The sequence below is a fragment of the Clinocottus analis genome, unplaced genomic scaffold (genome assembly GCF_023055335.1).
Source record: "Clinocottus analis isolate CAN_PGR_092001 unplaced genomic scaffold, fCliAna1.0.p SCAF_4, whole genome shotgun sequence".
NCBI classification, from domain to species: domain Eukaryota; kingdom Metazoa; phylum Chordata; class Actinopteri; order Perciformes; family Cottidae; genus Clinocottus; species Clinocottus analis.
Window position 1 is genome coordinate 10498652 of NW_027176153.1, and position 70176 is coordinate 10568827.

Sequence of the window (70176 nt, forward strand, 5' to 3'; positions counted from 1 at the left end):
TAGCAACTGTCACACAACCCTTTTCCCTGTTATCACAAGATGCGGTCCCACCTGTCAGCTGTGTTACCGCACTGGCAGCCAGGGCCTCAGTTGCCAGGGTGACGATGTCCTCTGTGGTGACGGTGACGATGTTGATCTCGCTGTCAGAGGTGGACGCCCCGGCACACCCGTCGCCCCCCTCATCCGCGCTGCCTCCGGCCATCACCAGTCGCTTCATGCCGGCCTTGCCTTGGTGGACGGTCTTAACGTGGGAGCGCAGGTTGTCCACCCGGTTGAACCCTCTGCCGCACTTATCGCACAGGAAAGGCTTCTCCCCTGAGAAAGCAGGAGGGAGATCAAGAATCAAGTGATGCGGTCTGCTGGATGTCTTCCCATTCACACTTTTACCCTGTGAGTCCTGTAATTATTTGAGACTCATTTTGCCCGTACCTGTGTGAATGATGATGTGCTTCGACAGGTCTCCCACATTAACAAATGCCTTGTTGCACATCTGACACTTGTGCGGCCGGACATTGTCGTGATGCCGGATGTGATTGGCCAGTTGACTGGACTGCACAAACCTGTTTGGAGACAAATATAAAATGCATCTTTTTTAGTTAATGTTTGCACATCTGTTCTTATTTAACGTGTTTTATTGTGATACGAGTCGTGCCCTCATGCAGCAATTGCCCCTATCTCCAAGACAAATTTCTCCCATTGTACACCATAAAGTAACCCTAAGTGAACCCAAGTACAAGTGAATAAAAAATAACTAAAAACAGCCATTGTTACAGCACCAATTTATCTGCTATCTGACCTTTTGCCACAGCGATCGCACACGTAGGGTTTCTCTCCTGTGTGCTGGCGGACGTGAGCGATGAGCGAGCTGGCCTGCGTGAAGGCCTTGCCACAGATAAGACAGACGCAGGGCTTCTCTCCTGTAGAACATGAATTACAGTCTCAGTCAGTGATGTTAATGATGTTTGTGTGTGCCGGAGTGCTTTCACATGCCATAGTCCCTGCGATTGTTTATAGAAGTACCTGTGTGGATGCGTTCATGCCGCTGCAGAGCTCCAGGGTCACTGAAAGCTCTCTGGCAGTGCATGCAGACATACGGTTTCTCCCCGCTGTGGACTCGGAGGTGTCTCTTCAGATTTCCTAAAAATCACACACATCGTCAACACCAAGGTTCAAAGCGATGGCAAAACAGAAGTCAACTTCCCTCAAGTTGCGTGCAGACAGACTAAAAGCAACTGGAATTTTGTTTTCTCCAAACAACTGTCTTCTAAACTGTCATGGTCACTGTCTTCTAAATGATTCAAATAACATTTAAGCAGGGGATTATACACGTGCTTGGATTTCAAGGAACATACATATTAAGTTGAAGCTCTGTGTGAAAGTTCTAAGTGAGTTCCTTGCTTATTGGCATCGCCATTGCACCAAAGTTACAAACTCAAAGAAATCCAACTTACAAATCGTGAAACAAACCCATATGTTTAAGAGAGTTTAAGTGGAGTTTCAGTTCGTTGCGAAACAGAGTAATTTATATAAAACGTCAATCTCAGCAAATCACCATATGACAAATGTACTCTCTTCTTACCTGAAGTAGTAAACTGTTTGCCACATTCCTTGCACTTGAGAGGCCCGTCTGTGATATGGATCTTTAAGTGAGCCTTCAGATTTCCGGGCTAGGAAAAAACCCACAAAATTAAGTTCAAAATCAACATCAAGCTGATGAACACACTACATAATAAAGGCAGAAACACGTCACTGAATTTAATGTATATTTGGCTACCAAACTAGGATTTAAGATAATCTGCAATCATATGATTAGTGTTTGTAGCACAGTTGCTAATACCAAACCTTCCTAAACATGTTATTACCTGGTTGAAGCGCTTGTCGCAGTACGCACACTTGTTGCCTTTCTCCGTGTCGTGCGTCTCCAGGTGTCGCATCTTGGCAGTGGGGTCGGAGAAAGCCTTATCGCAGAAATCGCAGTGGTATGGCTTCTCGCCGCTGTGCACCAGCTGGTGGCGCTTCAGGTTGCCGGATGTGGTGAATAGCTTGCCGCACACTTCACAGCTGTACCTTGCTTCGCCCGTGTGCCGCTTGCGGTGCAGATTGAGCAGGCTGATCTGGCGGTAGCTTTTTCCGCAAGTTGAGCAGCAGTATGGCTTCAGTGGGCTGGAGGGGCAAGTTAGAACGTAAGTCAGACAGAGCGGGTGTCACTAAACTAAATACATCAGAAGTCAAACAAAGTTATTCACCTGTGCGTTTTCTCGTGGGCTTTGCAGGCCGCGGGGTCAGAGAATGCTTTGTTGCAATCCCGACAGCTGAAAGGCTTCTCTCCGGTGTGAATACGCATATGTCGCTTGAAGTTGCCAGTGTGGGTGAATTTCTTCCCACAGTCCTGAGAAGAAGAAGAAGAAGAAGAAGAAGAAGAAGAAGAAGAAGAAGAAGAAGAAGAAGAAGAAGAAGAAGAAGAAGAAAATAATCAATAATGTGTCATGAAGAGTGAGCAAAGATTTCTTCGCAAAAGTCACCAAAATGTTTGCAAAGATTTGCCCCGAGCATCAGCAACACATTTGATGGAATTTTTTTTTAGGTTTGATGCATTTTGAAATGACGGTGATGAGCCTTGCAGCAAAAGGGTCATGACATTTACTTTCATAACAGCATTAAGTCAGAAATAGTGTTCACGCTTAAGTTAAGAAACTAGAAGATGTGAATGCCCCCGGACACTTCCCTCCTGCACTCAGACTGATATTCCTCACCTCACATTCGTGCGTCACGGAGCTGTAAGGCTTCGACTCAGATCGGCTGCTCATAGACGCCGACAGAGTTTGCCCGCAGTCCATTTCGCTGTCTGAATTGACTTCCTCATCATCTTCCTCTCCAGACACCTCTTCGTCGTCAGCTTCCCCGTCACCAGTCTCCTCACAGTCGTCCTCCGGTTCATTGGCTTCTTCCGCCGGCTCTGCCACCCTCTTTTGAGTTTTGGACTTTGCTGTGTCTTCTTCCTCCGAGTCATTGTCTACAAGGACGACAACAGAGAAGTCTTACAAAAAATGCTTTTGAATGTGAAACTAAAAATCAGGAAACTAAGATAATTACAGTAGCTCTGTTGAAAACTCTTCTAAAAGTATACATTTCTTTGACTTTCCTGTCTGGAATATGTTTCTGCGTGTTGATACTCAACAAAGCGGCCTGCTCACCAGGTGGAAAGTTTCGTCGAGGAGGTTTTCTGATTCGTCTCCCTCGAGAGCTCACGTAGGATGCGGGTTTTGGCTGGGAATCTGTAAACAAATAGAAAATACATCTTAGTTTTAAAAAGAGCAACTCTGTGTGATAATTTGCATGCCAAATGGACAAAGTCGTTCTATTGCCACACACTTACCAGGAGTGTAGTCGGCGTCAGAAGGGTCATCCTGAAATCTGGGTGCTTCTTGTGCAGCACTTTCCTCCTCCTTCTTTACAGATATCTTCTTTAGAGCACAGACAGGTTTGGTTTTGGGGGCTCGACCTCGGCCCGAGTGGGTTCTACTGGCGTCCGGCCAAGAAACAGTCTGTTGCGTCTCAGTTGGGATGTCCTCCATGGCAGTTTCCTGATTTTGTGTGGGATTTTTATCTTCCGTAGGCGTGCATGAACTCTCCTCTGCTTGAGATGCCACTTCTGCAAGGTCACTCTCCAGTTCCTCCCTCGGCTCTGCTTTCTCTTCTGGGTTGTTCATAAAGAAAGACAAAATTGTTTTATTTTTTTTTTAAAAACATTTTTATATGGTGGACAGTTACTGTATATCGGGTTTTTATATATATATATATATATATATATATATATATATATATATATATATATATATATATATATATATATATGCATTAACAACAACAAAAGTAACCAGATTAGACTGATCAATTGCACAAAATGTGGAATTCATAAGCCCCATGTCGTGGAAAGTTTGATGCATTAATCTGGACTCACCAATGGCAAAATCCAGTGTTATGAGGGACGGAGAAGGATTTGCCATCGTCTGGTACGCAGAGCAGGCGTTAACAATCTCTTGCATCTGCAGAAAGTTAGCAACGGCCAGCACGTCTTCCACATTCTGAGGACTTAAAGTCAGCTTGGCCGTGTACATGAACTCCAGGACCTGACCCAAACCTGCAACCACAATCAACAATATGACAGGTCTGGTTACACAGCAGTAATGGTGGGTGTACATTAACTATTATTAAAGTAAAGCACTGTGACAGCATTCAAAGACAGACCAGTGGAAGATGGATATTACAGAAATAAATTAAGTACACAGTCGGACATGAGAAAGTATCCAGGGATATGCCCACAGGACCCCACCTGCTGCATTGCTGATGTCCAGGTGCACCACGTCCTTCTGGTCCAGGAATAGGGTGCGGAAGTACACACTGCAGGCCGCCAGCACAGCTTTGTGGGCCTTGAAGTCCACCCCGTCCACAACAAAGGTGCAGTCACACAGCATGCCCTGTCTGCGCTGGCGGTTCAGCTGCTCCAGAACTTTCCCACTGTGCCATGGGAACTCCATCGCCCCGAAGCCTTGCTGGGGAAAGGGGCGGGGGGGGGGGGGGGGGGGGGGGGGGGGGGGGGGGTTGTAGGAGACGGGCTGCTCTGTGGACACACCAGGAAAAGTTGAAAAGGGCTGATGGTCGGCTCAACCAGTTGGTCTTTACGCTGGTATGACATTCAGTCATTGTCGTAGCCCAATTTCTGACTGTCATATGGACCTATTGTATCTGACCACGTTCAAGTTTTAAGAACCAGGACTGTGAGTCCTGCAACATCTACAACAGCATCAGTGCTTCATGAATGTGTGTATGAATTTATAACGAAGGTCTATTAGACACACTACCGGTTTGAAATGTGTTTTACATGTGAACTGAGGGTTTGTCTTATCCTGTTAATATAAGGAATACGTGTCTTATTTGTGCTGTGGGTGTAAATGTCTGCCTGCTTTACATGACAGCACCAGGAAGAGAGCGAGATAGAGAGATACGATGTCAACCCCGAACTAAAAATACATTAAATAAAAAATACGTTAACGTCCGTATAATAACGTGAGCTCATGTACGAAATGGGTCACAGCCATGGATTTAACGTGTTAACGTCAGCTAATTAAACACACAGGTGTCCAAATGAAGCAGAATACCAGCATATTGTCGTTACTGTCACGAGGGCCGTGCTTTCTGGACTCAAACTGCCGGAACGACAGACAGCAGAAAACATGTTAAATTTAAGTAACTGGATATTAAGTGTCTTTAAAACTTATGACAGCTTGGTTTGACAGTGCAATACATCGATTACAATTCCTCAATCCTTGTAGCTTTGTTATCAGGGATTAATTTAGCGTGCCTTAACATGCATGTAGCGGAGGGACAAGATGGCGGAGCGACGAGCGGGGCCTGTCCTCGTCCCTTGTTGTTTCCTCAGCTAACTCGCTAACTTCGCTTTATCCGAGCGCCATTTTACTAAAGAAGGCCTCCTGAGTTACCTCCTTGCTGTCGCGTCGTCACTCCGTGTTCAAACTGCTGCTCCGGTGGCGATATTGAGTGTTTTGCTCAGCTAGCTAAAACAAACCCAATCGAGTTTTTCGGTGATCGATCCTTCCCCGTTAACTCCATCCACCACCATCTTCCTCTCTCTGATCGATTGATAGGGACCGGCCGGATGTGTCGCGGGAGCACGCGCAGTGTGAACACGTGCTGTGCCCGTGTCGACCACGTGGTGGCGCAATCTGCTCGAGCGACTTGAGCTACACACTAGTGATATTGATGATAAAGTTGTTTTGTACGTCACAAAAACGTCAGGTAACACACACAGCAAACATCTGTTATTAAACTGATCTGGAGCCATTGGTGTAGCTAGTTAATGGGAAAAGAACAAACAAAACAATCCGCCTTGTTATTATATAACAAGGCAGATTATAATTATTATTATAAACTAAAACTCAGAGTGTGGGCTGTATACTGTGCAGCAGGTATACATTAAACTGATGTGCAGGGTATGCAATATCTTTTAAGATAATGATGCATAATAATCACTTCCAAAGCACTCTCCAATGGAACATAAAAAGCATTAATTTCAAGGATACTCAGTTACAGTACAACATGATATGCTAAAATCATGCTGTAATGTGGACTTTCAAAGGGAGCAGCGTTCCAAAGTGCAAAGGCTGAAGACTGGCTCAAAACATATCGTCAATTACAGTCACATAACAAAGCCGTCAAAATTAGCTTTGCTTGAATAGAGCCTTTGAAATGCTTGAAAGCTGCACAGATGCCTCATTAATGCCACTTCGCACAAAAGAATAGAATAAAAGGGCCACCTTTCCTCTAAGCTTTGTCTCATTCATTTTGAGGGTAGTTTGCTTTGAGGTGGTCTCTGCCCACCCACCTTTTAGGTCTTTATCTTATTTGTGTAATGATTGGGTCAGTCATGCTTCAAAACCTGATTATTGTGTCATTGGTATAATAATCACAGCGTCTGAGGACTTAATACTGACTTTATGTCCGTAGTTAAGATCACAAACCAAAAGGAGTCTCTAAAATTACTTGGATTGTTTTTACTTTTCATATTTTTATTGTGCAGGTTTTTAATAATATAATATAAACTCGCCACTGGTTGCTAAAACCAAATTCCAACCCTTTAATATATTTGTCATGCCAATATGTCAATTAGGAGAAATCAAGAGACTTACACATTGATGTTTATTGTCAAAGCAGGATCATTTAATTCACACAAATAATAATATACAATAAGTTATTATTAACGTGGCAACCATCAATAAAGGTGACTCTGATTTTTTTTAACCGTGTTAGAGGACAGGACTAAAGTGTTGAATGATCAGTTAGTTGCTAGTTGTTAGTGTGTGTGTGTGTGTGTGTTTGTGTGTGCGGGTGCGCGTGTGTGTGCATGTATGCAAGAGAGAAAGAGAGAGAAAGAGACATACTGTACATGTCCAATCCCCGTGTCTCAATATGTTTCAAGCAGGTGTGACTTCATCGCCGCTGTGTGTGTGGTGGACTAACTCAGAGTATAGATGAGCAGCACCACGCATCCTTTCAGCCACAGGACGTGTTTTTACAGAGCGCAGTGGCAATTCTCTGTTGAGTGTTTAAAGTTGAATGTTGTCAGTGAAGACAGGAAATACAGGAAGTAGCATGAAAACAAGAGGCCTGTGATGCTCAAGCGGGGTCCCCCTCTAGATCTTGATCTCGGTGCGGAAGGTCTGTGCGAGCTCGTGCTTGGCCGGGTGTCGCCGTGCCGTGACTGTCAGGGTCCCCTCGGCACCCAGCGATGATGTCACCGAGGTGGGGTCCACATCGTCTGGTAGCTGGCACTTGTGCGTGAAATTGTTCATGACCGAACCGTCCTGGGCCAACTGCCAAAGACACAATATGGCCGATGACACGATGTCTTGTAACAGAGGATGTGAAAATAGATCTGTCTGCTTCACAGAACCCAGTTTAATGAGACTTATAGTCTCAAGGTCCTGTCACGGGACCACTGACATTGTTTCAAAGACTTTATGGTACCATTCTAAATGAAAAAAGAAGGCTGCCCACCTTTTCAGCACGAACTTCAATCTGGTTGTTGGATGTGGTGACGATGACATCTTCAGGGGAGAAGTCTCGCACGTCAACTGTGAACTGGTACGAGTCCCCAAGGGCTTTGATATTTCCAGATCCACCTAACGCACAAGGAGAAGAGAAAGAAAGGACGTCAGACCACACAGGAAACAGAATATTTCTCACTTTGTCCAAATCCATTTTAGTCAATTATTATTCATGTTACATGTGAAAGAGGGTAAACTTGTATCTTTATGGTCTGATGACTGTGGGCTGGTAATACAACCTGCAAGTTGTTAAGACTATATCAAAATTTAAAGATTTTCAGTTCTTGTCATTACAGCGTAGAATCCATACTAAAACATTATTCAGGGTTTTTCCATATAATTGTGACCATTATATGGAAAAACCCTGAATCTGACCTTAATTGAAGGAGAACATTAAACACATAAAGGATCAGGGATTTTGTTTTTGCTCCGAACAGTTAGCTAAAAAATATCAATACATGTCTTTTTTCAAAAAATACATTTTGACAAGACAAAGATGGAACATCACTGAAGGCTGAAATCCATTTCGCTGCTCGGCCTCGGGGTCTTGGCCCTTGCTGTGTATAGTTTTCACATCGCTGATGATACGAAAACTATGCACGATATGAGATGGGATACGAGATGTGACATTGCTCTTGTATTCGTATTCTCAGTTGCATCTATTTGACATTTGAGAGCTTCATATTCTTAAAATAAAGGCCTAAAAGGGATTATTGTCTAAGGCGTCATAAACTATTTGACCTGCAATGTGTCACAGGGTGTGATTTGGCTCTCCTTTATTTTATGTCATTCACAGCCTATAATGTAGCTCTGAAAGAAGATTAAAATGATGTATTTAGTGTCCAATGGCATGCATGGTCGTAAGTAAAATATTAAAATAAAGTTTGTTACTGCTGTTTAGCATTAAGTGTCTTTTTAAACTTTGACGGATTTGTACTGTAAAAAAAAACACTTTGGTCAGTTCACCAGCTTTGTTTGGACCAAAGAAGTAAGATGCACGACATCGTGTTTTACGTGCCACTGGTATTTCTGGATTGATTTTTGGAATATGTTCAATGCGAATCATTACTGTAATTTTCTTATATGTGAAACAAAATTCAAAATGTAACGAGTAGGCAGTGACAGGATAGAATAGAAGCTCATATGACCATCATGCATCAGCGACTGACTGTCCTCAGTGAGAATAATGACCTCATACCCAGACTGGAGATGAGTTTCTGTGTGTGTGAGATATTAGCTCTATAACTTCACATATGTGGGTTAGTTTGACTGCATGACATCATTCCAAATGTGTGTGTGTGTGTGTGAGTGTGTGTGTATTTGAAGTGTACACCAGTCCCCCGGCAACCATCCAGTCATTCCTCATGCAGGCGTCACTCTAGATACTCAGTGTGTGAAGTCACACCATTGGCAGCCAGTCCAGCATTCCCCAGGCGTGCATTGTGTGTGTGTGTGTGTGTGTGTGCGTGAGAGTGTGTGTGTTGTTCTCCCTTTCACTGCCCTCCAACAATGGTTTCCAAACGATTCTGCTCTGCACCCCCCAACGACACACACGGGCCACATGGACTCCCGAGTCCATTTAAAGTTTAGACGTCACGCGTTCATGAGTCTGCGTGCGCCAGCGGTGAACTGGAGCACCACACAGGCACATGCATCCCGAGTGAAAAGTGTCTCCTGACCTAAACGTGTATTTTAAACACACAAACGCCCCAAAAATCCCTGACTAAGAGTGAACACCATTGTATTTTATTTTCATGCTTTTTAAAAAAAAAAGTTACTCCATCAGACCAGGCTGCACTCTTACTTCGACACACACCACACCGGAAAACCATTTGACCTGCCCTTTGCCCTCCTCCTCTCAACCTTCACGTATGACGGATTGATTTGTCACCACTTCTATGGAGAAGAACATTTTTAAACAAATTGCTTCCAAGCATACACACACATCTCAATCCAAGCTGTCCCTTTAACCTGCTGCTGCTGTTATTTGAACACCCACTTTCTTGTACAACAAGAGTTACAGAGCCCTAATTTTGCTTTCTAAACTTACCGGTGAAGCCCAAGGCGTCGCTCCCAGGCCGCATGAAGGAGCCAAAGTCCTCTGCGAACAGTCCCCGGCTCTTCTCCATGTATGGGTTACCAGTGGACGAGGACGAGGTCTGGTGGAAACTACGCTCCGTTCGATAGGCAGAGGAGTTGGTCCCACTCATGGATGGCGAAGAGTGCTGGGTGAGGATAGAGGAGGAGAGTGAAGGGAGGGAAGAGGGAGGCGGAGGTTCTTCTCAGTGGTTGCTCTTGGGAGTCTTCCAGAGGCGTCAGCATCAGAAACAATGCACACAGTCCTTCTGTCTTCCTTCTTTCCTTTTTTGTTCTTTATTGTATATATGCCTCGCTTGTATTTGGCAATTAGTTTGTATTGGCCCACTCTCCGGCAGCCACCCCATCCACGGCCCTTATATACTGCGTGGTCCCGAGTGTACTTGGGCGTGTGTGCACGCGCGTCACGGCTCATAGGGGAAAGGGTAATAAGTGTTCTATATTTATCACCAGAGCAATAGAGAGAGGGGTGCTGTTGTTGGAAAAAGTTCTGGGCATTGAAGGCTCTGAGGTTAAGGGCAGGCGAATGAGAGAGAGAGAGAGAGAGAGAGAGAGAGAGAGAGAGAGAGAGAGAGAGAGAGAGAGAGAGAGAGAGAGATTTGATTAGGAGAGGTAGAGAAAGAGAGGGGGGGCAACAGTTGTCATTTCACACACACCGCCCCTGAAATAGCTCTCACTCCTCGGCTTCATCAGTCTGTTCTCCTTTAGTGCCATACGCCTTTCTTCTGAACGGCTCTGACATTAAAAGACATTTTCATCCAACAGTTACATCCCATGAGAGAGATTTAAAAAAAAGAAAAAAAAAGAAGTTATATTCCGTTTATTGATTTAATCTCTCACATCAACCTCAGAGCACCCAACAAATGACTCACTGGGATGACGCTGGGTTTTCTCCCGCTGAGCCGGGCTGGAAAGTGGAACGAGAACTACAGAGGACCTTCTCAGATAAGGAGGATAAGTTGGGAGCAAAACAAAGATGGAAAGAATGTGTGAAAACAAAGCCGTAGTCGGGGAGCAGGGGACTTAGTGGTGACATTGCTTTGTGGCTATTAATATCATGAGCCACGGGCCATCGCGATTAGAAAACACTCACTGTTCCCCCCTCCCTCGTCGGTGTATGCTGACAGCCAATCCATGGAAATCCATTTATGGGCTCATTGACATGACGACATTTGACTTCTGCTTTTGTCTTTTCAGCCAAGAGGAGGGGGCTGCCATTCTTCCTTTTTTTTTTCTTTATTCTTTTTTGCAGATCTATGACAACAATTATGCTGCAATGACGCATGTCACATATCTATCACTACGCAGCTGAAACGAAACCGCACAAAGGTGGCCATCTTTGGTTTTGAAGCCACGTTTGAAAGGTTACTCAGCGTTGCTAATGACGCCACGCGGTGGTGTGTGCGTCCTGTCTTATCGGTGTAGAGCTCAGAGTCCTCTGGAGGTCTAAATCCAGACCAGCAACTCACCGTTTCCTCTGCCTCCTCTTCATAGTGACAGCGGGAACATCGTCGGCTCATATTGACCTTTTTATTCAAAGTTAGACTCGAGCTGCCACCGAGAGCAAAGCTATGGCGGGGGTCTGCGGAATATGTTGTTAATGTTCATGATGTTGGTCATATTATTTTCTCATTTATCAAAGGTCAAACGGATCTCAGCGAGGAAGCAAAAGTAATTTACCCAAATCAGTGCGCCCACCCTGGTGGGCTGGAACCCAGGTAAGTTTGAGGGGTCATGAGAAGCTTAATAAGATGAGACATTATGATAGTATAGAAACATTTCAGATGCACACATTCTAGTTTGCTTTTTTGGGACATTTTTTTCAAATCTATTCTAAAGCATTTTATTTATTTAATTGTAATTTTCTTTACTGTAAAGCACTGGTTATGTACTTTTCTAGGCTTTAGTGTAAAACTTGTCGCATCACACAAAAGATTCAAATAAAAAAGCTTTATTCCATCAGCACTGATTTTAGTATCAAACCCTCAACCGGAACCATCTGATCAGGCTGCTAATCCAAAGACATGACGGGGCCCCACAGAGAAAGGACCATAATGCTGAAGTGAAGCAGTTTCAATGCTAAATATTAGAATATGAGGCAATGTGAGCCACCATGATGAGATGATACTGATGCGTTATCTCATGCACTAGGCGTTTTCCATAAGATAGAATCACATATATACAAATTTGATACAAATATTGCTCATCATAACTTCAGAGAGCCGAACGATTGCACATGTATTATGAAAATGAAAAACAAGAATAACAGGAGAATGGGACCAAGACATTTTGTATCAACACCGTGTCGACTTTTAGTCACCACTATGTGTGTGGGCTTGTGTTTGCATTCCTATCTGGCCACATGAAGCATGCACACACACTCACACACACACACACACACACACACACACACACACACACACACACACTCACACACACACACACACACACACACACGTTTGGGTTGTCTGCCTCAGCTGCTGCATGTTACATAATGTTGCAGAGGGACAAGTCCCACAGTGATAGACGTGCAGTGGCTGAACTGAAGGTCATCTGCTGCTGATTTATGTTATTAAATAAGATGATCCTCTTTGTGGGCAAGTCATGAAGATATTTATGAATGACACGCCTCTCAGACCGGGAGCTTCATTCACCGGCTTCACTGACCCTCATATTGAAATGATTTCTCATATAAAGCTGCACTTCTCTTGAAGATGTATTGGAATGAGTAAAATACAAATACAATTACAAATACAATTTGTAAAAATATATAACTTCTTTTTTAAAAATCAAATAACAGACTAATCAAGCAAAATATTAATGTACATTGAATTTCAGATTTTATTCCATTTTATGTATTTTACTATTTTACTGATATTTTCCCGACCAAGGCAATATTTATTCAAGTTTACTCATTCAGCTATTATGTGAGGAAAATCTTTAGTTTTTCAGTTAATTTGGGGTCACTTGGGGACAGAGTCTTAATTATAGTCTTTTGAACCATTTATGAATGTCATACATTTTTTTATTAATGCAGCTTCGAGACATGACACACCCACACAATACATGTTTCCTGATTCAATATATAAATATATATATATATATATATATATATATATATATATATATATATATATATATATATATATATATATATATATATATATAAAAGCAGGTTCAAGTTCAGCCGTCATGTTCAGTGTCATATTCCATTGGGTTTAATTATGTAATTTGTTCTAAATGGCAAATAATTATTGTTTTAGTATATAAGTTATATTTAATAAATAACTAAATAAAATAATGAAGCCAGTTGCTGTCTGTGTCCCTCTCGGTTGAATTAAATATTGTTCTGAGAGCAAAAGAACAAAACCACAAATGATTTTGGTTTTGTATTTCCGTTGAATATAAAGACACAATGTTTAACTTGTTACTGCTTTATATTCAAAGGCAAACAGTTAGTTTGGGGATTTGTAATCTGTGTTACATAATTGTATTTGTCTTTCCTTGTAATGCTTGAGGGGAAACTTCTCAGGTGGTCAACAACGATTGTTTTTCAGAGTTAAGTAAAAAAAAAAAAATACCGTCTGGTTCTCTGGTCACCTATGAGTGCTGTTCCCATGGAAACAAGTTTTGGCCTTGACAAAAGCGGTCTGTACACACTGTATAGCCGTGCGTATTGGAGGGCTTAGAAAAGCACTATATAAAATGAAAGTAGTGTTATTATAGTGTGTATGGGTGAGAGTGTGACTGATGCTCACAGCATGCAAACTCCTCTGTAATAACACAAGTGCTTATTGAAAGCTGAACGGGAAAGCGGACCTAAATAAACAGTTACTCATTTAAAGTGTGTGTTTGTGTGTGTTTGTGTGTGTGAGTGAGCATGTGAGTGGGTGCGTGTGTTCCAATATAAAAATAATGATTGCTTTAACCTTGAGCAATCCACTGCAATTAACGAAACCATGAAAAGTGTTGGATATTTACAGGATTCATGATTATCCTCCAGGGATTTTCAAATGAGTCTTTGAAGCCAATCACTGACATCAGAAGAGTCATCTTTAACGGACTCAGTTTCTAATCTTTTCCAATTTTTTCCTGCCCTTTTGTCAACATCTTCCGTGTTGTTTTTATCTCTCTGCAAAAAATCCTGTCACCTTTGCTGATAGAAAATGATATTGTAAAACCGAGATATTATCAAGCAAGTTTGACAATAATAATAATAATGTATTTCATTTATACAGTACTTTTCATAGTCCTCAAAGTCACTTGTCAAACCGGTGTATACTCATGATCACCATAGTACCAGTTGCTCTTGTTCATTTCTGCCGGTTTATTCAAAAGTTGAACGGCGTGAACATGTCTCTCTCTCACTGGCTCCTCTACAATCATAACAGATGAAGGGCACTTGTTCCACCAAAGAGTTAATATTAGCTACCCGGTCAACCATGACTGCTCCATTACTTCTATACCAATACCTTTGACAGAGGTCAGAGCAGCAACACTTCCAGTGCAACTGGAAGCTAAGTCTACCTGTGTCTTTGTTTTGCAGTAGCAGCGATAAGTGCAGCCGGGCATTCATTAAGCCTCGGTGTTCGATTGAGACCGCAATCACACAATGACGCCGACACTTGAAGACAAAATGAAGAGCCCTGAGGAGGAGGAGGCATCCTATAATAAGATTCTGCTCCTCGCTGATCCATGGAAACCATGCCGACGGTCCCGTGCAACAGTCAAAGGTCAGATGGAAAGTAGAAAATCATTAGGACGTGATCAATACCGACCCGATCAATAGATCAGAGAGTAGCTATTTCATGACGCAAATCTGAGGCACGGGTTTTAGTGTTGGGCCGAATCTGAGAAGTCAAGGACAAGACTTTTCGGATATGCGTTACAGATTTCTTAACATCGTCATTTCAATTATAGGCTGTGTGTTGTTTTCTGTATAATATTGCTAAATACATCTAACCGCGTTCCCAATGGAGATGCTTTAAAATATTAGACAGCCTTTTTCCAATCGACTAATCATAGCAAACCATAACCTTTTAGGAACACCGAGGCCTTGGTAGAGGTTGTTCTTCCAAACCAACTTCCACATGTATGCAATTTCAGGCAAGAAAGTAAAACTATTGTTTTCTTTATGCACTGGTCAATTTTGAGTTGTTTGGCCATTTGCTTGCATAAGATTATGACTTATTTCACACTAGTGGAACCGAAAGATTCCAAAATACGCATTCAAGTGTTTTTAAATGTTCATTTATTTTACAACTTTGGCTATTTGTGTTTGTAGATTTCTCCTAAATTCACCAAAAGTCATCAGTAGATAATGTCTCATTTGCATATTTGAAGAAAAATAAACATTCAAAATAGATGCAATACAAATAATGACCGTCTTAATGCAAGTATTTAACTGTGGCTGTTTTATGGAGCCAAGTTATTTTGTGTATTCTTTTCACCGATGAGAGTGTTTTTCTCACACTGAACCAGAAATGTCAGTAGCACATACACACGTGCCAATTTCATTCCTATCTACATTCTCAAGGTTTCTATTCAGAGGTTTGTCCATATTTCATTTATACACACCTTTGTAAAACATTGAATTCTTAAAAACATGGTGAAAAGACGTTTTTGTTTTGGGCTGAAGAGTTTCTTAAAATCCCACAACCTTGAACTTTGTCATGTTAACAAACTTTAAACAAGTATTCTTTTTAAATTTCCTTTGTCCAATGTTTAGATTTCTGTTTAGGATATTAGTGAAAAATAACACATTAGTCAATGCTCAATTTGCATATTTAACCAAGATTTCTGATAACTTGCAATACAAACAAATGGTTTAATGCAAGAACGCAAGTAAACTGTGGAAGTTTCATGCTAAATATGTGTTAAAATGTGCTCCCTATTCATCTGCACTGTGTGGGACAATGTCGCCAACATTTATATTTCTATTATTTATGCATATTTTCTAGACTCACAGGACCCAAATGAAAGTGTAAGAAGGCTAACGCACACGTTTGCATACTTAGAGTGGCTGCTGAAGCTGAGGTGCTGTTTGGAAGCAGGCTGTGGGATGGAGTGGTACGGCTACGCTGCTCTGGGCGTTTCCATGGCCATCCTTAGCTTTCTGATGGACCTCACTGTGGCGAAGCTGCTGCGAGGTATCGACACGTCGATTGTACAATACCATCTGAGCGAGCAAAGGACCGGAGATGAATGTTTCGCTTTGCCTCCACATGTAGCTCACCAGTGGCTGTATACAAAGCTGCAGGGCAACAGTCTGCTGCAGTTCTTCTGCTGGACTCTTTACCCAGCATGCCTCTGTGCCGTCGCATCATCGTTCTCCCACAACATCTGTCCCTTCTCCACAGGTCTGTAACAGCGGCAGTTCAAGCTCAAGCGCTAGTTTCAAGTATTCTTCAATCAACATGATGATTTAGTATATTACACATTTGGAGTAAAATAAACGATGAAATATGTGTTTTTATTACTGAAATACTTTCTGAAGAAGTTTATATTAGGCACACAGACACGTTACGGACACAAGGCAGACGTTTTTACTCAAAAGTAAACATTTTTATTGAAATAATTCAAGTAGGTAAGGACTGAAGCTGCCTGGGAGGAAAATTATAAATTATTAATAACTAAATGAAATTGACTGAAAAAGGGAATATAAATATTTCAATTTACGCCTTTTATAGCCTGCCTATTCACCACAAGAAGAATAGTGCAATGTATGTTATTTGCATCCATAAGGTGTAGAGAACTCACAGCGGGGGCCTTGCTTCCCAACAACTCAACATCGCTTCACTGAAAGAAAAGATAAATGGTCTCGCTCAAGAACACATCGACATGGGCTAGCGGATGGAGAATCGAACCGGCGATCCTCTGATTGAAGAGCGGCGCTGCTCACCACTGAGCCACAGTCGAATAGGCCCAAACAAAAATAATCAAATACAACATTTTGTGAACTTACAGCATTTTGTGGAGGCGATATAGGGGTCAAAAAGAGTAGGCACAGGCCAACAGTGCTTTATATAGTCTGGCCCTAATTAGCGGACTGGTTGGGGGAGGAGTCAGGCCCGGGGCTGCGTTCGCCATCACTACACATTATATTTCATTCACTTGAACTCATGAGGCTCGTAGCACACGATATGGCAGCATCAAGTGGGGGTTCTTGAAAAAAGTTGAGAACAGAGGCGCGTATCCTTTTTTCCGTTTAGAGACATCTTTCCTTTTCCATCTACAGAAAATGGATTTGATAAAAAAGTCAAGTGGGATATTATCTTTGAAATTCAGCGAGGGGTAGAGGGAGAAGTACAGTATGAAAAGTCAACCGTGATCGTATCTGTCTCACGGAAAATATTTAAAGCACGATGTATTTCTAGGAAGAAGGGATCTCTCTGCTTGTTCATAGGGTATGCAGTGCAGGAGACTCGGTGCGATTAAATATGAATGACGCAGAAGGCATAAATCGACCTTTAAGAGACGACCTCAGTCTGTCTCCACTTTTTCTGCTTGAGGCAGTACACTTAGACTAATCCGAAAAGGGCAAATGTGCTTGATTTATTTGACTAAGATCCCTGGAGAAGCAACTTTAAAACATGACAACATAACTTTACGAATCACAAACTAAAGTGTGCTTCATTTTCTTTTCTCGCCACCCTCTCAAAACTGTTTAAATATTATAAAATCATTCCTGTGCAGTCATTTGGAATAGCTTCACCTTTTGATTGCTTTGGAACGTCTGAGTCTTTCAAATAACTACTATCCTGTCCCTTCATTTCTCTGCAGGCTCGGGGATACCTGAGGTGAGAACCATGCTGGCCGGCATCGAAATGCCTCATTACTTGTCTCTCACTAATATGTTTTCCAAGTTCCTGGGCCTTATCTGTACACTGGCAGCCGGCAGCACTATCTTCCTGGGCAAAGTGGTGAGAGACGTCTCAGTATACCTGTTTGTCTTATAAAGCATCCATTTCAAGTTGTATATCGTGAGTTATGGACACAGTTCCTCTATATTTGTCTCTTCACATAAGGGTCCGTTTGTGCATCTTTCCACCATGGTTGGAGCCTACCTGAGCAACCTGTGCAATCTTATACAAGCTAATAAGAAGGTAGACCGTAGAAAGTCATTCAGAAATGGGTTTACTCACTTTTCCTGGTCGAAACCAAAACAGAGCTAACAGACGAGTGACTAAGACACAGATTAGACTTGTTGCCGTACAGCGCGGCTCTGAATCAATGCTAATGCTGAGTGTGAAAGTTCACTCTTAACTTTGACCAAATCCTCTTGACTCAAAGTCTATTCACGAACTGAACGGTCTCCATCGGCTGAGGAAGACCATGACAGTTTAAAAAAGCCAGTAATTACACTCAGGGCTTACAAACCAAACACAAGTTATCAGGGTAAAATATTGCAAGCTGATTCTTTGCCTAGGCAAAAAATATTTGATTTCACGTGTGCAACATGACAATCAAAGATTGGCAGTGAAGGAACACTGTCGACGACTGTCTTTTAAAAAAAATTCAAAATGACAATGTTGTTTAGTGTATTAGTGTATACTGGATGTGTAAATAAGCCATTATTAGTTTTCAAAAATCCAACATTATAAAAGAAAAAGGAGATTTAAAATGCACTCATGATGGCCTTGTTCTACTTTATGAACATGTTTCACAACATGACAAGGAAGGTATAGCCCTATGATATAAGTAAATGTAGTTAATCCCCCCTCCCCTACCCTCCCAACAAACACACCATTTTTTTGGGATTAAAATCAAAATGAATGTTATTGTTACTTCTGAAAAGAGGCAGCGCATTACAGCATCTTTCTCTCTGTAGGAACAAGCTGTTGGAGAAATGCACGTTGTAGCTGCTGCAGTCGGAGTCGCCAGCTGCTTCGGCGCGCCCATCAGTGGTGAGGGAGCCTGCACGGGTTCAACATGAGGAATCATATTATATCTGTCCTGGTCAAAGCACAAAACCACATGCAGTTTTTTCAAAGAGACACTTTGTATTTTAAAAGTGTTTCTACGTAGTAATAATCATGATATATTTTATTTGCATAGCTCTTTAAGAGGTGCAGGCACTTTACATGGTAAGAGATGACAGAACAGTGAGAAACAAAACCAGTGCTTCACATTAAAAAAAGAAATAATACTAGTATAAAAAATATCCACAAACCCGTCATTGATGAAGGTCACATGTGTCTCATTGTTGGATATCTTCGTTTCTTCAAAAACCAGCTCCTTTTTCATTAACCTAAAAACGTCATTCATAAAATGTTTCATTTTATTGATCAGCTTTAAAGTCACCATCATCTCATCCATTTGTATAAATAATGTATATATTTAATCAGAGAGATGGGAACATAGGACATTTATTCAATTGTTTATTTTTATTTAATGTATTTTTTGGGGAAACCTGAACACCAGTAGAAAAGCCAACGTGATTAGGACTAATTGGAGACAAGTCGACATGATTGAAGGACGACCGAGCCAGAGTAATTGGAGATGATAATGTAGAGCGTCCAATTAGCCTCAAGGGAATATATTTGTATTCTGTGGGAGGAAACGGGAGCGGACCAAGGAGAATATTCAAACTCCACACAGAGAGAAGGGTGGAGGTGTCAAATTGTTTATCTACAGGAACCCTTTTGGCCAGTGATGAAGCCATTGAAGCCGAATCAGATAACCGATCCGTTCTCTACACTCGATTGCAGAGGGATTGGGGTGAAAGTTCTCTATAACTTCTTCGCTATGAGCGACTTTTTTTTACATTCCCGATACATTGTCATGAAAAAATATAAATTGGAGCTGCTTTGAAAAAACAATAGCAATTTATAGCATAACAAGCTCAGGTTAATTGGACTCTAAATTGCCTAAATTCACCCATTGACGGCTGGGATCGGCCCCAGCGCCCCGCGACCCTATAAGTGGTTCGTATAATGGACGGATGGATGAGCATAACAATATTTGTCAGTAAAAAAGACTGTAAAACTTTCATAGTGTAAAATCTATTTAAAATAATTGAATTGACACCACATCAGTAAAAGTTGTCGAAAAAAGCAAACATGATAATAATAATTTTCCATCTGGTAGTTTGTCTTTTTTTTAGACAAGATAAGTAGTGCCTTTTGGATACTTTATACTGTAATAGGCATTCCACACACAAGGAGAGTGTGTGTGTGTGTGTGTGTGTGTGTGTGTGTGTGTGTTTGTGTGTTAATACAGCTCCCCCTGACATTTCCCACTAGCTTCACACATTTGCTCTTTCCTTTTATCCTCATGACGATGTCTGTGTGTTCAGTATTTTCTCTCACCTCTTCCTCCTTTAATCAAATGTCCCCCTAATGCTTTGAATCTCTAAGCTCACTGTTTATTCCAAGAGCTCGTCTGGACTCAGCAGCTGAGCTTTTGAACTCATTCGTGCTCACATGGCAAGATTCATTTTAAGGTTATTATGATAACCAACTAATCATTAGAGAGTAACACTTTGAATGCACATTTCTTACATTTCCTTTGTACATGATTTTTTTTTTTACTACACATACAGGAGGATTTCTTTTTTTTTTAACTTGGCTGAAAATAATTACTGCTGTTTTTGTTACTGTCTGTAGTGACTTTTTTCACACTCCTCTGCTCCTGTAGGTGTGTTGTTCAGCGTGGAAGTAATGTGTTCTCACTTTGCCCTGAGGCATTACTGTCCGTGTTTCTTGTCAGCCGCCTGTGGGGCGATGACGTTCCGCCTGTTCCCCGTGTGGAGTGGAGATGGAGGTAATGGAGGCCCTGATTCGGCCCTTACGGATTAGTGCGAGCGGCTGCAGCTGGAAAATGAAATCCGTGGTTTTGGAATGTCCACATACGTTTGGCTTCATGGCAAATGAGCTGAAATGAACCCAAACGATTTGTAATGAGGCAAAAGTAATGTTTTAGTGTGAATATGTTTGGTAATACACATAGCCATAATAAAACACTACATTTTTTAAATTAAGTTTGGTGTAAAGGGCCAGTGCACAGGATAAGATAGCAAACCCTCACCTGAAACTAAGAAGTGTTGCGTTTTCGTTACGTAGGGAACGGATCCACTTCCATGTTACGCCGCCATGTTTCTACAAGAACAGACAATCCAAAGACTGACTCGAGCCTTTTGTTAGGTTTTTTTTTACGTTAACTGAAGGCCACCATAGTTCTCCAAAGTGCTTGAAAGGGGAAAGGTGAGCGGAGGAGGATTCAGTCGTTTGCAATCTGCTACCTCACCATAAGATGCCACTAAATCCTACACACTAGCCCTTTAAATATTCTTCTCCCACGGGAGAATGTTCCATTTAAAGGCCAACTAACACTCATTTTAAAGTAAATGTAAAACTTTTGTTCATTTTAGCTTGTTAGCGATGTTGAAGGACATCTAATCGTCATGACAATAACAAGGAGCGTCAGCTTTTAAAAATGAGGAGAAACATTTCTGCTGACAGACGACAAATTTCAATAAAATCTCAGCGCAATAAAGAGGGAAGATTAGATTCTGAGAGGCCGTGGGAGAAATAAGAGGGATGACTTCAATTTGTTTCGTGTCCACAGAGACTCCTCAGGCGTTGTTCAAAACTAATTTCCCCTCTGCTTTACCTTTCTACCCACTGGAGATTCTTCTGTTTGCCTTCTTGGGGTGAGTGTGTTTTTGATCACCTGCTTAGTTAAACAAGTCCTCTACCTGTCTGAGTCCCACAAATAAAAAAACTGACATTTTGGTATTCATATTCACAGTCACAATGACAAGTCTTCGTTCCATTCTAATCAGCATTCAGAGGTTTTCTTTTTTTTTCAAGTCAATCATTTCCTGGTCTCCCCCTTCTCATCATCACTTTCCCAAGAATAATGACTTCCGACAGCCGACTGATGCAGAGGGTTGAAATAAGCCTCCTGTCTCCCACTGTGGACTGAGTGGGCTTTCTGTCTGCAAACAGGCTGCTGTGTGGCGCCGTGAGCCGCTGCTACCTCCTCTGCCATCGCCGGGTCCTGCAGTTCACCAAAACAAACACCGTTGTCGTCAACATGCTGACGACTCAGTGAGAGATCTTTGCGATGTGAAAGCCAGATAGGGATTCAGTGATGAGTCACCTGCGGTGGGAGATTTTGGGTTTAGTTTAAGCAGATCAACGGGCCAATGTCTCAGAAATCTGGTGTGTTTCTTACTGTATTACAAGTCTGAATACATTTTTTTAATGTTTTTTTTTATAAAACCCTTTTTCATATTTAATCCAGATTTAGAGTAAAACATTGTAAACTTTTCAAAGCATAGATATGCAAAGCACCGCAGCTGGTTCAGTGCTGATGTTTATTCCGATGAAGTCACAGAGAGCGTTCAGCCCATTGAAACGCAATTCAATTTCAATAGGAATCACCCAAATGAAAGAAACATTATTACAATGATGCCTATGTGAATAAATCTCTGCAGGAAGGGTCTATACTCTGGCATGGTGGCCCTCTTCCTGGCATGTCTGACATTTCCTCCCTCTGCTGGCCAATATTTTGCTTCCAAGGTAGGAATGAACACAATTAAAGACACGGTTCATTAAGGGGTTTTATAAACACATAGTTGATCATCTCAAGTGATGACATGATGATATAGGAAATGTTAGGTTTTTCTCAACCAATCATTTACAAAATCTTCATTACTAATGTAGATACAGATTTATCAAAAAACATAACCAAACATTTAAAGGATAAGGCTGTAATTATACATGTTTTTTCTATATTGTTGTTATTGATAAAAAAAAAAACTGCATGAATAAGATACACATTTTGTGACTCAGTTGTTGTGAAGAAAGTGTAAAAAGCACTCAATAATGAGCCACACTGTTGCATGAACACTTACAGTTTATATTGATCCAATCCTTCATACACCTTCCTGCTGTTGTAAATACTCAATGCAACAACAAACAGACGAAAACTGTCACCGACAAATGCCCATTTACTTCTGTTTGAGTGACTAAAATGAATGGATAAACACAGTCCCTGAAAAGAATGGAGGAAAACGATGAGAGAATAATTGTAACCATTTAAGAAGAAGCTATTAAAGTCCCTCGACGAGGAGCCGGAAGGTGCGAGAAAACCACCCAGTTGAGTCGCAATCACATGAACAAATGGGAATAGGGACGAGTGCCACCGACAGTGTAGGGAAGTCACACAGTACTGAGAGACGGGTTGTTAAATAAAAGTGTATTTTCATTTGACGGTAAGAAAAACAATAGAATACCGCGAGCCTCGGCCTCTATTGTTTACCCTTTGTTTCGTTGTTCTCTGTCCTCTGAATGGCCGACATCTGGTTCACAGCTTACCATGAAGCAGCTCTTGACCTCCTTGCTGGATAGCAGGCCGTGGAGCTCTCAATCCCACAATGCCTCTGTCCAGCTGGGGCCCGAGCCTTTGTTGGACTGGGGCTCATCGGGGAGCCCGCTCCTTTCTCTGGCTGTCTTTCTGCTCATGAAGGTACAAGCAATTGGAAAAAGACAATTAAGGAGTCTTTTTATAGATCGGTCCACCTGCACTGATAACCAACAAAGCCCTCACTCCTCCGGTTGCCTTTGGGTCACCGTGAGCCCATAATTCACATACAGTAATTGACATTTTCACTGTAGCGAGCGAAAGACTGCGTACCCTTTCGGACTGAAACGCCTTCTGATATCTGATGCTCGGCCATAGAAACACTGCAGATGGATTTTGTGATTTTAAACTCAGCATGCCAGACAAGTAATGGAAGAGGAGACGGTATTGATCAAAAACCCCATCAACCACGGCACATATCTAATATGCTCATTTGCACCCCAAGCGGATAGAAGCCTTACTTACTGTTGCAGAAGAGATATTAAGATAATATTTATTGTGGACATTTCACGTAAATCCATTATTACCAGATGTAATCTGTTTATTTTTTGCCAAATTAAGTCGTGAGCTTGAGTCGCGGGCTTGACATGACTCATGCTGTGCTCGTGGAGCTGCTCTGTCTGTTCAGATGTCTGAGGAGAGACGTGACAGGTTGTGTTTCTGTTGTTTGTCCTGAGATGTGGATGTCGGTCGTCGCCTGCACACTGCCTCTGCCAGCTGGATACTTCATGCCAGTGTTTGTCTACGGTGAGTAGACAAACTCTCACCTCTCACCTCCAGTGAAAGCTGTTCTGTTGTCTGTAAGCCTGAAGAAAAAAAAATCGGTGTTCTTCTTCTCCTTCTATTTCTGTTCTCAAGGGGCAGCTTTGGGCCGTTTGATTGGAGAAGGAGCAGCTTATGTGTCTTCCACTGGATTGACTTCAGGCCAGCAGTGGGCTTCTATAAATCCGGGAGGTTATGCACTTGCCGGTAGAAGACATCGATCACTCGTTGTTTGCGGTTGATATGGCAATGACATGACCAGTATATCTACAGTGTCTTCCATCCACTTATTGTAAATGTTGTCCTACTAACCACTGTACGTTTTTGTGAGCCACTTCTTATGTTTTCACCAAATCTGCCAAGAGCTAATATGTTAGGCCAATATCTGTGAATTGCGTGTATTCAGTGTTTCTTACCAGGGTGTAAGAACCCTATGAAACAATATTATGTTGAATCAAATGTAAATGTGTGCTATCGTGTTAAAACACTTCGCCCCTGAAGTGTACTAAAATTACACTTCTTGGTTATTTTTCGATCTAAGGTGGCGAAGACACACACTTTTTTGGTGGACGTACATTGACATTACATTGCAGAGTCGTCCCTGTCATCGCTCCCTCCAGGAAATACACAACACCTTAGTTCTTCTGTTACTGATGAAAGTATTCATCTTACGTGTGCCTCAACCACCGTTGGACTGTTTAAATACATTTCAACATCCACAAAACAAGTTGTGGCAGTTAAAGTTGTCTCATTTTGTCACGTAGACACAAAATATGGGAAACAGGGTCAATGTTGAAAATCGGCCTTGAAGAAGTATCTTAATGTGGTTTCCGCCTCTGTAGGTGCAGCCGCCTTCTCCGGGGCTGTGACACACACCTTGTCCCCAGCGCTCCTGGCTTTGGAGTTAACGGGTCAGTTCAGCCACGCTGTGCCCATCCTCCTCGCCACTCTGCTGGCCAATGCCCTGGCTCGCTCTGGGCAGAGCCCATCTTTCTATGACGCAATCTCAATCAGCAAGAAGCTCCCACATCTGCCCTCTCTGATGAAGGCGTGCCCTCAGTAAGTACTTTCTAACACGGGTAGGGCAAGCACCCGTCCCACAAGAGCTCCAGGTTCAAAACTGTGTTGATCGAGCTTAGAATGAACTCCCCAAGAACTCAAGTGAGCAGGCTTCCCTTTTTAACATTTTTTTTAATTGTTTTTATTCAGATAAATCATTTTTTTTGTGTGCGCTAAAAGAATTCTGAAGCGTGATCACCTTAGCATGATATTATGAATTCATTAGTTCAAGAATAAAGTTGAACAATACTTTATACATTACCAATTTGTCTCACTAATAGTCATAACATTGCAACTTAATTCTCTATCTTTTTACATTTTTTAATTTTTTATTTAGATAAATTATTTTTTGTGCAAGCTAAGCTAGACTTCTGAAAGAGTCCCGGGTTCTTACACCTTAGCGTGAAGCACTCAAATACCCAAGCGAGAACACCTCTGTGTGTGTGGAGAGCACTGTGTTAGATTACATTTCTTAGATATTTACATTTTATTTTTGAAAAATGCCAATTTGAAAAATAAATATACACTTTTTTTTCTTTTCCTTTCAAAACCGATACATGGTTGCTCCGTTGAGGAGAAAAAAATTGTCATAAAAGGTCATAACATTTTTTGATTTATATTATAATTTATTCACATGACATCATACCTTCTCGGCGGCAGCACTTAGCAGCCTCACTGAGGTTTTTCCCCCCACACTTGTCTGTCGCGCAGACTGGATTTTTCGCCTCTAATAACACGATGAGATGGAAATAAAGTCGTCATCACCCACAGCTCCTTCTGGACAGCATTCAGGCTGAGACGGCTGCAAGTATTCCTCTGACAAACTCACCAGTGTGTGACGCGATTTCTCTCTTCTTGCAGCCTTTCCTCAACACCAGTCGGACAGGTTTTGGGAGCGAGATTAGTGCAGCTCCAGCAAGCAGCTGGGCCAGTGGAGGTTCAGCATGCTGTCAACACCGATACTGACGCACACATCCCTGTGGTGGACTCGCATGGTGCGCAGACTACGATGTTGAGATTTACATTGTTTTACCCCTGTCTTCATGCCAAGGAAATCTTATTTTGTCTAAGACTTCCCGCACCAAAAATGAAATGAACCCTAAATATAAGTGACAACATGGAACATTGGCACACGTCAGATACATGCTGAATAAAGCCAGTCCCTGAAAAGAATGGAGGAAAATGATAAGAGAAATGATTGTAACCTTCTAAAAAGAAGCTGTTGAAGTCCCTACACCAAGTGCCGTCAAGTGTGAAAAAATCGCAATCACATTGATGAGTTTGAGCGTTTGCAACAGAGGACTCGCAGCCCACCGGAGCCGCACGCACTCTAAACTGGAGCACCGACTGTGGGAAAATGAAAATGATTTGCTCTCCTTTCTTGTGTTGAAGTGTCGCAGGTTATAGTGGGCTTTGTTCTCCGGTCGGAGCTGCTGATGTTCCTGCGTCACTGCAGGACTGAGGTAAAAGGCTGGATGGAGCATGAAGGGTGTACTGGCTGATGCCTCAAAGCTCAAGTCATGACACCCGGCATCCATTTTTAAAGCTTCATGGTGATATAAAAAAAAGACCAAACACTATGACCACATTCAGGGTAATACAACACGACTGTGTCTCCTACTTCAAATACACCTGAATGCTGCTGCACGACAAGCATGCATCTGTTAGTAAATGCATGCACATGCTCAATCATTCTGCCTTCTTGTGTTCAGACTCTGGAGAAACATCTGGATGAGGTCTGCCGCATTTACCCGACATCTGTCCTGTTATCGCCTCACAACACCATTCAGGAGGTAGGGAGACGCTTAGCAACGCTGCTCCACGCAGCTTCACGCGGCTGTGTTTGTTTGGGAACGTGGTCGTGTTTGTATCAGAGTTAATTCCAAGCCCAGTGCATCGGTAGCGTCTGAGGTGAGGAGCACTGACCAAGCTGCTGTATTTGAAGCATTGGGAGTGAGAACGCGTTGGCCATGCACCAATGAGCAGACGGGCAAGATTAGCAACCAGCTGGTGAACATCCACGAGCATCTAGCAGTGCAGAATAGTGGAGATGAAAAACAGAGCTAAAAGCCAGTGAACATTCCACTTAAATTCCCCTTGTGGCCAGAAGCATCATACTATTGCACATAAACGGCTGGTTATTGCCAGTTTAATGACTTAAGACTGGCTTCAGTCTTTTTAGCATAACTCGTGAATGTGAATTATCACATTTCTTAAAATGGTGATCAACTTTTTTTTAGGAACCAGTTACTTCTAATCCAGTTTGCCTTGTGTCCTCGCAGGCCCACAGTATCCTGAGTCTGGTTGGAGTTCAGACCTTGTTTGTCGCAGACAGGGGAAGACTGGTCGGGATCATCACATGGCCGCAGGTAACACGCGTGTGCGTGTTATGTGTGTATTCACACTCACTAACACTCTCATCATATAATACTCAACGTTTTACTCATGACACACACAGCTTAAGTTTGTTTGGTTCCTCTTTGGCTGTTTGTCTCGCACATCTGCACTTTGGAAACAAGAGCATGTCCTCGTGTGGAATAGTCATCGGGTGGAAAAGGCAAAATGGCGACTAATGAATTGTTAGCTGTTTCTTACATACCTCCTGATTTTGTTCTCTATTTTCTCATCTAGATGAAGAGAATATTAGAAGACTTCGCAAACCAAATCTAAGCAGCAACACACAGGAAATAATTTCATCGCTTTTTCTTTTTTAAGCGAACATGAATCCGTCTCTTTCTTGATTAGCAGTGGCACAAGTGATAATGATGACTCGTCCTCATTGCCCACAGTTAACAATGTTTGCATACAAACAAAACTGTTATGAGCTGGAGGCTCCTTAACATGTAATAGAGGTTACTGTCATGTCTTTTATTGTAATTAAAAATGTCCCCGCTGGGGGACTAATAGAGGTTTATTTCATCTTATCTTCGATGTTTCTATCTGGGTCCACCCATAATTACATGTGTAGATGAAAACAAAAGTCTATGAAACTGTTTGTTCACCAAATAACACAATGTCATTGTGCTTTTGAGAGTTTGAGTGTTTTTTCCTTCCACGCGGTCTTTGATTGCTATTTATTTCAATACACTATGAAAGTCACCTTGCAGACCATTGAAAAGTCACTGGGATCGGTAAACCATCACAAATCTACCACACCCATATTTCATGATTGACACCCTAACTAATATTGTCAAACAAAGTTATCAGCTCCACAGCCACCTGATAGCAGCACCAATAGTCACCTGAATGAAAAAACACATGCCATCAGACTAATGTATTGTGATTCTTCTCATTGTGGCTTGAAGGTGAAAATACTCGGTGATTTATCAGCAATATGACAAGAATTGGCTTAGTACCGAGGTTCATGCTCAGTTTAATTAAATCAAGATTGTAGTCCAAATTACTGTTTGTGCTTTTCTGTTGTGATAATTAAAACTCAGGAAAAATGTAATACAATCACACATCAAATCCGATAAACACGTTTTACCAAACAAATAACTTGTAATCTAAGATGAAATCTGCCAAAAGAAAACATAAGGGGAAAATGAGGCAATAAATAAGGTAAGATATGCCAGATGAAGCTGAGTATCCACATAGTTTGATTTGTCTAAAAGTATTCATGACAAATTCTGTCCATTGGTGAAAAGTAAATGTCTGCCGTCATATGATTATTCATTGGAGGCATGATTTTGATAGCTTTGACCTTCATTTTGATCGGTTATGATTAAATTGCTCACTGCAGTAATAATTGAGACTTCAACTGTAATTATTCAACTGGATACTCACTTCAAGGGGGATCAAGAGGGATTATTAACCAAAGACATGACTAAATGTGTGCAATGTGTTGTCTAAGAACATTTCAACTAAAAAGGAAAATTATTTCCTAAAAATCTACTCGTAACAGGACTGCTGTTCCCGGTTGATTCCAGACTGAGAGTTCAGCCACTATATTGATTTGAATAAAACAATGATTCTGTCTGTACAACCCATTTAAACTTGCAGAAAAGTGTCCAATTTGATACCGTCAACTGCGACAGGTGTTGTTCCACTGTACAACAACCTCGGCCTCAAATCATTTGACCGTTCTACTTAAAGGGTTTCGCTTCCTGATGGATGTGATCGCCTTTTGTTCTGTCATTGCTGGGGACTGAGAGGACAAACAGCTTCATTATGTGTAAACCCGTGCTGGGAAGAGACACCATGACAAGTAACACTGACACCTCCAGTCTCCAATCAGCTCTCAAAACACACACTCACGCTGACATAGGTGAGGAAATACACACCGAACACACGCACAGGTTCTGTGTTTTTTCGACACTTCCTCCTGCACTCAGACAGAAAAGTGTGACTATTATAGCGGATCATAGTTGAGACCCAGATAATTGGGTGTACGCTTTCTTTCTTTACACCGGACGTCTTCTCCTCTCTGGGTTCAGCTGAGAAACCTCACAGAAGACACGTTGTCCATTTCTTTCATGTTATTTTTCTATACCGTGTTTTATTGTATGCTGAATAAAAAATTAAAATCAACAATGGAGCTATGTACATTCACAAAAGCACACGCCTCAACATGGGAGAAAATACAATTTGGAGTCTTTGTATGCGAGGACCAGGCATCTGAAACCTCCCAAGCCATTTGAGGGAAATTGCCTCTTGAGTCATCTCAAAAATGTCTGCCTTTATGTTTTGGATCAGCCACTCCAGGCGGATGGGACACAAGTCCTCTCAGTAGGGCTCGGTTTTCAGAGATTGCTATCAAGATTGCTGGCTCGCTTTCCTGTTAAGCCTAGTTGTAAAAAACGTCATCCTCGGAAAGTGAGCTGCTGTCTACGTGTCGGACAGCAGCCTCTGCAGTCACGGTGCTTCGGTCCTCGAGGGGACGACCTCGGTCCTGCTGGGCGGTGGACGTCGGGGAAATGGTGCGGACCACCGGCGGACAGACCAGGTTGGCGGCCCGGTTGTCACCATAAATCTGGGCGTGGATGCTGTACAGGTGCTGAGGCACGCTGACGCTTCCACCATCCAGCAGGAACTGGGACAAGAAGTGGCTTTGAGCAGCTGAGGAGGGGAAATAACAGTATTAGTTAAATGGTTGCGACTTAAAAAACACTGAAAAAAGGATTTGAACTATGCTAAACAGTGGCAGGTTTGAGAAATTTTAGAAATCTTTTACGCTAGTATATTCTAGGAATAGAAATGCACTGAATATTCAGAAAGATTAGGAGTAAAATTGTGTTTTTTAAACATTAATGCATGTTAGTTACCAACATGCAACCTATGAGTATAATATGTCCACTTTAAGTTCAAAGTAGGGGTGTAGGTGATTATAATATGGTCGTTATTTTTTATTATGGTGAAGCTTGATGACAACTCATGGTATGACCACAGTCAACAGGTGTCATCCTCTGGAGACCATGAATGTGTCTACACAATTTAATGGCAGTGCTTCAAAAGGAGAGAAACAGACTGTGTGACATCCCAGCAATGCCTTTAGTGAGATTAAAAACTGAATAAAAAAACATCTGCAGCGATGCACATCACGCTTATGATTTGTCCGCTCCCGTGGGCAAGAGCAAACTTGGTCTTGAAAAAGTGTTTCATATTGACATATAAAATGTTGTATAACATACCATATCATATGTATTCACATTCCGCATTATGTCCGTCAGTAGCATTGAAGAAAAGACTTTGAGATTATAATCAGCCAAATCCAGACTATTACAGCACGAAATGCCTCATTTTAATTTGTTTGGTTCTCTTGTTTCCACTGATACACTTTTTACACGACAAACCTTGTAAACTGGTGGAGGGCAGCTCTAAGCTGTCATTCAGGGACCATGCGTTCATGGAGGCCTCGGCCAGGGCAAACTGCTCCGCTACTCCTGTGAAACAAACACGTTTGATGTTCCTTTTCTCAGAAGTCGACTCCCCCCACCCCCCCGTTGTCACAAACAAAGAGAAATTGAATAAGCGCTCTAGATTTGAGTCACTGTCCTGGCACATCTGAAAGCATATTGATTTTTATCGACAAGCCAATCAAACAATGCCCACAGGGATGTAAGCGTCACTCCATCTCCGCCGACCTCAGCCTATTTTTTTTCTTGAATTGAATGCATTCGTCCGTCTCACCTGCAGCGAAGCGGGCTTCCTTGATTTCGTCCGTCATCTGGGAGTAGAATCGCTCGTCCTCATGCAGCTCGGCCCCCATGCCCCCCCAGCCTCCTCCGCCGCCTTTGCCCCAGGCCCCGCTGCTCCCCCTGGCCTCGCCGCCTCCGCCCCAACCTTTCCACTCAATCAGGTGAGCGACTCGGCCCTGCGCCATCGCTGTCGGCTTGGTGATGTGCTCCTTTATCGTGGCCACCAGACCTAAATAAGAGGAACAGAAGGAGGGCGGCATCATGATGAAGTGGATTAGATGTGTGATCGCAGAGGATATAAGGAGACACTTTGGGGGAAAGCTTAAGTGATAGGCGATGTGAAATGGTGTGCAGTAGGTGATGGAGGACAAAGAGTCACATTAAGGAACAAGAATATGAGAATGGGAAAACAAGACACATAGAGAGGAGTAAAAAAAACATCAATTGAAAAGATACTTTAGCATAATTCATACTTTGAGGGTGAACATTTTCTCATGTTTTGCATAACCTGCAGCGTGAAAGAGGCGTTTCTGCTGCTGCAGTCTAACGTAAAGCTCCGTTAAGGATGAAGAGGACAGTGTAACGGCAGCCAAGATGATTTTGGAGAAAATTGAACATTTTCTTGTTGTTTACCAGAAGCACTTCAACTGCACTCTAAGAAGCCCACAGGGAAAGAAAACCATAAAAATCCAAATGTAATTTGAATAACAATGACACAACACATACTGACTTTAAACACAACAAGGTGTTTAGTTAAACGTTCTAAGCTGTTTAAATTGTCTCACAGGTACAGAGACCAAGTCCTTTTGGTGCATACTGTATATCTCAAGGTTTGTGCACAGGACGAAAGTAAAGCTAATGTTGGCCTTGCGTGATTTGTATGATTTTGACTTCTGCGAGTGCAGTCAGTGTTGGTTCGCTGCAAACAGCCGACTATGCAGACGTCAGATGAAAGTTAGCTGGCGACAGATCGCGCCCACCTGCTTCTTTCCATTGACTTTTTATTCAGTCCCCTTTTGCCTCTCACACTCGCTTCAGGTTTTGCCAGAACACACCTTAATAATTTAACATTCAAGCTTTCTTTTTTCGTGAGAAATAGATCTCTTTGTTTTACAAGTTTCAAGTCTGAAGTAAGTCGAGCCCCAAATCCTCATTATCGTGACCAAGAAGCCAATCCTCACATTGTCAGCACTGTTGCTTTGACTGAATGGACTCATGTCAACCCTCAAGCAGTGTCTAATAGAGGTGCTGTGACCCAGCATCTCTATAGTAATATGTTATTCATAGCCTGTAGAACCACTCGGCTAAACTACAATGAAGCCATCATTTATTTTAATTACAAGAGACAAGGCTAGAAAGGTCTAGGGGGAATGAAGGGTTGAAGCGAACGTGACAGTACAGAATACCTTGGGCATATTGCAGATCAGGTAAATTAAACAGATATGAAAGGACAAAAAAGCAAAGGTTGAAAAGCCAAAAAGTGGAAAATAACATGGAGGGGGGAAAAATGAGAAAATTGGAAGAGAAAATAGGCAGAAATGAAAAGCACAGAAGAGAGAGAGGAGGACAGAGTAACACAATATTGAAACAGTTAATAAAATGAGGGAGCCAAGAGAGTTGGTATCCTGGGCTAAGTGAAACAGATAAAAAAAAACATCCCGACATGTTATTTATGTTTAAGCTCTCCTCTCTGTGTTCTGCTGTGCGCTGTGGCCGGCTGGGTTAGTGTCACATCTTCTAATGGAACATTAAATCTCTTAATTGACTAGAAATTAAGTGGATTTGTTTTTGCGGTTCGCACGTGAGAATAATTATTGGATTTTTGAATGCTGGAAGCTATAACAAAACAAAAACATTGCATGATGGTAGCATCAAGCTTAAACCGACATTAACTGTTTTTGGCCACTTTGGGGCGGCAGAAACCTGATGTTAACAACATTGATATATCAGAAAGATGATGGGGTGGTTAATATTGAATTTACACAACCGGCTGACACGGACCCGGTGCTGGGCAGGTACAGTCATCGCAGCTTTTTGATGAAAACATGCACCTACTGTGTCTGGAACGTGAGGCTGAGCCAAAGTAAAAATGTGGGCAGTAAAACCAAACAAAGGGCTGAAAGAGATCAAATCTGAGAGTACAAATTCTCCGTGGTCTTGTTTCTAGGAGCGAGTAAAAATATTTATTGTGGGGGTTCAATAGAAAACAAGTACTTTCTGTTATTTAACAGGAGCTGGTACTCCTCACTGTGTCGCACACGTTTTGTTTTATCAAATTAAACCAATCAGGATTCAATATTTTTGAGATGACGTTTTAATGGAAGAGGCTGGATCAACAATACTGACAGACAATTAATGTAGGGGACTCATGAATAATATCAGAAACGTGTCACGGGTACGGAGCTCCGAAAAACCAAAGCAAATCAGTATCATAGTGTGTTATAGACATGTGAAGCGAAAGCTTGGTCCACTGTTAAACTTTTTTCGTGTGCATTAAAGACAGTTTAATTGTAAGAAAATCAGATCCCAAAGGTGATTACTGTACGCTGACATTTTTAAGACGACATGCTTGTCAACCCACTCAGTCTTAGTTTTACAACAAAGGGTTACAGTTTATAATGTAACCAGAATCCGTTCAGATTAGGCCCCTTTACAAAAATAGACACATATCGCAGTGAGGCGTCGCTCCCTGCTGTTGTGAGGAAACAAAGGGGATGAACAAACATGGAGCGTAGGTGTTGCACTCATAGCTTTATTTACCAGCCAACGTGGGAATATGTCTGGAAAACAACATTTTATTCTTGAATGGGGTCAAATTGGTAAGCAGTGTAATTAGCCAGTTTGCAAGTAACTAGCGTTGATTGTGGAAGACAGTTGTTTTAGACAAATGAAAATCAGTGCTGCAGATGACAAAAAAACATTAAAGGATGCTAATGTCAAAAGATACAGGTTAAGTCTCCGTTGGAGGAACTGCAGTTTTTGGCGCTGGTTGAGATTATTTGTATTTAAAAACAGAACTGGACACTCTTTACACACTCTGTACACAGCGTTAACATGACTAAACCAATGCCACAGTTTTGCATCTTCATGTGTACTGATATTGTGCAACAGAAGCAGCGTACAGCAACATTTCACTGCTTGGCAGCCTGCACCCTCAAGACAAACTTCAAACGTCATGTTTACTCTCACACAAGTGTTATTAGCTTGTTTGTTCAGTTCAACACAATTGAATTAGTGGAATTTAATGCTTTCATTTCAGTTTCTTGGTGCTGCCAGCAGGGCCTTTTAACCATTTGATTTTGATTAATTCACCTCAGCTCGATACATCGATCAAATAGCATCATACACAAAGAATAATAACGATTTGCAATAACACAATAAGGTCTGCATGATATTCTTCTAAATGCAATTTTATTTGTATAACAATAATAAAGTTTGCCTGCAGTGTGATCTGATTCCAGCAGGCTGTCAGCTGCACTTTGTGACTGCTCCACTCTGCAGAACATGCTTTTAAATGACAAGTGATTAAGTCTGAGTAAATGTCAAAAAGCCTTTTTCTTCTTCTTTTTTTTCTTTTATTGGACCGGTTCTGTCAATTCCAAAGCAGGTGTCCTCTCAGCTGTCTGCCTAAATGTCTGTATTTGCCTAACATATTCATGAGGTTTTCACTGGCTTCATAATTATACTGTCAGGGTAATAAAAGGGGCTTTCATTGGTAAAAGTTCAGCAAGGCATAACACATTAAGTCAGATAATTAACCTCCCGCAGAGGGAGGGAAGCAGTGGAGATGAGAAAGAGGGGATGAAAGAGAGTAGGAGGCACCAATGTGAAGAGAAGAGGAAGCCAGACTCAAAGGTGAAGTCAAAAAAAAGTTAATGGGTGAAGGAACCGTGTGTGTGCTTGTACCTGACTGTTTACTCGTGTCTGGATGGGTGCAGTACTTTGGCATTACAGCATGTGTGAGGGAGAAAAGATATGGAGGAAGAGGGAAACGACAACACCAGCCTACAAAGGTTACGGACGCAATGTCCCAGTTTGCTGTTTCCTCATGCCTGAGCTTTCATAATGAAATACAGCATGACCTGAACCTGTTTATGTGTGTGTGTGTGTGTGTGTGTGTGTGTGTGTGTGTGTGTGTGTGTGTGTGTGTGTGTGTGTGTGTGTGTGTGTGTGTCTCACCCATCAAAGAGGAGGTGGCCAGCTCGCCGATATCGTAGACGTTGCTCTTATCTGACACACTGCCGTTAGACGGATTCTGGCCATCCTGCACAATATGATGCACAGGAAGAGAGATGTCACATCCTTATCATTAAAAAGCTTGTTCTTCAATGGAAACTAAGAAAATAGCTATAATTATGCATTCAAGACATGGCATTTTGAATAACGAAGAGATCTGTTGTTTTTTTTCTCACATTGGAGCAATACATACAATTTACAAGGAACAATAAATAATGAAACAGCACACACATCCAAATGCACACATAATCACATTTATATACATCCTCCTCTCGCAGTCTTACATCCTATGTGTAATGTGATGACAATAACAGCTGGCGTTTGTTGAAATCCAAAAGGTGTTGGCATGTGCAAATGCATTTCCTTTTGTTTCTTTTTTTTTTAAAATCTAAAAGTAAAACCATCAAGCTTTTTTCCAAAGAGGTTAGCGAATGAAATGGAATTATAAGTAAGTTCATGTTTACACATTAGTGGATGGTTCCACTTTAAAGTGCTTAAACCATGCCAAATTAGGTTTTCCAGACGATAAAATTCAGCATGAAAGTTAATTGAATGTAAAATGAGAAAATTGGGGAAACCCAGCGGTCTCTTGGGCAAATTAAGGCCGTTTCTGTTTTTGCTTCGTTGCTTTGTTGCCAGATGTGTGGTCACTACAAAACCAAGGAGGTCTCAATCCTTCCATTAAAACTGCTTATTTCTTTACTTAAATTTTTTTTTAAAAGAATCCTTAATTAAAATGAACAGTTATTACTTAATATCAATAAAACTTTGAATGTAAGACACATTTTGGCAGGTTTAATTATTATATTTGTAATGCTTAAAATTGCAGCGCAATGAGAAGGTTAAAAAAAGGCTGGACGTAAAGTAATTCATCCAGTGCTCAAACTTTACAAACAAATCCTACTGTCATTTTTTTCAATGGCAGTAATACCTTTAAGTTTCTTTTTGCTAATGCCTGTTCAGTGAGCTAGCAAAATTAGCTACAGTTAGCTCGACGACAAACTGGTAAATATAAAACAATAACTCTGAAATTGTATGTCGTAAGTTAGTTTGTCTTTTTTCCACAAAGAATTGGAAACAAGTGACACACATTTGTTCCATTAGACATTAAACATGTGAAGGCTGTCGGCCTCCCGCTACATGAAGCAGGCCCTTTTCACAGCAGCCATTTTGACGTGTCTTAGCAGAGTAAACACAGGTGCTATTAATACAACTAATTATAGTCCCGTGATAATCAGTGCGTCACAGTCGTTCCAGTGAGCCAGCTTGAACAATACCATTGCCCTGGAAGAGGGCCATAATTAATATAATTAATTACACCTGTGTTTAGCCTGCAACAGGATGGTGAAGTGTCTGCTGTGAAAAGACCATTTTAGCCACATCACAGCAAAGTACAAGACAGAAGAGCAAAGAGACACATTTGAGCTACAGTAGCAAATCTAAATGTTTTTTCTTCCGATATTGAGAATTTGTAAAATGCCTTATTCATTTTAATAGCGGATGTTACTGTTTCAAATACACAACATGATTAATCAAGTCGGAAATTTCATATGGGAAGTGTGATCCCTGGTTAAGGAGCAGGCCGACATGTTATGTATGAAAGGGATATTAAAATGGAGCCGAACAGCTCTTATCTCACTGCGCAATAAACATGTCGTGGGCAGATAACCGACTAAACTACAAGATAAATTGGAGCCATGCTGTTTGCATTGAAAGAATTCCAATGTAAACATTGGATATTTGGCTCATTTCTTTTTCATTCAGACAGCAGAACTGGGGCGGCAAACACTTAAAACGTTGGTTCACCCAAATCAAAGGAAAAAAAAATAATCATCATTTAAATAACAAGCCCAATACAATTTAAAATTTACAGGAATTTGTTGCTTACAGCATTGAACTGTTTTTCGAGCAACATTTTGGTTCTCTCCTGATGGATGTTGAATTCTGCTGAACAGACATTGCAAAAGCCAATATTTGTTGCTTTCACTGAAAAGGCCAACGTCAGGTCAAAAACAACAAGGTAAAGGTGAGAGGCTGCTACTCACCTTGACAGAAGATGGCTGGACCTCCTCAGTCAGGTCCTGCCGTGCTTTCATGGGATGGTGGAGCTCTGCGGGGAGCCACACACACACACACACACACACACACACACACACACGTAGAGCATGAATCTAACACCAGTGTGTGTATATCTGTGTGTTTATCGGCAAAGGTGATGTGTCTGACCGCCAAAACCCAGTGACCCAAACAGCCACGGGCCATGTGAGCCCCAGCATCATTTATCTGAGCCTCTCTGCACCAGCACCCACTGTTTGCTTTTTAATTGGCGTGATGAGGTTCACATAAATGGCAAAAGGAAAGGAAGCGGTTTTGACTGTTCAGAGTGATGCAGAATTAACATCATTAGAATATCCAGTGGACACGTGGACACACGCACACATTTACAAACCCACCTGGGGCTTCCCCTGGGACGTGTTGTCAGGACAATTGTCTGTCTCCATGGATACGCAACAGCAGCACGAGGCGAGTGATAGCCTTTCCATTTACTTAAGTCACGATCCGGGATCTGGCCTCATCCAACACTATTAGCAGGTCACAAAATCAATCAAGATTCAAGAACCAACGGGCCGTAATCATGGGGTTGCATCCCACTCTCTCGCTCACACACACTCACTCACTCACAAACTCTCTCACACACACACACACACACACACACACACACACACACTCCTGCTGCTCTCTTAGTTGTCTGCCAGGAGCCTCACAGCTGCCGTCCCTCTTTCTTCCCAGCTTGAGTGCTGCCCTCCTCGCCCTGCAGCTTGTTAAGGACCCTTGTGAACAAAACCAGACTTCTTATCTCACAACATATTGTGAGACTCACAGATTCAGGCTGAAAATAAAGTGTGAGAATGTGACGTGATGTTAAATGTCGCCCGCTGATAAAACAACTAGGTTGTTGCTCGTGGGCATCACACATGCTGCTATCTCTACACCTTCAATTGCTCTTTTATTCTTGATCAGGTCTTTTGTTTTGACAGCACGTATTAGTGCTTGTGTTCTTCCTGAGAGAGGTCACCATTGTTTCACCCAGATCCCAAACACTGCCTGATTTCCACCTAAAGCTTCCTAAAGCTCCCTAAAGCTTCGTGCAGACAGCAAATATGAGAGAGAAAATTGCAACCCGAGTCACATCCTCAAGTCACGACAAAATTGGATATGAGCTCTTGGATGGAGCTGACACATCCTAAAGCCTCGCAGCCCTCTCATCAACCTCCTGCCCCCGGAGTCCAGTTTCTAAAGCAATATCCACAGATCCACTCGGATCAATAATAGCTGCAAAGAAGAGCAGACAAATTCCAGTTTTCGGATGCCGGCTTTCATTTGCGCCCTGCATGACTTTATATACATGCAAGCACTTCAGCCAGGTCAGAAATGTGGTTCAGCGGGTTGACTTCGCCTCAGGGATCTCTTTCATTTCCCCTGCCATTGTCTGTATTCTCACCCACATAGCGATCCCTCGAAAGCGTGATGAAACTTTCTGAAACCGTCAACAATTCCTGCGGGTTGAGTCAAGCCTCAAAGCAACACGCGGACTTGGACACGCAAACAGGTGGAATCGGGCACTGACCTTTGTGACCTTTGCAGAGGCAGGCACCCATGGTGTCAGGACGGCCGGCAGGTTATCTGATCGCCATGGTGCCTTGAGGGTGAGGAGGATGAGGCGCGGGTGAAAGGGAGGGAGCAGGGGAAGGAAAAAAGAGGTATGAGCCAGCGCAGGAGCAGAGGGGAGCGAGGAAGTGAGGAAAGTGCGAGTGGGTATCAAATGAGCTGCACCCTGATGCATTGGCTGACTTCTCTGTATAGGAAGAGAGAGGTGAGGGAGCGACAGACAAGATGTGGGGAGGGGAGAGAGAGAGAGAGAAAGAGAGAGAGAGGGAGAGAGGGAGAGAGAGGGAGAGAGACGGAGGGAGACAGAGGGAGGGAAAAAGAGGGAGTAAGAGAGGAGAGAGAGAGAGAGAGAGAGAGAGAGAGAGAGAGAGAGAGAGAGGAAAGTGGGGAGAAAGCATGAATGCCTGTTTGCTGACGATTTTGAAACTCCTCCTCTCCATCCTATGGAGGAGACTGTCAGAGCAAAGCTGTATGATAAATATTTTAGAGCTATTTTGAGATGAGAAACAATTCAGCACCTTGAATTAAAGTACCTAATAATGTCTGCTTGCTGCTTCAAATGTAACAAGACTGTTTTTGAAGCCTGACATGAAAGATTATAGAAACTGGCTCCCTTAAAATCAATATCTAATCAAAGGCCTGGCACTTTATGGCAACAAATGGTATTGGAAGTAGAAACACAAGCATGCCACATAGAGTAATAGATAATCTACCACCGCGGTCACAGTAATGGAGAAATGTGTCTTTCCTCTATTGAAGAGATCTGATTATTGCTGTTTGTGGTTATTAGGACGCTTCTGCTCCATGAACTCTGAGATGAATGTTGACTTTACAGTTTTCACAGATTAAAGTTTAATAAAATAAAATAAAAAAAAGACATATAGACTCTATGGCACACATTCACACCTTTAAATACAGCTCGCGTCTCCTGTGACCTTGTTAGCTCTGTCACGCGCACACACACACACACACACACACACACACACACACACACACACACACACACACACACACTAAAGTGTGTGAGAGCCAGGACAATGCAACCAGGGCTCTTGCCATGGGGAAAATCTTGTTGCCGTGGCAACCAAGCCACTCCATTTTTCTTTCTTTTTGACTCATTTTTCAAAGAAAGGAGGCAAAGACACATCATTTTTACAAACAGGGGAGGATGGAGCTGATCAAGTTTGTAAAAATCCTGGACGCTGACATCCGCATTCAGAGGATTAGAAGGAGCTGTGTGTGTGATGTGTTGATAAACGTGCATTTACCCTTTACAGTAAAGTTACGTTATCCTCAAAGATGCCCTTCAGATGTAGAGGAGTGTCGAACAAGAGATTTGTAAATAAAGGGACAGGAAGCGTCCGTACCAGTATCCTGGTCTGTTGCGAGCCGAACCCGTTAGCCTGTAATTATTTGACCCCCAGTGATCCCAATCCACCTCCTTTAAAACACTTAGCTGTATCTGTAGGTCTAAGAACAGACCTGCTACAGGATACGATAAGAAATGTACAAACATGTAGCAAATAGTATGTTTCTACAGTCTAAAATAAGTATACGAACAATTCTTGTATTGTTTACCAAAAAAATGTATGTAACAGTGAACTTTGGCTCTGCTGTCGGATAAGTAGTCTTCATAGTCTTATACATTTAGCTTCGGCTTTATAGCACTCGTAAATTATATTCAATGCTATTATTGATTATTTCAGCTGCATCAGGCCCATTCAAAGCGTTCCTTCTATCTTTCGATACTTAGAAAGTAACGGTAGATATTCTGGTTCAAAATAATATGGGGTTATTATTGATATACATAAATACACACACACTCTCTCTCTCTCACACACACACACACACACACACACACACACACACACAATCACACAATATGATGATAACTGGTCTCCATGGGCGGAGGCGGTGCAGTTTGAGTGGGATAAGCCTCACATTGGTGAGATTTATGTCTTATTAGAAATGTTTTCTGCCAGTTTGGGTTTGCCACCTGCAATCAGGAGCAGCTTGCAGCCGCTTCTCTATACTTTGCTTCACGCAGAGAGAATCCCAAACAGAGTTATGCGTCTGTCAGTCTGAAGGAGACACTACGGTCTCATCAGAGAAATAACGTGATGCGCAGCAGGCTGTAGAGCAGGAGGATGGTTTTCATTCTCATTAAATTATGACCTTTACCTCAAAATATTACATCTTTATTCTTGACAGAGAAAGCAGATCTGTGGGATTTGTTTTGAAAGTGCAGAACATTTAGAGCATGAGAAGAAAGGGAAGAGTAAAGCATGCCTACGTGTGAGTTGATTCAGCAGAGATAACATTACATGAGAAAAGTTGATCTACAAGAGAATATATATTTGAATGACTGAGAGCCTTACTTCCTACTATTTCCATGACATTTTTATATGTTTAATTGTCACCTGGCGCATGTCTAATGCTGATATATTACCCCCACTTCCGTGTGGTCTGATCTCTAAGGATTACGTATATCATATAATATCTTCTTGCCTTTACAATTTGTCTCTTCTGTAATCATGAAATGTGTTGTGTCCCTCATTCTCATTCATTCATGTATTCCCTGTTTGAGAGACACTCCGTATACTGGAAAGAAAAAAAACTAGCTGTAAAAAAACAAACTGTAAAAGCACTGCCAGCATAGTTTTTACAAAATTACAGCAAATAGCCGTTCAACAGAATTACAGTGCTGGATAGTTTTTAGAGCAAAACGGAGAATCAGTGTCAAATGCTCAGCGCCGTGTTAAGACCTTCACATCGTACAGAGGCCCCACGTAGCAGCTGATGCACACAGAGGTACCTGGTTGTTAAGTCTGAAAGCATTTGGATATTGAGACGAATCTGCCGCTCACAGCCTAGTTGGGAGCAGTCTGACCTCTAGTGGTACAAAGACAAAAGTGCAGCAGTTCTATTATCACATGTCTCTCGCCCTATATTTTGGAAAGCGAGGCCACAAACTTCCACGTGGGTTGTCCGTTGACTCCTTATGCTAAATGTGTCGATCATCCAAACCTTTATTAACGTTTTGATAGTCCATTAAGCAAAAATACAGCTTGATTTTTATGAGATGAGAACTTTTTCGCCCAGTAGTTAAGGGGAGCAGGAGGAATGACTGTGATGCTCCTCACTGGGAAGCCGCAGATATCTCTGTTCCCCTTGAGGCAAGGAGGGAGTTGAATGCCGTTCAATACCGGATGATTCTCAAATAGCACCTTTTTGCGTGCACGCCATACATGAATCACTTTTACACTTCATAGTGTCGAGTTGTGATACGATACACGTGAGATTACTTTGATTCTCCAATTGATCTAAATGATCCAGCTTCAGGGGTAGCTTACCTTCTCTTTTGGGTTCAGTCTGTGTCAATGTGGGGATTTACAACTCTGAAAACTTTATTAAAAAAAACTTGAAGGTATGTTACAAAAGAGGCAATCTCATGTGTTTTATAGAGCGCCCCCCTGCTTCACATCCACAGTCTTAAACATTTGGTGCTTTTGAAGCGCTGCTATGGTTTGTATCCCAAAACATGACCACATAATTCAAATATTTCAATCAGCTTAATGCTCTAGAGCATCATTTAATGACTACTGTTCCCAGCAACATGGATCTCCGTCAGGCATTGTCAAATCTCCCGCACAAAGCAGAACAAGCGACACGTTGACACAAACACCACTCAGGTGATTGTGATCTGTAGGATTGATCACAATCACCATCAACACCCGAGTTGGGCCAATCAGAGCGGAGCTGAACGAGCTGGAGGACGTTCCCCTCGTCCCCCCAGGAGCATTCCTCTGAAAATAACCTGGAAACATATCGGGCAATGTTCACGTATATATAAAATATAACATATTTACCATGAAAAAATACTACAATGAAAAAAAAAATTAATAGAGTTTAATTAATTATTTAATAATTGACACAAATGATCCCAAAGATATCAAAAAAAACTATTATAATATAGGAAGAAATGTGTTTGTGTCCATATGTAGCTTGTTCTGCTTTGTAGTGGTGATTTAGATCCCGATAGAGATCTTTTATAGATAAAAACGGTAAAAAAAATAAATAAATAATTTGATACAGTCTGAGAATATTTTGTTTGATATACACTTGCAGAATAATGGAATTGGTAACTTGATATGTCAAAATATCAGGAAAACAAGAAAAATATTTATATACAAAAAACCCTTTATTGGCTCTTGTTCAAGAGAGATGTGCACATTGTTCTATAACTTTGGTTAGGTGTTTGTCAAATGAGCAGGTGGCCACTGTTGTGTATGTGCGTTCAGTACAGAGTTGGAGTAGGACTAAAAGAGTTCAGTTAGCGTAGCTTAGCATACATTCTGGCAACTTATTGATGAAAAACAATGTATCCACAGTTTCTTTGTGCAGGGTCTGTGGCGGCTAAAACCTCAAACTCACTCTTCCAGACTCACATTGTTTTTACATCGTCTCCTCATGTGTCAACCCTTGTTTACTTTCTTTCATCTACATTTTCTAACTTTGCCGGTCCTAACACCATTAACATCCAGATAAAAGTGTTGGCTCGTCATGACCTTATCCTCAACCAGCAGGATTTGATACGTTTTGTCTTTGTTTATGTATTTTGGAGTCGTCACAAGGTTCGACTTTTACATGCTATTCACAAGAAAGAGGAGAAAACCTGTGCGGCCGCTCCTTGTTTCCACACTGGCTTTTAGCTTTTGCTCTCTTTTGCAGCGTTTTGGAGACACACGTTCCAAGCCAAACATGAGGGATGCTGGGAAAGCGTGTGAGACTTTCCGAGGACATGAGAGGGACTTTCTGTGGCTTGCCTGCACATTCGGACATGTGACTGGAAGTCTTGTTTCCATTTGTCTTAATAACTGAGTTGTTAGAGTTGTGTGTGTGTGCGTGTGTTCACGCCTAACTCTGCCAGAACTGCCTCTGTGCCCGGCACTATGAAACCATAATATTAGCTCGAGCATCACATGACAGACTGAACATGTTGAAACCACTGTCTGCAGACAGACCACGCTTCCCTCTCCACCCTTTCCGCTTCTGATATCGTCTTCTCATTTTTGAGGGAGATGCCACAGAAAGCACCAAAATAGCCCTTGTAGCCTTGAGGAAAACGTATTCTGATGACATAAACCCAAACGGCTGCTTTGTCCCACAAGAAAGGGATGTGAAAATGGGGAGGACTTTTGCCAGCTAATGGCTTTGGTTATTTGGCCTGCAGCAAAGTTGGCAAGGTCTCTCAAGGCTACACCAACAGGAAATTGCATTAATCCAGTAATTTACTCCCTTCTTTATTCAAGGCTTTGCCAGGGTTTTCAGCGGACCACCTCGGCCGTCCTGGTAAGAGAAGCGCAGGAGTGGGAGGCCTCGGGGCCTGGCTGAAACCTCCTCTCCATGTGCTCCCTAATTGGTTTAATGACGGTAATTATCTGCTGGGGTGCATGTTGTGCAAGGCACGATTAATGGCCTCCAAAACATATGCAGACAGGCGGAAATTAAGAGAGGGGGGGTGCTAAGACAAAGAATAGCTCTGCAGAAAAAAAAGAGAGCCATAAAGTCGCAGAGAGAGACACATCCTGCTGGGTAAGAGAACTACAATAATGACACAGCGCTTTTTTTTTCTTCTTCTTTATGGGGATTTTGTTGCTGTTAAAATGTCATATTAACTTCTAAAGCTTGGTTCTTTGTTTGATAGAAAAGAAACTAATAAAAAAATGTGAGCGCACATATTCAGGACGTACCACCCACGCTGTGAAAAGGTAGAAGCGAACGCTCCAGAAAACATCTACACATAAAGTTTAGTTACAGGAGCCGCCACAGTGGTTGAGAGCTGAATGACGTAGGTTGCAGTACCACTGATGTCCTCTAAAGGCTCCAAAATATCTCTGACTGTATTGAAACCCCTTATTATTTCTTTGTCTTTTTTTATTATCAACTTTTCAGTAAAAAAACAAGTGTTGGCGTTAGGATGGTGAAGTTCTCCTTCAGGCTGCGTCTTGATTCAACTTTTTTCAGCATGTAACAATCTGCCAATTATTCATTTCAACATTCTTCTCACTGCCATACACTAATTTCACCCCGTAGTCCTGTTACTACAGTATGCTGACCTGTATATACAATATAAATGTAAACTGTGTGTTTGTTTTTTAACATAATAGATATCTATTTAGGTTTGCTTATCTTTGCTCAGCCTCACAATCTTTGTTTAGTTGTATGTCTGAATGTGTACCTCCTGGTACATTTGTTTTCAGCTCTGTGTGTGTGTGTGTGTGTGTGTGTGTGTGTGTGTGTGTGTGTGTGTGTGTGTGTGTGTGCGTGTGTGTGTGTACGTATATTAAGAGCTAGGCCTACCGACTACCCGAGTCAAATTCCTTGTATGTGTCAACATACTTGAACAATAGTTGACTCGGATGTGTTTTCTTAACTCTTGAACCTGCGTGGCCCCGACTGAAAGTCGCCAGTTAACAGGGTCACTTGATGAAGTGAAACACGGAAGGCAGACACCAGATAAGCACAAGTTAAACATGTAACTAAGCAATATATTTATCCTGCATACCCACATAAGAAGAAGAAGCTCAGATAACCAATTTTATCAATTTTATTAAAAGTGTACGTTTTTGTCAGGTGCAAATTAAATCTTTCTCTCACGCTCTGTTCCATTTTTTTTTTTCTCATATACCCAGTGACATATACCCTGATGCTCACACCACTGCAGATATCTCACAGATGTATTATGGAAGACTATTCGAGTAGAGCGTGTAGTTGCAGAGATACACGCCGTTCATCACAATAATTCTGGACCTTATATATTTATGGGTCTTTTGTTTTTATACATTGGTATTGATTCTGTCAAATAAGCTGTTTAGAAATAACTTGCGTCCTTTAATTCATTGCAAGATGCTCCCAAACTACCACGTCTGAATAAAAGTTAAACAAATTACATTTTAAAAAGTTGTTAAGACTACACTACTGCACGTGTCGATCTCAAGGGAACTTCATCTCCTGAAGAGCAAAAATGTGCAGTAGAAATATGTGACCTTTTTCATTCAACGCTCGAAAACCTCAAACCTTTTTAAACAGACAGTTTTAAGGTGAGTTTGGTGTAGCAAGACTGCAGTTTGACCTCCTGCAGCAGCCAGAAAGGCACTTTCAGAACAGCAGCACCGGGATGTTTATGGGCTCTCGAAGACGGATCTGTGCGGATCTTTTATGTGCTGAGTGACATCAGCGGTGCCATGAGCAGGAGTATGGAGTGAATTAGGCCGGCGTTTCAAAATATACAAGGAGTCTGCAGAAAGACAAGGCTTATGTCAACAGCAGCTTGTGTGTCTGCTTGCCACTCCCCCCACATGTCGCCTGGTGCTGACATCAAACACATTGCAGATGCGCAGTTTGGGGAAACGCTGGCTGCTGGTAGTAATCATTGCTCCTCACTGTCTCATTAAATGAGTTCATTAAATCATTGAGTTCCAACAGCTTAGTTTGTTGATTCATTCAAAGCGTAATCTAGGATCGGGATGCATGTAGTCTTTGAGTTGAGGATGGAGTGAAAAGAAGAAAATTGAGGGGGTTGGAGGAGACGAAGGGAGCAGAGTAATCGGCGAAAAGCCCTGGATTCCTGGTGAGAGAAACGGCAGCGGAAAGACGCAGGAGGACGCATATAGACAGAAATTGGAGGATGTGTTTTCTGGTCAGGAACCCATTGCTAAAATTAGCGTGGATGTAAATTCCTCAGTGTGGCCGGTTTTCCAATCCCCGCTTGACACTGCGAGCTGCGAGGAAAACACGAGGCAACAAAATCATTTTTCACAGTGAGAGGTCATACATGAACAGTGCCATGCTGGTGTTTTCCTCCTTCCTTAAGTCTTTTCAAATTGACCTTCGCTCCAAAGAACAAAGACATCTAACGGGCCACAGAGAAGGAGGCTCTGAAAGCGAAAGCCGGCAGCCCCCGCGCACAACAGTCCACGGGGGGAGGCCCCGGACGCCAAGCCTTCAACACAATCACCACACATGCTATTGTGGCCTGCAGTAAAGCCCTGGTGTGGCTCAAATCTCCAGCTAGCCCCCCTCACCAGCAGGCCACACTCTCCCCCGTCCTCCTCCACGTTTCTCTGTCTCTCCCATGAATCCCTGTCATTTACAGTCCTAATGACAAGACACAAACTTCCACACATTCAACCCCCGCGGAGCGAGGATAATCACATTACAGCTGACGACACGGACAAGAACCAGCAGCAGTTAGGACGCACTCAGACGTGGATTTGCATAAATCCAAACAGTACAGTCAGCAGCTGTACGCTGTGGTCCGCTTCTTTCCATCGAGGACGGGGGGAGAGAGAGAGAGAGAAAGAGAGGGAATAAATCTGCCACCCTGTGAAACACTGGAGATGGAAAGTGGTGGAAGACTTTCTCAGTTTACAGTCGCCGCACAAAGCCAGGACTATTTCGAGGCCTCCTATTGGCTTAACAGAGGCAAGAACACACATCCAACTGCAAGTCAAGGACAAAGACTCACAAGTGTCAGGTTCAAGTTCTCATGCCCCGGTCTCCGCGTCGGGCTTGTTCTTGCTGCTTCTCTGCTGAGCCGCAGATTTATTCAATACCTAAATATTGACATTTGTCTTTTTCTCGTGTGCGGCTCTTATCTCAGGAATGCATTTACGGCTTTGTCGCTTGCATCAATCAACCAAAGCCGATAGATTTTCAAATGCGCGGCGCCAAGGGACTTCCGTGACAAGGTCAGAGTGAGTGAGATAAGGCAAGGTGGATGATCCGTCAAGGGGAAGCACAGAGTGAGCCGGGCGGGGACATGTCCGGACTTGAATTCTCCTGCGTGAATGCTTCCATTTGATTGCATTCTGTTAGTGTTTCTTGTCATCAGCGGGTGTGAGTCTCGAGATCTGATGCAACACGCCGCCAAGTCAACATTTGACACTGACATTTGCATGCTCGACTGCTGGCCCGCTACTACGATACATTCCATTCGAGGTCAGACATTGACATTGGAAGTTCCCAAATGAGAGGTCTGATCTCTCAGCGTTTTAGTTTTAGGAGGAAAAATAGGTAAGGAGAGAAGTGGGAGTTACACCAAATTTGTTGACGAGCTTGTGGTTAATTTAGGGATCAGACCGAGTGCTGACTGCAATACTCCAGTGGAAAAGTTAAACACAATTTTGGTCTTATTTGCGTAAGAGATTTGCATCACATCAAACGTCTGTTGTGATAAAAAGCCTATTCATATTTGGTAACGTGTTCTATCCACATGTTAAATTATTTATTACAGAAATGTTTTGATAGATTAACGCTAGGATTGCGAGCATACTGAACATATGAAAGTATTGCATTAAATGCATGCTACATGAGGTGTATGGTTCCATAATCATGCCTGATAACTGTATCTCCAAATATATCACTGGTCTCGTCCATATCTTTCTACCCAGAATTTCTATGGAAAAGAGTCGTTCCACTATGTATTTATAAGCAGGAAGGAATCATTTATTCTGTCCACAACAGAGGAGTTCCTGGGAAAAGAAAATGTGGAGTCAGGCAGGTCATTTCCCCAAGAAGGATCACAGTCTGCTGAATTAATATGAACATCAGAATTTTCAAGATTTCTTTTATCTCATGTGTCTTGCTTTACTATCTGGTTGATTTTATTACAAATTGTCTTATGTCTTAAAAAATTTCAGTAATTCTGACAGAGGCAGTTGACAGTTAACGTGTGTTTTGTACAGTGTGTGTGTGTGTGTGTGTGTGTGTGTGTGTGTGTGTGTGTGTGTGTGTGTGTGTGTGTGTGTGTGTGTGTGTGAAGAAGTTCGATACTACATGATTACTACAAGTCCTGAATTCTGTAATCATTCTGCAGTAAATTATGCAGTGTTATTACTAATAATTATTCATTATTTTACTGTTATAAATTATGTTTCTAGATTAAAATATGGATGTTGAGATTTATCGGTGCAGATATTTATGGTTGTGTTAATCTTAACCTTTACATACAGAGCGGTTGTTTAATCTGCAGCAATGCATCGTATTGCGCAAGATTGTCATGCGCTGCTATGGCGTATCTCTAAAAAGATAACTTTTTAATAACCTCAGAAAAACAGCATTATTTTTTTTAGGCTTTGTCACGACGCGTCTTCCAGCTGATTCAAGAAGCTTTTTAGGAAGTTTATTTAGCTTAAGAAGTAGGAGCACGGTTTGTAGATGTAGCATCTCATATTTGGACTAAAGTACACTCGACCACATGTTCTTACAGTCACACCACTGCTGCACCCCCTCCTCCCCCTCCTCCCTGCAGGTAATGAAGCACTTGCATGTTTATTATACGTTCAAACACTGAAATTAAACCATGCAGCAGCATCATGAGGATTTCCAGGTGGAAGTATAAACATCCTGGCACCGTCTAAAACAAACAAAGCATTCCTCTGCTCCGCTTTGCAGCAATCATACAGGAGGCTTTGCAGGTTTAAAACGTAAGACTTTATTGCGCCACAAATGCAGTGAATTTTATTTCATTATTATTGAGAATGAGAGCACAACCTTCAATATAATCCCAGCTCAGTGTTTTTCAGCATAAATAAATAAAAGTAAAAAATAAATAGGCTATTAAATACAGTATAAAACAGGCAAAAAGGAAGAAGTTTGCTTTCTGAAGAAAAAACTCTTAAAAAGTTTGGAAAGGCAGCAAAAGGTAGGAGCCATCACTTTGGAAAGTGATGGGAATTTAGAAAAATAATCAGTTTGGTAATATGGTAAAAAGGGAGATCATACAAAAATGTACAAAAAAAGTAATTGCAACCTGTAAACCAGAGTAATAACAAAAATCCCTTTTCCAAAAATGGATCTATCAACTACAAGAGAATCAGATGCATTTGAAAATACAGTAAAAATTCAAGTAAAAGAAGGTGTACATCAGTAACACAATGATTTGCAGTCATCAATTAAGAGCACTGGGGAAACTGACACACACACACGCACACTCTCTCTCACAAACACACACACACACAGACACACACACACAACTAATGTTCCTCAAACAGGCACTTTAAAATTTGAGGCCGGCCACCAAAATTGTTAAAGAATATAGTTTCATCCTGTCATTGTGTCATACAGCAATATGAATCAAATCAATATCGCTGCTACAAAACCAAATTTGACATTGAAATTGCAAACCAAACTATTATTTAAGTATGAAACTATCTCAACCACAACAAGACTCAATATCATCAATGTCATCAAAACTTTTTTTTCCTTCCTTCTTTTTAATTATTTTTTTTTAACCGAGGTATTTGCATTTCTTTTTGGCAAACTTCCCCCTCTCCCTCTTCATTACCGGCACGCTACGGACAGATGGATTGCTTTCCAATTGAAACTTATTCAATTCACACAATTTCCCCATTTTATTTGGTTCAGCATGTTGTGTGTGATCGCAATTCAGAGACAAACCAAGACAATGAGATTCTAGATCTAAGTGCTACATTATAAATTGTCACCCCAAGCTGTGTTGGTAATCTGTACACAAAGAGTACCTGATGTATATCCTCTCTTTTTTTTTCTTATTTTTCCTTTTTCATATAACATCACTGACATGATTATAGCTTAATTTCTGCACAGAGCAGGCAGAAGGCCAGGAGCAACAGCGGGCCCGTCTGTGTTTATAGACCGTCTCTTTAACTTTGGGCCAGCTCAAGCTATCGACGCGCCATCCTCATCCGTCTGACAGGAAATGGATCAAAGTGCCATTTAAAAAAAAAAAAAAAAAGGGACACACCGCGACGTCAGCGCCAACTTCCACGTAAGTGAGGGCCGGGCTCCGCTACGCCCACACTATCACACTATCACACTTACGTTTGTTTGGTTGATACTCGATGCAACAGGGTGCAGTTTTGTGAAGTTGAAGCCGTTCCCAGAACTGACCTGATTGTTGATTTTTCTTGAAGCAGGAATGCGAAATGAGGAGCAAAAAAAAATAAACGGCAGAGGAATGGATTGTAACTGTACAGAAGACGAGAACAGTAAAAAATAGAAATCTAAATACACAGAGTCTACTTGATACATCTATTGTTGTATATTTGCTCGATTCCCGTGCGGATATCGGATAAGAAATCAAAACCGTAGAGCAAGTCAGTTGGATTCAGTCGGCCCCGATGGATGGCACATGGCTCTTGGTCCTGCCGATTCAAGGCTGTGCCCGCAGTTTCGCTCCGGCTCAGCTCAGAGTTCGAAGGGGCCGCCCGCTTCAGTGCCCGCATAGAATTCCCTTCGTTGTCACGATCAGACTGCAAAAACGCTCAGGGTGCTGGTCTGGTCCTTTAAACCCAAAATGCTGTAGGCAATTCTTTTCAAATGGCCAGGGAGCCTCACGCCGATGTTTTTAATATCTCTGGAAAAGAAAAAGAGACGTGACAGAATATTAAGAGACATGGATTTAAACTTAGGGATACGTTCCAACACTTTTTCCGAACATCCTTTCTGCCTCTCGAGCCTTGTAGTAACCACCGACTCATCCAACGCCGCAGAGCGCCGTCCTCCACACCTCTCTCATGAGTAGCTTGCTGAACCAGCACAGCGAGGTTGGAGAGAGGGGGGGGTTCCAAGTTAGCAATTTGCAGAGGCTTCAATTCATCCTCGACATTAAAAGGGTAATGACTGGGGGCTTCGCTCTTCATGAGCACATGACGCAAACCTGCAAAAGCTCCAAAAAGCAGCGGCTTTAAAGTCAAAGCCTTAATTACAGCCTTAATTACTTAACGAGGATTCTCCCTGTTGACCATGAATCACTTGTGTCTGGCAAGCAGAGGGTGGGTCGTAAATAACTGCTGGTTTTTCCAAGAGTGCTACCAGATGCCCCGAGATGGAAACATGGGGGCCATGAAATCACACCATCCTGCATGACAAATACTTCAAAAGGGCTTGTCGTCTGCTTTGCAGTCTGCCCATCTCCCCAAATCAGGAGCAAGACCTGCTGAGATACATACACATGGCAGAGGGAAAGGGGGACTGGGGGTCCAATTGGCTGGTCATGCGGTTAGGAAAAGCTCTGGCCCTCATTATCGCTCCAAAATAACCATATATTATGTGCTTCACTAAAGGGTGAGTCCATTTCATTAAATTGCCCCCAGAGCGCCCCTACACATAGCTTTAAACTACCGTGTGATAAGTTCAGCGGGTACATTCTGAGTGCACCTCTTCAATCTTTCGAGAAGTACACATGTCCGGACTACGGGGCCTTTAAATCTCATCCATCTATTTCAGATCCTTAATCCCCTCGAGCTGCTCCTGCGCCACAGGCCGCGCTCCTCTTCCTTCCCTCCCCTCCTCTCTGCTCCTCTCAAGAAGCCACAAAAGGTCTTTGCCCTAAACAGGCAAAACTGTTGGTTTTTCGGGGCTCAAGCAAAAGTGCTGCCCAGAGCTGCCTACAGGGAAGGGAGGGATGAGAGGGAGAGAATGGAGAGAGGAAAGAAGAATAAGGACTGCCGAGACCACAAGCTACCGCCACCAGCCTACCACAAATGAGCCCACTCCTTCTCCTTCCCTCCATTACTTTTTCCATCTAAAAGATTTCTCAAGTTGTAACTGAGGTCGGAGATTATATTGTGCGCAAACTATTATGCTTTTTTTTTTCCATTTTGAAAAATAAATACAAAAACTACAAGAGGGAGTCCATAACGGACTTCATCGTGGGAGGAAAAACATCTTTGATGGTTTCCATTTATGTCAGAATTAGACGACCAAATGTTCCTCTTCTTTGCCCCAAAATAAAAAACACTCAAAAAAAAAACAAAATAAAGTAAATAGATCAAAAGTCATGTGATCACCAAATCTAAAATCATGTCCCACTCACTCGTTCTTCATCTGCAGGACGTGGTCCATGGTGACGACGCCGGCGCAGTTGAAGTTCTCACTGTACTGACTCATCTTAATAGACTCCAGCCACTCCGACACCGACCTGAAGGGGGAACCGTCCGAGCCGCTGGTGCTGGGCAGGCGGATGGATACACTGCAAGCAACAACAAACAACAAAAAGTAGATCCAAATGAGAATGAGCTTCGCGACAGGCTTTCTGAGAACGAAGGCCGATGGTGGACGGCTGTGCAGGAAACAGGTTGGTGATGAAAACCAGTCGGAGCAGTCAGGGCAAGAGCCAATTAAAGCACAAGCTTGACAGCCTTTTGTCCTTTCTCACCGTTTTCTGGCTTTAAAGCTTCCTCACAAAAGGGAAAATATGCATTCAAGCACACAATCACACACACAACGGGGCTTTTGTAATTCCCTGCCAGGAGTGTACACACGTTTTTGTCATTATCCTGGCAGGCAAGGTGTCAGTGTGTCCTTATAATGGTTGAAGTAGAACATCTTAAAGCTATTGCCTTTCTTCCCCAAACTACTCTAAATACTCAGCCTATTTTCAACTTGGCAGCAAATGGTGAGCTGCTGTTTTTAAGCAGGTCCAGGTCAAATCACAAAACAGTCAAGAGAAGACAAAGTCAAGTTTCAAGTTGGAGAGGGAGAGGAGACCGGGTTGCGAAAGAGATGACAGCAGAATACCACAATGTCCCTGGTTTGGTTCCAGCCTGCATGTCGTCTCCTGTCTCTTTCCCTGTTTCCAGCCTTTAGCTCTACTATCAACTTTTTTAAAAAGACAACAATATTTGTTCTTGTCAGAGTTTTTAATAGCATTTTTACATAAACTCAAATTATGATCAACTACTGGCCATGTTTAATATATATATATATATATATATATATATATATATATATATATATATATATATATATATATATATATATATATACTGTTTCTTTTTAAGCTCATAGAGCTCTTGCTCAGGAAACCACATGACTTTGGGTGCTTATTATCATATTTTTATGCCACATATGTACCAGAACCAAGCAGAAGGGAAACTGAAAAAGTACGAAAGGAGTTAACAGAAGTGAGACTAGACATTTTATTTTATTAAAAAAAGAAGCATTGAAAAACCTTTGGTCGTAAGGTGGTTTCCAAGAACTGTTAGCATGACAGTGGCAGCTGCTTTTGGTTGGCACTGGACAAATGTGCATTTCCAGGCATTAGTCTATGTAACAAAATCTTACCGTGGGTCAAAATCTGCGATGGTCTTCAGGGAGTCTGGGTTCCGCAGCAGCTTGTCCAGCAGGTTGACGATGTCTCCGAAGCGCGGCCTCTTGGAGCGATCCTGGAGCCAGCACTGCAGCATCAGCTGGTAAACAGCTGAGGGACAGTCCATCGGCGCCGGCAGCCTAAAAGCCTCGTTGATAGCCTTCATCACCTGCAAGAAGAGTTTTAATGTGATTAAATCTCCTCTCACTGGTGAAATAAATTGTTGGCTCGATCAGCCAAATCTCAGAGAAAAGTGCAATCTGTGAACATGCTGTGAACACTTACCTCATGGTTACTCATGTCCCAGTAGGGCCGCTCACCAAAGGCCATGACCTCCCACATGACGATGCCAAAACTCCACACGTCGCTGGCTGAGGTGAACTTCCTGTATGCGATTGCCTCTGGAGCCGTCCAACGAATAGGGATCTTACCTCCCTGTTTAGGAAATAGCTTCAAGTTAGAAACCAAAGAACGCACAACCAAAAGGACTCTAATCTAAAAAACCTAAAATATATATATATATATATATATATATATATATATATATATATATATATATATATATATGTTGAGCTACCATGCTGTACCTCGCAATGACATGACAGAGGTGTGGACCTTTTTTAGCTTGAAGCTAATACAAAGTTAGTTTCAAGCTAGACTTCAGGAAGTCTACTTACACTTGTGGTGTACGTCCCCTCAGGGTCATCCTCCAGCACCCTGGATAGACCGAAGTCGGACACTTTACACTCCAGGTTGTTGTTCACGAGGATGTTGCGAGCGGCGAGGTCGCGGTGGACGTAGCTCATGTCAGAGAGGTACTTCATGCCCGCAGCGATGCCGTGCATCATGCCCACCAGCTGGAAGGAGGGAAACTCGCCATCGTGGTCCTGATAGGAGAAAGGGAACACAGATTAATTTAGTTCTGGGACCAGAAATAATTAGGATATTACAGTTAATAACAAAATGGATATCATAGCCAACAAATCAATCTAGATCCACATTTCCAGATAGCAAATATTGTGTATCGTCTTACCTTGAGGTACCTGTCCAGTGCTCCGTTTTCCATGTATTCAGTCACGATCATGGCATGTTTGACTGCACGCATACACGCACACGCACACGCACACGCACACGCACACATACAAACAAACAAGATAAAAAATAACAAATCATGTCCCTGAACTGGCCCCAAAACAGGTGGAATCAATTGAAAGGTTGTTAGAAGAAAAAAAAAATACAAAACTCACAGAAATCCTTACATTTGGTGACCACACCCTCCAAGCGAATGATGTTCTGGTGGGAGAACTGGCCCATGATGGAGGCCTCACTCAGAAAATCCTGCCTCTGCTTCTCCGTGTAACCCGGCTTTAGTGTCTTGATAGCCACCGCCACCTCTTTCCTCCCTGGCGTCTTCAGATTGCCACGGTACACCTCACCGAACTCCCCTGGAGGAAAAAAAATCATCAATGGGACTATTGATTTTGGACGGTGATATCAGGTTAAGCTAATGTTTGATATGTCTCCTCGGGTTTCTAGCTGCAGGGGTTTGCTGTGCAGCAGAGAGAGAATAAGGAAGTCTCTGCGGCTGTTTTGCCTGAGGCTCTGAGGTGTGTTCTGGCTGGGTGTTGAGAGAGAGCCTCTGTTGTATAATTGGTGGATGGCCTGTGGTGTGGAAGCATGGGAATCAGCTGTCACATGAGGAGAAAGGAGAGGGGGGAGGGGAGATCACGGTCGTGGGAACTTTGGGAGGGGGTGTATGTGGAAAAAAGTCAGTTCAAAGGGTAAAGGTGGTCACACTTAAATAAACATCTCACAAATTAAAGATGTGGGTAGGGCCCAGAAAGGTGCTCTGATATCTTTCCAAAAATACTGTTCCTGCAACACTGTCTTTGTGTAACTGTACATGTTGTCTGGAGCCAAAGCACATTGATCTCACACCCAAAAATTGCCTCACAACAAAATGTCTCAACTTGTTGTGCAAGTACTCAGCCAAATAATCTCACTAAAGTAACCTGTCAGTCAGCCTGCTAAACTGTGGAAAAAGCAGAATGCAAACAGCGAATTTGGGCATCGGAAAAATCTTTCAACATCTCGGAGTTAAGCCCCAGCAGATCGTCTCAACAGCGTTGTCACTCACCAGCTCCAATGACTTTCTGTTTGGTTATGTGACTGGGGTGGATTTCAGTGGCAAACTTCAGGACGGCTATGTTGGGGTCCTCGTATGTGTGTGGATCCACGTAGGTCTTCAGAGGCTTCAATTGCTCTGTGAGAAGCAAACAAGACGTCGTTGAATGTTAATGAATGGATTAAAAACATTGAACAGGGCGACATAAAGACATGAGAGACATGTTTGTATACCTGGACTGGAGAAATAGGTGTCCTCCACTCCTTGTCTGGAGTGAGAGTTTCTTTTCCTGAATAAAAAGATAAAAAACAGATTTGTAAATTAACATCCCACTTTTAAAGAACAAAACGGGACATTTGTCTTTACATCATCTGCCTGATTTAATATCTATAGCACATAGCAACCTTTGTAACCATTTTTTCAAAACGTTCTAAGGCTTTCAAAAGGATCCCAACAGTGGTGCAACGCGTCCATTCACACAGAGGCGGCTCTTTGATAAAGGCTGACGGCAGACTGTTTGCCAAGCCGATTTAAAAACTGAAAGACAGACAAGCAGGCGGGAGGGAGGTGGACAGACGGGCTCCAGTCCGCTACAGTACAGACCCAGGTCACCTTTACAAAGTGCCTGCGGTCTGGTAAAGAAGGAACCAAGGGCCTCTTATCACCAACAATGTACCACCTCGGACCAATTTCCTTTCAAAGGCCCCCAACACTCACTGGAATATAACCATTGAACAACGACTAAGGCACATTCAAGGCAAATTCTTCCCCAGTGAGTGCTGGGACACAGATCCAGATAAAGAGAAAATGAAAAAGAAAGTTGGCTAAAGGAGGAGAGAAGAGAGAGGTGAGGAGAGAGTGAATGCAAAGGCTACGAGGAGGCCCCACAAAAAGGAAAGGCAGAAGAATGAGAGAGGAAGCCAGTAAAGGAGGACCGATTAACAGGACAGAAAGACGAGGAAAGCAGCAGAGGGGCGGTAACTGACCGTCTGCGTAGGAACAGGACCAGGATCACTATGAACAGCATGGCCGCTCCCACGACTGCTGCGCCGAAGATGACCGCCGTGTTGTTTTGAGTGAGGCGCCCTGGAATAGGCAAAAACAAAAAGGCATTAGAGAGATCCCATTCTTGAACGAAACCTTTGTTTTCTGGATCGCTCCCCGCTGTACCTTCGGGCGACGTCTCAAATTGTTCCTCAATGCTGGAGCCTCCAGGGCTGCTATCGCTTCCAAGGGCCTGCACCCTAAACAGGTAGGCCGTGCCGGGGGCCAGATCACTGATCTGCACAAAATTCTTCTCCAGTAGGAGCACGATGTAGGTCGTCACATCCAGGTTATCGTCCTGGCCAAGGGAGATTCGAGAGAAATTCAGTTAATGTTGAAATGGTAAAAATGAGGAACAGATTACCTTAGAATTCAGACATTTAAGATGGCATGTCCTTTAACCTCTAATGTTACATTTGCGCTTGACTCATGCTGATAATCAGATCAGGAGCTTCGGTCTTAAAACAATGCACGGCATTTCATTTGAATATCTTAGAGGTAGCGGTGAACGGAGAATAATACTATTGATTTAAACAAATTTCAGGAGAACAACCAAGAGTGCAGTACCTTCTTGCGGTAGGTAAGTTCATAGCGGATGGGCCGCAGTTGGACTCGTATTCGGGGGGATACATCCCAGGAAAGGGACAAGCTGGTGGAGGTCCTCTCAACCAGTCGCATCATGGTAATCCTGGGGGTCTCTGGGGACAGAGGGCAGACAATACTTCAGAATCTTTAGGGATGCCAAAACCTCCTTAAATATAAGCAAGCACCACAGCAGTGAGATTTTTATCGGTCAAAGTAAAGGATGTTGAGGACAGATTAAGGAATGCGACAAACATGGGGAGGAACTCGTCTGCTAAAGACGAATTGATCTGCAGTCAAGTTAACTTTATTTCATCTCACTTTGACTGGCAAAGCCGCCACCGCCTCAGCGATAGCATCTGTCATTATTGTAGCGCCAACATCATCACACCACCGCCTCTTATCAGCAGCACTCACCTGTGTAGTGCAGTGATGTCGTCAGAGCGCTAGTGGATGGAGGTCTGTTCGATCTTGGAGTTGCCTGACTCGCGAACATAGACACGCCGCTGTGGGCCTCCACGGTGAAGGTGTAGTTAAGGTGCGCATCCAACTCGCTCACAGAGACCTTGGTGTGGGTCAGGCCCGTGCTGGCTGGCTCGTAGCGGACTTTCTCTCCGCAGAGCTGGCAGACGATGCCCTCGCAGCGCTGGCATTCGACGCTGTAGGTGATGTCGGTTCGACCCCCGGTGTCCTCGGGCGGGCTCCAGGAGAGGAGGAGTTTCCCTGTGGAGAGCTGGGTGGTGGTGGCCACGAGGTCTCGTGGGGAGGAGGGGAGGCCTGGCGAACACAGATTGGGAAAGGATAGGAGAGGTTTAACAGAAGCAGGAACGAAGAAAAACTAGGAGGCCAAATGTGGGGATTCTTTTCTGTCATGAGTCAAACCCCACAAGCATGAACCATACAAAAAAAGTACATTCTGTTGGGTTAAACTAAACTCAACAATTGAACTTACATTACTTGGAAGCTCATTGGCAGCCAATATTTCCAAATGTTCTCATTGCATGGTTCTCATTAAGGATCAAGGGGACTCGTTTACCTGAGCAGGGTCCACTAGGGGGGTCAGTCGGGGCCCGGTAAAAGCCATCCGTGCAGGGGCAAAACAAAGCCCCAGAATCCAGCTGCTGGGTGTTGGCAGGACAGATCTCACACTTGTCACCGGATGCTGCGGCTTTGAAGAAACCCGGCAGACATTCTGCAAACAAAAACCCATTTGCGTGAGTAGGTGAACGAGGACAGTGGTGACTTCAGGCAACCGCTCATACCGCACAACCAGTTGGTGCAGATCGTTCGAGCCCCTTTGAAAGATCAGTAACGCTTGTGTGAACTCTTAACCTTACGAGCACTACGACAAGGTTGAGTGAACACGTTATTTTGTCAAGGCTGAGAGGTTAGATTTGGACAAGTCACAGATATATGGGAGGCTAAACAGAGGCAAGGCTTTGCACTCTACTCATTAAAACACCGTCCATTCCAGCAAAGTTGCTGCTAAACCCAACCCAGGAAAAAAAAACGAAAAAAAACGCAGAGTCCTTGCCTTGTCGGCACTCCTACACTTTACTGTTCAAACCACCAACCCCCTCTCTGTTACTGCTTTCTTACCGTCTCTCTCACACAACAAACACAACCAGTCATCCCACATTCCACAACAGTCAGTGTTCAATGCTTTGAAATGAAAGACAAGAGAAATCAGGAACCTTTCAAGATTTGGAAGTGAAGCAGCCCAAAGCAGAGCATCCGTTTGCACTCCACGGTCATTCCTATGTCGTTTTTTTCCTTTTCTTTCAGAGATCCACGTGCAGACCCACATTTGAAACGGCATCGCCTCCATTAGACGACCTCTGATTTCACATATCCAATTCAGAATGAAGCAATCCAGGTAGAGGACCCAGCTGTGCGTAGCGGTGGTGAAATACGAACTTAATACGGTGTGAAATTTTAGAGAGCGCGCCATAAAGGAGAGTGAAAATGAGACAACCCCCACTTTAACTCTGCATGAGCATTCCACCGGCTGCTGCTCATGTCCTCGCACCATGACACATTCATCCACACACATTTATGTATGCACTGCATACATCCACCCACACCCACATGTATGCACAAAACACACATACATGCATGCAAAGCACACCCGTGGACACATGGCTAAATCGGACATCAGAAGAGGGATTATGTCCACTGCTCCTGTCACCTGTTCATGTCCCTCTGTACAGGCAGTTTACACACACACACACACACACACACACACACACACACACACACACACACACACACACACACACACAGCAGTGTTTAAATAGCCCATGACAGATGTCAGGGGATGTTGACAATGCAAATGAGCGCCAAGATGGAACAGAAGGTGAAAGAAGTGAAGAGAGAAAAGACAAAAAGGATTGGAAATGAGGAAAGATGGCGATCAGACAGGTGAGGGAGAGGTGTGAGAGATTGAAGTTCACGCCGAGGGCCGAGGCAAACGCACAGTTTCGATGTCAGATTCCAGCAGAGAATAATTGAAAAGCAGAACCAGTACAAAGGCAATATCGAATTCACTCGGAGATACTGTCTCGGCCTATGGGCGCCTTTCACTGAGGTTCACTCGAATGACGTTCATTTGGAAGTGTGAGCATACACGCGCACACGGCTTTATTTAAATGATATCAAGGGGATTTCCTCAATCGAGCGTGAGTTGTTTTTTTTTACGCCGTTACGCTTCTTCCATTTAAAGGTTTGCATTGGCTTTAAGAACATGAGAGCAATGGTATCAAGAAGCATGCTCGCAAAAGCAAGATTTGTATGTTTGTGACTCAATCCTCCCCTCAAGACTGTATCTCCTCTGTCTTGGCCAGCTGTTTCACTAAACAGCCACTGCTACTCATTAACGCAAACAAGGCAGAGAGGTTGGGCGAGGCCGCAGAGAGGTGCCATGAAGGAACAGAAGGTTTGAGAAAAGACAGAGAGGAACACTGTATCCTGCCGAGGCCTGAAGAAAAGAGAGGAGAAAGAGAAGAGACAGGCTAGGACGAACGCTTCAATTGAGAAGGGGCAACAGCTGCTGCCTCAAACCCCGATTCATAGCCCTACCTCTCCTCCTCGTAATCCCCAAATTCCTTCCTCCCCTCCTTTCTCTCCTCCCCGTCCTCACTAAAAAGACTCCCAGCTAACCCATTAACATTGCTATTCACCACTGACCAGCAGGCAAGGAGAATGCCATGCCATTCAAATGCTGAAAGACACACACACACACACACACATACACACGATGAGAATAGCCAAAATGCCACATGGCAACTGAATAGAGGAGGACTAGCCTCTTTTTGGCGCTACAGTGCAGGCAGCAATGCATCGTGGTCAGGTCTGCGGAGATGATGGCCTTACACTGTGAGCCGCCTCTATAATCAAGATGCATTCCAGTGCACACCACCCAACAGGAGGCCTGTAGCGGAGCAGCGCCACTGCAGCTTCAGTTTCCGCCCAGTTCACTGTTATGAAGGTTAAATGAGTTTGTGTTCCTTGAATATAATGAGTCACAAAGGCAGTAAATGGAACCAGGTGACGCTCTGCAGAAGGTATCCGACAAGAAGATTCCTCGACCAAAGAGCAAAGTCCGGTGAGAGGAAACTTCATGGTTTCCTCCTTCCAGAGGAGGAGGAAAGGCTTTGAATTGTTGCTGGACACAACAGGAAGCAGGAAGTGTGAGGCTGATGCAGCCTCCCTTCCTACGTAGCCAATCAAAGCATGGACACACTGGGAAGCGTGACCAAATGAAGACCCAGAGCGGAGACTACCAGTCCTGAGACAGAATAATGACCGAAGAGGAAGCTAAAACGTGTTGACCCGACATGAACGTGGGCACTAGACAAAGAGGGGAGGCGGGGGATGAATGCTTTCCCGATCATAAACAAAAGTCGATCAGCCTGTTCTGACTTGAAACATCTGACAAACGTAAACCGGTCATTTTTTTCACCTCCCTATTTGCTAAAGAGCAAGGAACTGTTTGTCATTTGAGAGGCCCTGTGCGCCTTGAGTGGCTCTGTTTGTTTATTGAGACTGAGTGCAGGGGCCTGTTACATTCTGGGAGCCCGAGTGGCTCTGGAGTGGGAGCCCCCTGAGGGGCCCCCCTCCCGGTTTGTCGGCAGAAGTTAAGATGGATGAGATTGGCGACAGTGATGAATGCATGGTCGGAAAGATGGATGAACGGGTAACATAGGGGCTTGACAACAGAAATGGCCCTCAGGACTGGAGTAGTAAGTGGTAGGGGGGCCCCCACAATCGAGATCGAAGCTCGGCTTTTAAAAAGGCAGAAAGGTCATGTCTGCCTCGGGGTAGTTGTGAGTTAAACTGTGCATGGCTTACAGGGAGTCAGTGGCCAAGTAAAACAAACACATGTTCACCATGAGGTGGAGTAAGAGGAGGAGGAGGGAGAAAGAGTTGCAGCAGCAGCAGCCGGTGGCTTGCCTCATGAGGAGTAGTGAGGTTAAATGAAAGTAAAAAAAAAAAAACCTCCTGGAAAAATGAATACATAAACAAATAGGATTACTCGATCTTTATCAGGGTGACTGGAGGCAAGGTAGCCCTCGCTTTGTCTCTTTCCTCATCTACTAAACTTCTCTTCCCCCAACCCCTCAGTTTCATATCCGAGTGGGTCTGACCCGTAATTGCAATATGTCATGTCATTTTGTTTGTATGCAGGGTGACAACATGTCATTAGCCTTTTGGGGGAGTCGGGCTCCGGTGGAACAATGGGGGTTTCTGATGGGGGAGGTGAGCCGGTAACATGAGCCAGGGGTCACTGAGGTAAAGGAGTGGAGGGGCGAGAGGGGGCAGTAAAGGTGTAGGGGCTGATGGAAGTGTGTGTGTGTGGAAAGGGGGGGAGACATTAGTCAAAAGGATTAGCTGACCAATGGAGCAGCTGTAAGGGCATTACATCTGTTTTACAATTGCACTCAGGCTTTCATCTGGGGTTGTTAACAAACACAATAAATTCCCTCATCCCCTTTCTCCTCTCTCTCTCCCTCTGTCCAGCAACAGGAGGAGGGATACCGAGAGGGAACAGTGGAGTCAAGGAGGCACAAAACTTAATATGGTTTGAAATAGAGTAGACAGCTCCGACAGCACCAATTCTGGCGGATGCAAGAGTCACAGGTAGCTTCCAGAGGCTTCAGCTGGACTGCAGTCATGGTCATTTGGCCATGTTTCTCCACGTTGAGGGTGAAATCCAGACAGCCAGGTGGCAAGCACAACACCATTTTACTACAGCACGCAGAGCCAACAGGTCACACACTGGATGCCGACAACCGTCTGCTTCCTCGTTTGGGGAAGGGGCCAAAATGGGACCAAATGCACCATCAAACAAAATGACTTATCAGGCCGTACAACAAAATGGTAAGCGGTTGAGCGAGGCCGCTCAGAGCGAATTGACAATAGAAAGCCCTGAGCCAACGGGTCGGGCAGTCACCGAGGGATTAGGTGACCTCCGGTTTCCGCCACGGGCTCGTCCTGTTAGCGGTGATGGGTGGGGCGGTAGCTGGTGGGTGGTGCTGGGGTGGGGGTGGAGGGCTGACTGACTGACTGACATGGGGGAAGGAAAATGCTGACCTCACACACCAGCAGTACAATACAATGTGCTTCACATTGCTCTGGAGAACCCAATCACAACACACACATACATACACACTCACAGCCCCCAGGCTCAGGAATGTCACCAAGAGGAAATATGTCCCAACTTCCCCACCGCAACCAACACACACACGCACAAAAGCCAACAATTGCCAAAGTTCAGTTATTTCACTAATGACAGGCATTCACAAACTAAAGAAGGAAACTGAATTGAAACACGTTTAATTGGTTGATATTGAGATTTAAAAAACCAACACCAGCTGCACCAATCAATATTTGATATTTGCAATAGATAAAATAACTTTGTGAAACGTAAGATGTATTATGTAAGATATAAGTGGTTCAGAAAACGTTCACCTTTCATGCACCTTTTAGGTTTTTCAGTGTGCAGTAAACACCATTAGCGGCTTCCTGGACGAATGTGAACATACAGCAAGCTGGAGACATGGATTGTTTTTACTAGAAGCCAAACCAGAGCTGAATGAAGAGAGAATATTGGACTTGTATTTATCCGGTGACCAGAAACTAAACTCCAAATGAATTCATCCGTTGCCGTGCATCTGCTACATGTGTAAATTAGCTAATATTACCGTTTGCTAACGATTTTGCCTTGTCAACTTTTCAAGGGGTTATTATCTGAGATGCTGTTTAGCCAAAATTAGATAACTAAAACAAGTAATGCAGCTTTGAACTACTTTCATTCCGAAATGAAAAACGGCTCATATTTGTATCCGCTAGTCTGTATGTATGCTCGCAAGAAAACCATCGGTTTTCCACGCTAAACGATGCAGTCAGTGTGTAGGCTGGTAGTGCAAAAGTAAGATATCTGATCAAAGAGGTGATATTGAGTTTGACACCTCAAGGGCTGAACCAAGAGACTGATCCCACTTAAACCACAACAGTGCTATTAGCTCTAATCCACATTAAAGAACCATAGGGGCTACCAGATCTCCTCTTTGCTACATTTCCTGTCATCTCGTTCACAGTAATTGCCCATATTCTGTTCACTCCAAACGCGGCTCAACAAGACGGTGCATGACACCACTTGAAAGTGCCTTGAGAGTCCCCCCCCACCGATTATCTAGCCAACTCCCTCAAGTTCAGCCCGCCAGGCAGACGTTACCTTGGCACGGGATCTGAGGAATCCGCTAATTCAAAGTAATCATGGCTGCTTTCGAGAGCAGAGGAGGAAAAAGAGAGGTTATATCAAGCCTGTGCATCTAAAGGAGCAGCGTTGTCCGATAAGTCGGTGACTTACGACTTTTACATTAGTTTTTTTCAGAGACTTGCTACAGGGGTAAAGAGACGGGGGAATTCAGTCGAGCAGAAGAGTTTGAATGTAGGCTTAATTCTGCAGCATGAGATGATTGACGTGAAATCCATATTAAGCCAGCAAAATCAAATCCCCAAGATCCTGAGGCGTGGCGTTGCCTTTGCACAGTCTCTGTCAGATAAACTGAAATTGCACAAGACGTTTTGGTCTTAAAAGGTTTGGGGCGATAATGATGAATTGGTTGGCTCAATGTAAGAGTGGATTTAGAGACTATTGGCACCAAAACACTTAAATTCTGGCGTGTATTACCAAGGGAACAATCAGCGTTTCAAATCTCAAACGCTATCGTAAAGTTCATCGACAAAAAACAGAAGCTGACAACTAAAGTTTACATTTCACCTCCACTAAATGTTTATACCCAAACCACGATGAAAACAGGGCCAGTTGTTGTTTTCTCTCCGTCTCCACCAAAAAAAAAAAACTTGTGATTGGCAGCATTGTTCAAATTTAGCCTCTATTTATCTTTACAAGTCAGTCGCGGAGAAATGTATTTACCAGTGAGAAAGACGAGAACTGTACACAGTCTAAATAGTCCCATCAGGGCCGTGTGAAACGGGATGTTTAAACTCTATTGGTGTCATATTCATGACCTGCACGCCAGCCAAAAACAGCAGTGGCTCTGTGATTTCAGGGACAACAAGAACACAACACACAAAAGGAACAACTTTTTTTTGTTTGTTATACTTGGGAGAGCTTGTGCAGCAGTGTACGTCGGAGCAATCTGTATTAAGAACTGTAAAATTGGGACGGGAATTGAGTGTTGAGATAAGATACTATCAAATAAATACAAGACGAGAGGCGGAAAATTGATGCAAAAATAGAAAGGCTCTCCAGGGACTGCCAGGATGTGGGGAGAGAGGAATAGAAGACTGCAAAAAGGGATTGCACAAAGGGAAAACGCATGCAGAACCTGTAGTTACTTCACTTAAAAAGCACAAACACACCCAAGTCAATTACTACCCATACAAATCACTCACCACAGCGCGCAGTCACAAAACTACAACTTAGTCACCAACTGTTTGTTACATCAGCTGGGGATGAGTTTGGAGACACGGGCCGAGAGGAAAGGAGGGGGAAAGAGAAAATGGCTTACTGGAACCTCTTTGGCGAGAGAAGTAAATACTTTACGGGAACTCAATGGACAGTTGCTCCACCACGACGCCATTTTACACCAAGACACTAAAAGTGCCCTCAGCAGTCAAAATATATCACATTGTGTCTCCCGGCCTTATGGAAAGCATGACGTGGGATTAAGGCCTATTTGTTGAGGCTTTAGAACAGCTGATGAGGTGTGGACCTGAGCGGTTAAACACACTCCTGAGGACCAGCCAAGGCCGCTCATGGTCCTTTGTGGGGTGACACACGGTATGCGGCTCTATTGTGCCAGGGGGGATTATGGGTAAGGAAGGGGGTGATAGGCAACGGAGGAAAACTGTGTCAGTGTCAACTGTTGAATTGCAGAATAAGTTAAGATTTTTCTTTTTCCAGAAGGGAAAAATAATGTTTATTTTCTCACTAAGAAGATTGACTGCACGACAAGCTGGTGTGGAGCAGGCGCCAATGAAATAGATTACACCACTTAAAAAGCCATTTCCACCATGTTATGTTTTATTGTTATAAACTGAATTTATTTTTTTTGTTAACAAGTTTTAGTCATACAAAACTTGACTAATTACATTTACTCAAGTACTGTGCTATAGCCTTGTGGTACTTCTATTATATGATGCTTGTGCTCCTACAGAATTATATTTTAGTCAATATTGTAACAATATAATTTATAGATTTGTCATTCATGTAAATATGACGCATCGGTTTAGATTCAATTATCATAAATGTATATTATTACATTTGATACTTAAGTACAGTTATTGAAATAATTCTGCACTTCATATTGTATATTTTGAATGCAAAAGAAATAAGTGTATTACTTAAGTAAGTTTAATATTTGTTTCACAAGAGAAATATGCATTTTATTAGAATATTAAAATAATAGGAGCATGATTTGCAGCGTCGTTGCAGCAGGTTGAGAGGCATTTTAGAGAAAAACACAAAGTTCTCCTTCCTTAGTCTTGTGTGGATTTTGGCAATCATCATAAATCTTGAGAGCAGCTTTCACTGTGCTTTGTCTATTTCTGATTCATTTCATAATTGAGCCAAAATAAATATTTTTCCATAGAACTCTCTCCTGTTGATCGATATGATTAACAACCAGTTCATAGCAGCTTTTCACATCTGCTGCTCGAAACACCGAGGTAGGTTTCTTCAGTGTCGGAAGTGATGCGTTGTCATCCTTGCAGTTTGTTCGCCGCCGTGGTTTACGTGCGCAATGAGGCCCACCGAGAGAGGAGGGCCAAAACACCACCTGCAGAAACCTCAACTGGAGTTTAAGAAGGGGGACGGCCGAGTGATCTGAAAGCCAAAAACACCATCGCGGTAAGCGCCGATGAGGAGACGTGGACGAAAACCAGATAGAGTCACAGATTGCTACTTTAACAGATCCCACGGGGCAGAGGAGTCATAAAACGGAGTGAACACATCACTGAACATGGAAACTTTCAACCCAAGCAAGAAATAAAAAAATAAAAAACCACCACAATTGAAGTTTTGCGGCTTCTCCCCCGAACAGCACACAGCACAGGGAAGAAGTCGGGAGAATGATTAACTGTGCGTCTCTATGAGATTCCACTGAAAGCCTACGAAACCATCCATCTTGAACCCCGCTCTGCAACCCTGTGATTCATTTCCAAAATAATCTACAACTGGCCCGCCCGTGTCTCCGGCTTGTCATTTGACTTCATCTTGGTAGTTTTTTGGGGAGGGGGGGGGTCTGTGTTTAGTCATTTTTATGTGAGGGCCTGACCCGGAGCTGCTCTTCCCCGCCTGGGAATTCCACAGGTCTGGAGTAATGTTGGGAGCCTCCTCCTCGGCAAACTGATCAGGAATGTACCAACCGAGGGGGAGAGGTGGAGGTGGGCTCCTCCGGCCTCACGGGGGAAAACACAGCTCCTCATTGTTCCCTACCTTTGCATTCCATTCCTCACCTCTCTCCGTTTTAAAATCACACCCCTCCGCTAAAGCAAATCCTCTCTGTCGCTTTTGTATGACTTTTCTTTCACTCCTTCCTGCCTCTTCTCCTCCTCCGTCTCCTCCTCCTCCTCCCCAATCATCTTACCTGGCACTTTCCCGCAGCTAAAAATGATGTACTGACAGAAAACTTCATCACTTTTATCACTCTATAGCCAATGGGAGGGAATCTATCATAAACAAGCTGCGTGGGGATTTACAGCCGCAGTCCAAAGTGTGCGTTCCAGAGTGCGATTAAGAGTATTACCTGTGTGTGTGTGTGTGTGTGTGTGTGTGTGTGTGTGTGTGTGTGTGTGTGTGTGTGTGTGTGTGTGTGTGTCAGGTCATGTATGCGTGTGTATAAAAGATATTTCCAGAAAGAAAGAAAAAAAAAGAGGAGGAAGAAGTACTTGGGGCTGATGGGAGTCTTTAGGTGTTCTGTCATGGAACAAATCCCAACATGCCCTTGCATGCCAGCCTGTGTTGTATGTTGACATACACCGCTTGAGTCACACAATACACCCCAAAGCTTGGGCTCAGTAGATTCACAAAAACAGAGGAGGGGAGGGAAGGGGAGACAGATGCATCCCTGTTTTCTGTGATGCTTCAGATGAATAAAGTCAGTGAGGCTCAGAAGCTTCCTCCTGCCTCCCGCCTCCCATCACCCCACCGCCAGCCTTGAAGATGCTAATCCATCACACTACAGTAGCCTTCCGGCTCCTTTGATCACTTTCTGTCACTCTGACAGCCCTTCCCACAACAATAAAAGCCTTATTTGCAGGACTTAAAACACAGGGACGCCATGGCAACGAAGTCCAGTGACGGCGTTATGGCCGGACCGCGCAGCGCGCCCACATCGAGATAAGACAAGCCACGATAATGAGGGAGCAGGAAACCACCTCATGCAACAGGCTGTAAGTATGGCCGATGTGAGGAGTTGCGAAAGGTGAAGTGTTTAAGCATGACTTGAACATTTATTAAATAACTTTTTGTGTGGTTTCAAAAGACGAAGAAAAGATTTGTGCACAATGTCTTCAGAGTTATGAGAACCTTCTTTCAGAACTGAATGCCAAAGAGCTAATTGAGGTTTTGAAAACCTGTAGGTGTAACCTGAATGGAAGCTGCCTCAGATTGAAAGCTTTTCTCACTGCCCAATTTGAGCCGTGCTGACACAAGGGGTGTATCACTTTACGGCGCGAGCAAACGATCGGTGCTTGTGCAAACACTCCCTCAGGAGCTTCGAATCATAGCTGAAACTCAAAAGCACACATTCGCTAATTTCGTAGGTATCGGCTCGAGGTCAGGGATGATGCCGGGACATGCACAAGTAGCTCGAAGCATTCCTTCCATTGCAGAGGAGCCTTGTTAGCCGAGGGGAGAATTCCACTGAACAATGATAATAACATGTACTGTATGGTAAATATCCGCAGCATACCTTACAGGCTTGTTTTACAAACCTTGGCAATTAAAATAAATGACGATTGCCAAAATGGCCGTTTTAAAAGCCCACATTCATTTGAACTGCGTCCTGCGTGCCTGAGGGGACAGAAAGACCTTTTACAAATACCAAAGATTCAACCGCACGCCCTTACCTTGACACGCATCTTTGACTTCTTCGTAGCCGGGTTTGCACTGGCACTGTCCGACTGGTACCACCCACTCCCCGTCCACAGTGCAGTAGATGCGGGGCAACTCCTCGCTGATGGCGTTATCCACGCAGGCCCCGCTCACTTCCCTCAGCACCTGGTTTTCACCTCCGGCCACGGTCTCCGAGAACGACGCGAGGCTCTTCACCGTGGCCGGGCACGTCTTGTAGTAGACCCTGGTGGAGAGAAGAGCGATGCAGGCCCCGATGTCTTGGAAGGCCAAGTAGAAGCCTTTGCGCGACAGGTTCTCCACCACTCGCGTCTCGGTGTTGATGCGCAGTTCGTTTTTGCTGGTGATCTCGTCGGGTGCTATGGTGGCCACTTTCTTAAACTGGCCCTTGCGGAAGGTGGTGCCCACGTCGGCGTCGGACTCGGACGTGAAGAGGTTGAAGGTCTCCTTGCAGGTCAGCGAGGTGGCGTCGAAGGTGTTGCAGTCGCGTACGATGAACTGGAGCTCAACGAAAACCCGCGAAGCCGTTGGACGCCGCTGGATGAAGGTGGTGCGCAACCAGTTGTCCTGCTCACGCTCCCCGACATTGCAGACCGAGTAGGTATAGAACTGAGAGCCGTTCAGGGTCTTCTGGGTGACCTCCCACTGAAACGAAACCACACAAACCGACACGGTTAGGAGGTACGAGCACTGACCCCTGGAAGCCCCAAAGGAAGCGGGGGGGAACC

General features: G+C 43.1%; 5 protein-coding genes across 6 annotated transcripts in view; 1 reads left to right on the forward strand and 4 right to left on the reverse strand.

The window, feature by feature from the left end:
* Positions 1-4570, reverse strand: part of zbtb17 (zinc finger and BTB domain containing 17) — a 6838-nt gene extending 2268 nt beyond the window's left edge. The window contains exons 1-12 of the mRNA XM_068598421.1: positions 4334-4570; positions 3962-4141; positions 3377-3697; positions 3195-3275; positions 2754-3013; positions 2247-2389; positions 1863-2163; positions 1580-1667; positions 1021-1137; positions 797-917; positions 430-560; positions 52-315 (exon numbers count right to left, since the gene is read on the reverse strand). Coding sequence (XP_068454522.1) covers positions 52-315; positions 430-560; positions 797-917; positions 1021-1137; positions 1580-1667; positions 1863-2163; positions 2247-2389; positions 2754-3013; positions 3195-3275; positions 3377-3697; positions 3962-4141; positions 4334-4538 — 2212 coding nt within the window. The 5' untranslated portion in view covers positions 4539-4570. The remainder of the gene's footprint in view (positions 1-51; positions 316-429; positions 561-796; positions 918-1020; positions 1138-1579; positions 1668-1862; positions 2164-2246; positions 2390-2753; positions 3014-3194; positions 3276-3376; positions 3698-3961; positions 4142-4333) is intronic.
* Positions 4571-6716: 2146 nt separating this feature from the next.
* hspb7 (heat shock protein family, member 7 (cardiovascular)) lies at positions 6717-10091 on the reverse strand. The gene is made up of 3 exons (XM_068597977.1): positions 9676-10091; positions 7576-7700; positions 6717-7391 (listed from the first exon to the last, which is right to left on the reverse strand). The coding sequence occupies exons 1-3, from the start codon at positions 9833-9835 to the stop codon at positions 7212-7214; spliced, it is 465 nt and encodes a 154-aa protein (XP_068454078.1). The 5' UTR covers positions 9836-10091; the 3' UTR covers positions 6717-7211.
* Positions 10092-14358: 4267 nt separating this feature from the next.
* Positions 14359-27584, forward strand: clcnk (chloride channel K). Its single transcript, XM_068598144.1, has 19 exons — positions 14359-14455; positions 15740-15871; positions 15953-16081; positions 17505-17644; positions 17750-17827; positions 18553-18628; positions 20361-20486; positions 21291-21375; positions 21674-21775; positions 22165-22249; positions 23043-23198; positions 23771-23840; positions 23952-24062; positions 24698-24914; positions 25776-25909; positions 26307-26377; positions 26627-26707; positions 27197-27283; positions 27546-27584. Exons 1-19 carry the CDS (start codon positions 14359-14361, stop codon positions 27582-27584), a joined length of 2016 nt encoding a protein of 671 aa, XP_068454245.1.
* Positions 27585-29495: 1911 nt separating this feature from the next.
* Positions 29496-39132, reverse strand: fam131c (family with sequence similarity 131 member C). Its single transcript, XM_068598396.1, has 6 exons — positions 38916-39132; positions 37333-37397; positions 35231-35315; positions 31044-31280; positions 30707-30796; positions 29496-29972 (listed from the first exon to the last, which is right to left on the reverse strand). Exons 1-6 carry the CDS (start codon positions 38944-38946, stop codon positions 29701-29703), a joined length of 780 nt encoding a protein of 259 aa, XP_068454497.1. The 5' UTR covers positions 38947-39132; the 3' UTR covers positions 29496-29700.
* Positions 39133-49440: 10308 nt separating this feature from the next.
* The window catches only part of epha2b (eph receptor A2 b), a 22976-nt gene continuing 2240 nt past the window's right edge, over positions 49441-70176 (reverse strand). Inside the window, exons 3-17 of one of the 2 annotated variants that reach the window (XM_068597066.1) lie at positions 69445-70093; positions 58880-59035; positions 58261-58620; positions 57829-57959; positions 57388-57559; positions 57204-57303; positions 56451-56506; positions 56230-56355; positions 55352-55537; positions 55126-55187; positions 54770-54979; positions 54378-54527; positions 54068-54261; positions 52818-52973; positions 49441-51356 (exon numbers count right to left, since the gene is read on the reverse strand). In XM_068597066.1, coding sequence (XP_068453167.1) covers positions 51248-51356; positions 52818-52973; positions 54068-54261; positions 54378-54527; positions 54770-54979; positions 55126-55187; positions 55352-55537; positions 56230-56355; positions 56451-56506; positions 57204-57303; positions 57388-57559; positions 57829-57959; positions 58261-58620; positions 58880-59035; positions 69445-70093 — 2817 coding nt within the window. In that variant the 3' untranslated portion in view covers positions 49441-51247. Of the gene's footprint in view, positions 51357-52817; positions 52974-54067; positions 54262-54377; positions 54528-54769; positions 54980-55125; positions 55188-55339; positions 55538-56229; positions 56356-56450; positions 56507-57203; positions 57304-57387; positions 57560-57828; positions 57960-58260; positions 58621-58879; positions 59036-69444; positions 70094-70176 lie in introns of both variants that reach the window. The other variant, XM_068597065.1, reaches the window with a different exon arrangement.

Coding starts and splice junctions, on each gene's coding strand:
- hspb7 (XM_068597977.1), bottom strand. CDS start 9,835: ATGAGTGGGACCAACTCCTCTGCCTATCGAACGGAGCGTAGTTTCCAC. Junction 7,701..9,675: donor CGACGCCTTGGGCTTCACCG/GTAAGTTTAGAA, acceptor CTTGTGCGTTAG/GTGGATCTGGAAATATCAAA. Junction 7,392..7,575: donor TTGAAGTTCGTGCTGAAAAG/GTGGGCAGCCTT, acceptor TGTCTTTGGCAG/TTGGCCCAGGACGGTTCGGT.
- fam131c (XM_068598396.1), bottom strand. CDS start 38,946: ATGGGTGCCTGCCTCTGCAAAGGTCACAAAG. Junction 37,398..38,915: donor CCTCTGCAAAGGTCACAAAG/GTCAGTGCCCGA, acceptor GGCTCCCCGCAG/AGCTCCACCATCCCATGAAA. Junction 29,973..30,706: donor GCCCTCCACCAGTTTACAAG/GTTTGTCGTGTA, acceptor TCCCCTCCTCAG/CTGCTCAAAGCCACTTCTTG.
- clcnk (XM_068598144.1), top strand. CDS start 14,359: ATGAAGAGCCCTGAGGAGGAGGAGGCATCCTATAATAAGATTCTGCTC. Junction 16,082..17,504: donor CATCTGTCCCTTCTCCACAG/GTCTGTAACAGC, acceptor ATTTCTCTGCAG/GCTCGGGGATACCTGAGGTG. Junction 26,708..27,196: donor CTCACAACACCATTCAGGAG/GTAGGGAGACGC, acceptor GTGTCCTCGCAG/GCCCACAGTATCCTGAGTCT.